The sequence below is a fragment of the Symphodus melops genome (assembly GCF_947650265.1).
Source record: "Symphodus melops genome assembly, chromosome: 5".
NCBI classification, from domain to species: Eukaryota; Metazoa; Chordata; class Actinopteri; order Labriformes; family Labridae; genus Symphodus; species Symphodus melops.
This window is the reverse complement of record NC_136695.1, coordinates 29328040-29396671: the sequence shown is the minus strand read 5'-3', so window position 1 is coordinate 29396671 and position 68632 is coordinate 29328040. Positions and strand designations below refer to the sequence as shown.

Here is a 68632-nt window from a genome sequence, read left to right as displayed (position 1 = left end):
AAAGGGTTCAATAAAAACATCATTATTACATTTTCTGTCCCTTGGGCACTGATATCAAATGTTAAAATCTAATATTCCGTCTGGATGACATGAGGGAGATTTTTGCTGTTTTGTGTGTTACGCACGTTTTTTAAGGGCAGTTTATAAAACATCCAATCATTAATTTCCAGTTAAATGTCAATAGTGATGTCTGCAGTGATGTTTTTGACATTTTCTGTGAATGCTACACTGTGAACCGGCTTACTGACCTCCTTTCTGGCTGCACTGTGGGAGTGTGTTTAGGTACCCTGAATCCACAGAGAGGACGTGCAGCTGCTGCAGGAAACATTGAGGGAAAAAAAGCGCCTGCAAAGTGTACAATGAAAGGTTTTTCTCTTACCGTGCACACTCAGCGGGATCAAGTGCAGAACCAGGAGGAACGACAGCAGCATTAGTCTCCAGCATCCCGTGCAAAACACGCTCGCCTCCTTCCCCTGCATCCTCGCCGTGCAATAGGAGATGATCAGCAGAGAAAATTAAAAACGAAATCCCGCTTCTGACAGAGGGAGAATAGAGTTCAAAAAATGTTGCAAAAAGTAATCCGGATGAGTGGGGTCTTGTTGATTTGCGTGCAGTCTAGACTCCAGCCTCCCTGCGCTGCTCCTCCATAGCCGCTTGGTCTCAGCTGTCTCCGCTGCTGGTTCACACGCTCGGATCAGTTCAGCACACAGAGGCTGCTTACGGCTCCATTGCACAGAGAGACGGCGGTGGGAGATGGTGAAGGCGAGGGTGGGAGTGGTAGCGGTGGTGGTGGTGGTGGTGGTGTTGGAGGCGGGGGTGGTTGAGACGCGCGCCGTGGCTCGGCTCGGAAACCAATCGGTGCTTTTCGGGCACTTTGTGGGTGAGAGGGAAACAAGGAGGAGAGCAGCGCGCTCGGCAGCCTTCTGATCATCAGGGGAGGGGAGGGGTGAAGGCTTGTTGATGCCCCCCCACCCTCCGAACTTCATCCCTCCCTCCTCCCCCCCTTTTCCCAAGACGCTTCCCTCCTTCCCTCCTCCTCCTTGTCATCTTTCCTTTAACTCAACCTTTTTCCTGTTTTTACTCCCTAAAGTGTGTTTCCTCTTCCTCATACTTTTGCTCCTATTCACTCTTTTGCTCTTTTCATTTTTCTTCACACTTGCTCTCCTCTCCTGGACTCGTTTCCTTTCATGACCATGCTTTTTTGAGCGCCTCATTTTCTTTATGTTTAAGGTTTAAAGTCTTCAAACTTCTCCTCCTCTGCTTCGCTTCATTTTTCTGAGTGACGTCACAGCAACAGGTAGAGTGATTGGGTTGGTCAGAAGTTGGAAAAACTGACACAGAGCTGATCACACGACGCAGAATCATTCTTTCCAGAGTTTACGAGATGTCGTTGTGACTTGAGCACGCGCTCAGAGACGTGTCGGCCACGCCACATGGACGCACGACAGGTCAACACGTTCAGAATGAACAGGTCAAACTTGGCCACACCCACATGAAGCCTCGTCATCTCAATCAGTGACACCTGCGCGTGTGCTCAGAGGCTTCTTCCTCTGTCCTGCACCTTTTCCAAGATGCTCCTCCGTCCTTTCAGTTTCCCCAGAACGTTTCCTGTTCTTCCCAAAGACCTTTATCCTCCTCTGAGACTTGTTTCAGCACCCCTCTGTTCTTTGAACTGTTTCCCATCCTCCTTCTTTAACTCTTCATCCTTCTGATTTGGCCTTTCATGCGTCCTTTCCGTCCCCTAAGCTTCTTCTACTTTTGCAGCTTTCTTTCAGTCTTTTTGTAATTATTCTCTTCTGTTTGACATTTTTCAAAACAAAAACCTGCAGGATCTTTCTCTCCTCCATTTCCTCTCCCTGTCTCTTCAATCCCTCTTTTCCAGACACTCCATCATTCCCTACTTTCCCTCTTCACTCTCGTTGTCTTTCATGACTTTTTCACCCAAACATAATTGTGTTTTATCGTCTTCAGATTCTGTCCTGATGTTTCCTCTCCTCCCATCTCTCTTCGTCTTTCATCCTCTTTACCTCCTCTTCCCTTTCTTCCTCCAGCTACTTCCTAAAACATCCCCCTTCTTCTCTCAGACTCCCCATCTTTTCACCTCCTCTGTTCACTTCCCCAAACACCCCCCCCCCCTCCCCAAACACCCCCCCCCCCCTCCTCTGTTTTCCTAAAGCTTTCAGTCATTTGCCATCTGAGTGTGTTGGATCCCAATAGTGCCCCCTCTGCTCTGCTTGTCTTTATTGTTTTGTTCCCAGAGGTATCTCGATCTGTTTTAAAGGATCTTAACACGTACGTGTGTGTGTGTGTGTGTGTGTGTGTGTGTGTGTTGTAAGTGAGGATAAAGCAATTTGAGATTAAGTAAAAATAAACTAAGTGTGGTGTTTGACGCCGTCAAAACAACCAGCTTTGTCTAATGGTGTTACACAGAGGAGTAAACAAAAGGGGGGAGGGGGGGTGTTAGGGGTGTCTGGGTAATCGTTGGGGGGTGGGGGGGTAGTTTGGGGGGTAAATCGGGGGGATGCACATGGTGATGAATACCCAAGGGCCTGGGGGTAATGATGGCGGTGGGGGTCGTGGGCATTCTTCCACACAAAAAAAAGCATAAAGAGAGAGAGGGAGGGGCCGGGCAACAGGCGATGTTTTGTGTGTGTGTGTGTGTGTGTGTGTGTGTGTGTGTGTGTGTGTGTGTGTGTGTGTGTGTGTGTGTGTATCAGCAGTCTGTTGTTTGAATGTGTGTGTGTGTGTGTGTGTGTGTGTGTGTTGCCAGGAGGAGCAAAGTGTTCTGCACATTAGAAAATGTGAGTTTGATGAAACGCACATTACGATTAATTTTGTGATGTTTCCATTAAAATGATATTTAAACATTATTTTTATTTTCTTCTTTCCATGTTTGACATTCAGGATTTGTCGGTTCCTTTTTCGGTGCAGTTTTCCGACTCAATTCAATTAAAAAAACTTTATTTGTCCCAGTAAATGATCGACGGTGCAGGTACACTGTCGTGTTGCTCCTCACAGATCCAGTTTCTTCCTTTACTGACGTCTCTCATGTACAAACCTCCGAGGTTCAAAACTGATGACGCAGCAGAAGTGCAGAAGCTGCAGTACCTCGAGTGTCCACTTGAGGCTGAATCCAAAAGACGAGGAAGCCCTGCTGACTCCTGCGTTAGGACCCATTTCCAACAAGGGTTTTTTTCTGGGTGTTGTGAAACCGCCGAGTGATGTCACTGAGACTCGTCCGTGTCATATACAGTGAAGCTAAAGTCTCAAACTTTAGATTTATCGACTCAATCTATCACCGTAACACTTATTTTTTTAATTGATACTCAATCTCGCTCCAAACAAACAAAAGTCATCACAATTATGTCTCTTTATTTCTATATGACCAGCTGCATTAAAACACACTTAACATCTAACATGTTTAAACATCATAACGAGCTCTTGAATAATTACCTGGCACCTGTCATATCTCTCTCTCTCTCTCTCTCTCTCTGTTTCCATTAACCTCCCTCGCTCGGCCCTCGGGTGCAGATCCACACAACCATCAGTTCATTCATTACGAGCAGACTATACCGACCTTCCTGCTCATTCGTGCTTTTATCTGATTTCGCCGGGCGACTGCTTTTATCTCTTCCACTGCGTGATCTGAATACGAGCTGACAGCCGCGTCGGACGGGAACAATAACGGGAAGATTCGCCCGTCTGTTATGAACTTCAGTTCTACTCACATTTCAGTCACATCCTCAGAATCTAATAAAGCTTCATGCCCGTGGTTAGACTTTCATTTCTTCTGGCTGTTATCTTCAGAGGTAATTTAACTCTCACAATCAGGGCTATTATCCAAACAGCAGCTATGCTATGCTAAGCTAGCTGCATGTAAGGCCGAGTTCACATTAGGCCCGACTGCTTCATGCCGTGTCTGAGCTCGATCGCTTCTCCCGCTGATCTGTGTGTGAATACAGCCGATACAGCAGGGGGCAGCGTGCACAAAGTCAGTTCATGGATGGCGGTCTCCGTGCTGGAAATGCTGTCTCAGGCTAACTTTGAGTCAAGCTAACGACTAACGGCGGGTTTTAAGCCTCCTGACAAACTGTTACACGGGTCAACTACACTACGGATAACACACACTGTTTTCTAAATCAAAATGAATTAGTCAGAAAAAATAATCCAACCCCTGTACAGTGTTTTTATTTTTATCTTAAAGGGACATTAAATATAGCAGTTAGCCAAAAGGCTAATTTTCATCTGTTGTCCGTCGCCAGATTTTTCAAAAGGCTCCCTGGAAAATCAAAAAAAATTCAAATATTGCTAAAACAGAAATAACGTGGCAGTAATTAAGCAGACAGATGACAATTAAAAAAAAAATCTTAATCTAAACTGATCAGATTTTTTTAATTTATTTAACCAATCTGTGAACATGTGAATGTCACAGTGAGCTGCAGGAATCAGGACGTGGATCGATTCTTAGGCCTGAAGTCGGTTTTATTTAAAGGACTGCACTGATGATCATGTGAACACACACACATACACACACACACACACACACACACAGGGCCTAATGCCGTCTGGCAGATCGGTGTTTTCCAGTATTTTCGGGGTTAATTCCTCTCACAGCTATCATGTGCTGTTGTTGTGACGGCGCCGTGGGGACACACATGGATTAGTGCCCTTTAATCTCTTCTTCACCTCTGAAAACATAAAGACCCCGAGACCTTTACCATCCCCACGCCACCACGCCACACGGGAAAACTTCGATACACGGTGATATATTTAACTCCTCCTCCTTTTTCATCACCCAGAACAACAATAAAGGATTTTCCAATAAAGTTAAACAAACAGTGAAAGCTCCATCATTCAGCAAACACTCATTTCTTTTCCCGACAAGTCAAATTTCATTATTCTTCAAATTCAATGTTACGAAAATAAAAGAATAATTCTTACAAAAAAAAAAAAGAATAAAGTTGAAAATACATTTTTAAAAAGAAGGTCATCGAGGGAGGACAAAAAACAGATATATAATATTTTGGAGCTTCAGGCGCCGAGAAGAGAACGTGCTACACTTCCATCCTGTCTCCATGACAACAGCCGCCGTATGACTGACACTGCTCTTTAGCTTTTCACTGCATGTTATCAGACACTGAGCGAGGAGGATGTGGGTACAAGACACGATCTGTAGGAGACCCAACAAAACAAACAAACAAACACGAGGAACGTCGTTTATTTTGAAAAAAGTGACGCCAACAGCGACTTTCTGAAACGTCAAACGATTTTTTTAAACTAAAAAAAAAGAGGCAGGGTGCTGCGCTTTAACTCCAAGCGGCGGCTTTTTTTTGCTTATTAAAAACAGCTGAAAAAAAGATACTGGTGCTCAAAAAAGAAGAACGCCGAGGCCTTACACGATCAGTGGGTCACGTGGTCAGAGTAACTGTGCATGAACTCCCCGCCTCTCTGACCTCTCATTAACGCGTATCTGTTACCGAGTACGCTACGCTAATTAGACTCTCAACAATACAGTCTGAACGTATAGAGGAAGATGTAGGTCACAAAATGACCCCAGGTCAGCTCTGTTGATTTCAACGCTCCATTTGGTAGGAACAGTTTCTGATCACACACGTGTGCAGCTGTTCATGTCAACCAGCAGACTCCTGCTGAACCTGTGCAAACACTGATGATCCTGCAGATGATACAAAACACAGCAGCACGACTCGTCATCAACAGACCTCAGAATCTACCTTTCAGAACGTCTCCTCCTCACCTGAACTCTCTAATCCAGGTCTTCACTCCCTCCAGCCTTCGACGCTCTGCCAATGAAGGTTCAAAAATGAAGTTTCAAAAATAATTCAGATTACATAATTTACATAAGCAAAACTACATTTCTGTTGGGCAGTGGGCCCATCAGAGAATAAACCTTCATAGAGGCAAATAAGGTGGTGAACAAACACATCGTCTGATCCAACCTTCTCAACAGGGTCCTCAGACGTTCACTCGACTCTTCTCCTCTGTCGCCCCCCGGTGGTGGAACAAACTGCACCTTTAAGAAAAAGCTAAAGACCCAGCTCTTTATGAACACCTTCGACCTTCATGATGATGATGATGGTTTGGTTTGATAACGACGACTTTTAATATGAGTACTGCAGTCTAAACTCTAATCATCACAGAGAACTGGCTCCGCCCCCTCCTCTCACACAGGTCACCATGTGGTGGACACGGTAGCTTCAGTGTTTAGCCAGCTCTGCATGGGTCTGTAAAGCTTTCTGCGTTCTAACCTCTCTCACTGTAGCTTCAGTGTTTAGCCAGCTCTGCATGTGGTGGACAATGTAGCTTCAGTGTTTAGCCAGCTCTGCATGTGGTGGACACTGTAGCTTCAGTGTTTAGCCAGCTCTGCATGTGGTGGACACTGTAGCTTCAGTGTTTAGCCAGCTCTGCATGTGGTGGACACTGTAGCTTCAGTGTTTAGCCAGCTCTGCATGTGGTGGACAATGTAGCTTCAGTGTTTAGCCAGCTCTGCATGTGGTGGACACTGTAGCTTCAGTGTTTAGCCAGCTCTGCATGTGGTGGACACTGTAGCTTCAGTGTTTAGCCAGCTCTGCATGGGTCTGTAAAGCTTTCTGCGTTCTAACCTCTCTCCATGTTTCAAAAGCATGACGTGTTGGGGAAACAGAAATGGGAGGAGGTGATTATGAAGAGGAGGCATAAACAGTTTATTTCTGCTCTGGTTAGCAAACACAGCGGGCTGCACCATCTGAGCCCAGGAATAGAAAAGAGTGGAAAAAAAGGGACGAAGTGCCCAAGAAAATGATGGATATTCATAGAACAAGAACGAGCAGAGGAATTAAATAATGGAGGGATGAAAAGGGGCGAAAGAAGAAAAAGAGTTTACAAGCCGGTTCCTTTTGTAACAAGTGAAGAGTTCACTCTGGGATCAGCTTCCAGAAGCATGCTAATTTTAGCTCATGGCTAATGTTTGCTAATGCTACTGTGATGTAAGCAGGCGCTCCTGTGTTTTGTTATTTACACAGATAACGATGTAAGCTCGTGCTGCTCAGTAAGATACATGAATACAAACCGTTTATTGACAGATAAGATTATTAAACATTATATTAGACTTTATTAAATGTCATGTTAATCAAACCGAGCTTCTCTATCTCTATATAACGGGCCATAGCAACGGGCCATAACAACCGATTGTTGTTGTTTTTCTAATACTGAGCGTGAAGCAACGCTGCATCTTGAGATTCACATTTACACTCAAACTTTTGAGAAAGTTTCTCCTTGATGGGTTCGTGTACAGCGGCTGTAGTCCTTCAAGTGGGCGTCCCAGGGTTCAAATCCCACGTGCCTCCTTTTCCTGCACGTCTTCCCCACTCTCTCTCTCCCTGCTTTCCTACTCTATCTGCTGCCTTTCAAAATAAAGGCATGGGATGAGCAACCTTGGTTAGAAATATCGATGATCTTTACAAATCGTGGATATTCCCTCCCTAGCAACGCCCTGCTTCTCTTAGTGACGGTTTGATCGATCGATAGCCAATCAGAGTGAAGCATTAAACACAGCTGTGTCACAAAGTCATGATCACGATTATAAATGATCATAGAGGCGACTCTGCTGAAGTTTGGGATCCACGATCGTTGAATCTCAAACGATGAAGCATCATCAGCGTCGAGACCGCCATCGACTTTGTCGTCGTCATCAGACAGACGTTAACCTTTCAGACAACAGGCAACAAGTGTACCGTCTCTCCAATGAAAGCCCCAAAAATAAATCTTTAAAACAAAAAATAGAGAGAGAGAGAGAGAGGGCGAGCAAGCAAGGGGAAGGGATGAGCGTAAAGAGGAAGAGGAGGGATGTGTCTTTGCACGGCTCCGTCACCCCACGAGGCCGTACGGAGCCGTGCCCTACTTTAGCCTTTTACATTTTTTATGACACACACTCATAAATACACACACACACACACACACACACACACTTTACAATCATTAATTATACACACACATACACACACACTCGCAGAAATAAAATAACATATATTTACATGTAAATTAACAGGTTTTTGCACCAAGACAAATTCCTCCTGTAAATGTACTGAGCAATAAAAAAAACTATTTTGATTCTGATTATCAGCCTTGTGGAGATTTGACATTTTCAGGAAGCCCGCTCCTGAAACCCTCCTGACCTGGTGGCTCACACATGACGCTCCTCTCAGTGGAGACACTGACCCTGTCGGAGAGGACGGACCCTGAGGTGGCGTACGACCAGCGAGTCCTCAACACGGCGCTCTAATGAGAATCTGTGGGTTTTTATGAAGTTTGAATGACGGGCTTCTCCTCGGTGGAGCAGGTGCTCGTGATCTCTAAACATGTGCAGTCATCGCTGGCCGTGCGACCTCGACCGTCACCTATACCTGCCTGCCAGACGTAACCGCAGGCTCGCCACGGGCTCATTAGCTGTTGCCAAGGGACCGTCGCTATAGCAACAAGCTCCTCCAACAAAAGGGTAAAGGTTCACACACACACACCTGATGAAAAACATGAATGTGGAGTGAAACATAAAATGCATCTGACAGGAGAAAAGATCAGAGCAGGACTGTTCAGGTCTCTGAATCCTCTGTGGACACTCGAGGTCGTGCACCTAAGCATCAGCTTGATTCTGTCTGTTTTGGATGTTTCTGCTTGAGTGGCACCTGAAGGGGAATCCTGAGTCTGGTGTGATCAACCTTACACAGACACTCGGGGAAATGTCTGTTTTGTTAGATCTCCAGTATGACATCGAGTGCTTGCAAGCTCAGCATTTCAATACCGGATGTGGATATCGTTAACGCACCGTTCTCTCCACTTTTGAGAAGCATGTAAGAAGCTCTGCTGAAAGTCGAGCCCCCTCCTTCCACGCCTGTTATCCATCTAACAGGCTAACAAACAAACACGGAGATAGAAACAGGCTTCAGGTGAACAACACGGGGCAAACACAGCGCTGAGAAACCACGTCAGATCTGTGGCCATAAATCTGCGTCCGTGTCACCAGCTGCTGGTGTGGCCGCAGAGAGTAACGCCATGCGGGCCGGGAGCAAAGACGACGACGACGCCTGAGGTGGTAAATAAGAGGAGCGATGACGGTCGAAGTTTGACAGATAAAATGTAGAGAAAGATGGAAACAGAGCGCTTGAGATGAAGAGTGGAAAGCTCATGAGTAGTGGCAGATTTAGTGCAGATGTGGGAGGCCGGAGGGGAGGAGCGTGTTTTTATGAAACATGCTTGGAGAGTGTGTATTCACGCAAACACACACACACACACACACACACACACACACACACACACACACACACACACACACACACACACACACACACACACACACACACACACACACACACACACACACACACACACACACACACACACACACACGCTCACTGTGAACATTTGCAGTCAGGCTCTTCTTCACTTTATACTAATTAGAGTTCAGGCGATTTGTTTCGTTCCGATTACATGACGTGAAATTAATCTTAGCTTTCAGCAGTCAGCATGAATCACATCGAGAGAACGAGATCATGAAAAGAATCACGCTTCAGTCGTAAAAATATCCTGACATGTTCGGAGTCTCGTTGGCTTCAGGAGCTTCTTCTCGCCCTCGAGTTCGACGCAGACCGATGGGAGGCGGCTAAACTTCCATCAGGATGTCATCTCATCGCAGATTTCAAGACGCGTGTCAATCACTGCTGTCAGCCTGGCTCATATCATCGAAGCATCAGAGGAGAAGACAGCCAAACCTCAGAGAGCTACTAAACTCACAGCTACGTTTAAAAGACGTGTGACATCAGCGCGGCTGCACGCGGCCAGCAGACGGTTTGGTGAATGAAAAGGTCAAAGTTTGAGATCATGTGTCAGGTTTAAGATGCCCTTGTGTAAAACATTCAACCCTTTTTTTCTTCACTTGCTGACAGATACTCTCAGACGGAGCGTCAGCAGAATGTAAACAGGGCTCTCTGGCAGCTCGCCTGTCTGCTAATCCAGTGATTCTCACCCGGCCCACGAAGCTCCACCGAGTCCATCATGACAAAATCCTGATGAATGAAAATATGAAAGAACAAAGAAACAGAACCAACATGTTTTTGTTCATGTTCATAACCTGCTGAAAACAACTACGAGACCCACGTTTGGGTCCTGAGAACCACCGCTCTGAGTTACAGACTGGTATGCTAATGAGTCCTAAAACCAGGAAGTGAGTTAGCATTTTAGCGCCATGGGCTCCTAACTTTAAAAGTCAATGGGGATTTTTAATGGGTTTGTGTTTAGACTCCTGAAATAGAGTCTGTTTAACACAAGCTGAAGAGATGTCAACGTTTTGCTAGATGAGATAAACTACGTTAGCTAAAACCCCACTTGTGCATTTTAAAGTTTTTGCGCGTAAATGGCGGTTGCTAATGAATAGCTAACTGAGACTACAGTGGTTGTTGCAGACATTAAACGTCATCACGCCGGGAACTCTCTCCCTAATCCTCCTTACAGCCTTTGGTCATGTTTTTATAAACTATTGTAAATATTAGGTAAATAAACAATTTATAAAGCTACGGTTTCGCTAGCTTGTCAAAACCGCTAATTAGATCGATGAAGCATAACGGTCGTGACGTCATAATAAACCAACCGCGGTGTAGTTAGCTTGTAGCATAATTAGCTTTTTACTTCTCTTGGCTGCATTTACTCTTCAAACTTCATATAAATGATGTTCATCTGTAACGATCATCCAACTGAACTAAACAGTATCACATCAGAAACGTGTTTGACACACAGATTATTTTCTGCAATGATCCAAAATCCAATGCAAAAATCCCATAGGCGAATTTTTCAAAGGAACCACCGGCGCCATTTCTATCGGGTTGGCCCTCAAAAATACATTCATCACTATACCAATCTATTGTAACGCAACGGTTGTTTTGGATCGAACTACATGCTGAAAAGATTTGCTGAAAACACGCACACGCCGATCAGTAATTCCAGTGCAGATAGAGATTAGCAGGTAGAGGGAGTCATCGAGCGTCCACTTTGAGGCTCGCTCCAAAAGTACCAACCCTAGAATAAAATATCAAAAATAAACACGTTTAAAAAATGTCATTTGTAATGTCGGCTAATTTAAATGTATCAACGGTTACAGCTCAGTGTCGTCTTCATGTCTCGATTTTACTCCGCTAGTGAAGTTCAGGGTTTAGGATGTCAGCTTCGCCGGCGTGCGTACCGGCACAATCATCGTTCCCACAGAGCTCAGATATAACCTCACATCGCCTGCTATTTTACAAAAATAAAACATTTCCACCGCCGTCTCATCCTTAGCCCCGCCCCCCCTCCTGTAATCACCCTCCGGACCCAACAACAATCTGCTCGGTCGGAGAAATCCCCCTCTCTCCGTCCAGATTACAGAGCCGGTCGGTTGGCAGGGATTAGGATTGGATGAAGAGCTCAGCAGAAAAAAACATCTTCTCTCCTTGAATGCCCCCAACAGGCCGGGAAGAGGAGCCATGTTTGAGAGCAATCTAATGACCCGAACATGAAAATTTAAACCCCGCCTCCGTTTACTGCAACTGGTCTGTCCGCTTTTATTGACGTATCCTCTACACCAGTGCGTACCGTCCTGCTGCTACGTTGATTCCTCAAAAGAATCAAAAAGTTAAATTAGATTGTTAAATTTCCACCCCAGTAAACTTTAAAATAATTTAGACTTGAAATATTTTCAAGGTTTTCCAGGTGAAAGGATTAACCCAAGAGCGCTCCAAACTTCAGATATTGAGTGCAGGACACAATCAGCCGCTTGCTCCTTCGTGTGAGCTCGAGTGGAGGGGGCGGCGGCTTATCTGAGACAGAAGGTAGTTTTGGTTTCATGCTGGAGCTCAAGAGCGACATCTACTGGATTAAAAAAAAATAAAAAATTCAAACACTCTTCTTCCTTTGACGGAGATCATGCGTTCAAAAACCACGACAAATGAGTCAAAGATAAAGAAACATGCGGGACATCGAGGTCGTACAAAACACAGTTTATTCGACAGTGTCTAGGTCCAAGTACCAACAGACCTCAGAGGAAATAAAAAAAGGAAAAACAAATGCTACAAACTTCCAAAGAACAGAGAAAAACTTCCATCTACACAAAACGTCTCCTTAAAAATACATTACACAAAGAAGGAGCGGTTAAAGACCATATATGTAAGTCATATTTAAGTGATGTTATATAACAAGCCTGAATGGGGGGGGGGGGGGGGGTGTCACATGACCGTACGTGTGTTCTGATGCGTGTTCTTCCTCTGACAGACGACATGGAGAGGCGGGCGGTGGGGGGGCGGGGTGATGCAGCAGTCGTGTGGGCGGGGAACTTATTTAAAAGAATAAAATAAAGAAGAAGAGAGAAAGGAAACGGGAGCGGCGGGAGGTGGCGAAGGGAGGCGCGCAGAGAGGTAGCAGAGAGCGAGAGGAAGATTTCTAGAAGAGGTAGCTAGCAGATGAGCGGAGGAAGAGGTAGCAGAGGTACTAACAGTGCTAGCGTACGGTGGCGGGGAGGAGAGAGGGCGGGGTCATTAGAGGTCAAAGGTCACAAAGACACGAGTTTATAACCTGCAGGGAGATTAGCCGCTCAAGTTAAGATCATTAATTCGTTGACGGTTAAATTAATCGACTTTGATTTTAATGATTAAATTAAATCGTATAGAAATCGAGGCGGCGTGTGGCGGCATGTTGAAGCCGAACGCCAGAATGAGCTTAAAAACGCACGGACATAAACGAATGTGTCTGGAAAAATTTTTTTTCTCAAACTCGACATGACGTCTTTGCGAGAATAATCCGCTCCTTATCACACAAGACGAAGAAACCCCACATCTAAGAAGCTGAGCGAGGCGGTTTAGTGCCGGGTGGCGTGATTTAAGATTGGAAAGAAACGGGAACACGTGGAAGCGGCAAGCGGGAAGGCGACTCACTAATTCATGGTAACTTTTGACTCTGTAAATAAATAGATGGGTGGTCGTTCCTCGTGTTGATGACAGGTTCTCGTATTGCTTCACGTTTCAAACAGCGGCGTGTTCGAGCGGACACACAGGAAGGAGGATATTGCTTGGTTTTCCCGTGGCGAGTGGCGAAAGAGAACGATCAAAGGTGTGTGAGAGAGGCGCGGTTTAGCGAGGTAGTGCAGCAGTAAGCGTGAGCAGAGGTGTTCAGAGTTCGGCCCGTCGAGAGGACGTGGGGGTTCGATTCGCTACATTATCAGCACCTAAAAGTACGAACATCGAGAAGCCCGCCGCGCTGAGGAAGAGCGCCATCGTGTTCGAGCGCCGCCACGGCGTCTCCCTCGCTGTAAAGGCCGGGTGAAGGTCAGCAGGAGATTAGGGGTGTGTGTGTGTGTGTGTGTGGTCGTCCAGTGACTTGTGGCAGGGTCGGGCCGTGTGTGTGTGTGTGTGTGTGTGTGTGTGTTCTAACGTAGTCTCAGACTTTTGCATCGTTTCAGATTTCAAACTCGTATCACACTATGGAAGCCCTTAAAGGGACATACAGCCACAGATTATATTTCACTCCGGTTGCCGTGGTAACGACTCAATTTCTGTTTCCTCAACTCGAGGTCACAACTTATAAAACGTCTTTATCACGCCGTTTTTTGGTTGTTTTTTTCCCCACATTAGTTCTTTGAAAGAACTTTTTTCTGAGAAAAGAGATTTAAAGCGTGTTTTTATGAACCGTGTGGTCGGGGGCGTGTCAGAGTCCAAACGCCGAAGATGAAATCCTGAAATGTGTCGTTTCGTCCTGGACTCAGTTTAGTGACTTTAAGGAACGAGGCGACGGCGACGTGCATGAAAAGAATCGTTCGTGGAAAAAGTTGTCGAGTCATTTATTTTTGGAGAATGAAATTATTCCTTTTTGAACCATTGATGCAAAAAGTCTCGACGATTTAAAAAGGAGGCAAAAAGTGTCAGAGGAGGCGGAGCCTGAACACACACACACAGAAGTACAGTGTATCAGAAAAAGAGGAGTGAGAGGTAGATACTCATCAAGACAAGAGGCCAGGCTCTGTGTGTGCGTGTGTGTGTGTGTGTGTGTGTGTGTGTGTGTGTGTGTGTGTGTGTGTGTGTGTGTTACAGCTCTGGTTACTCAGCACACCGCTTCATGTCTGCTGGTCACTCTGTCTCACCAGCTCCCCCTAGTGTTCGTCTTCAAGAGAAAGGGCAGCAGAGTAAAGTCGGCGTGTTTCTTTGTGGCGGTAGGAGAGGGGGGGGTTGGGTGTATGTATGTGTGTGTGTGTGTGTGTGTGTGTGTGTGTGTGTGTGTGTGTGTGGGGGGGGTGTTGGGGGGGGCAGGATATACAGTGTCGTTTAAAACTCATTGAAAAGAGAAAAAAGTGAGAGCGTCGTTTCTTATCTCCTCGTTTTGTCGTCGTGTGTGGAGAGTCGTTCTCCATCAGGCCCGACAGAGCAGAAAACAGTGTTTATTACTCGACCACCCTTTACCGCAGTGCCCTGAGAGGAAGTCTGCACGTAGGTGTGTGTGTGTGTGTGTGTGTGTGTGTGTGAGATAAGTGGGTAACCCTTGCCACTGAAACCTGAGTGTGTGTGTGTGTGTGTGAGAGAGTGAGTTTCTGGAAGCTTTTGGCCGTTGAGGGTTAAAGGAGCCAGTAGCAAAGGCGATCAATATGGGGGATAGTTTTGTGTATGTGTGTGTGCTTTTGCCATGTGCGTTTGTGTGTGTGTGTGTGTGTGTGTGTGTGTGTGTGTGTGTGTGTGTTAGGTCTTAGTTGTCAGGCCCCCGTGCGCTCGCAGGCGCAGGAGGACCCACAGGAACTGCAGGTACGGCTTCAGGCTGTGCAGGAGGAGGACCAGGGTCTGCAAAGAAGACAAAAACATCCCGAGGAGGTCAAAGACACTTCGCTGCTGCACGAGTGTGAATGTGATTGTAGCTGCTAACGTTAGCTACTCTCACTGTGTACCCCCCCCCCGATGCTGTGATCCCACTTTTAGCTGCTTTCAAAGCAAACATTAGCTTAACATTTGGATTCCAGGAAACGTTTGTGGCGTCGGCGCCCGTTTCTAAAAGCGTCCCGGCGTTTCAGTGTTTGCTGGTCTCAGCTGAGTTATTTGCGTCCACATAAATGCAGGTTTAAATGTTTAAAGACAAACACGAGGGGAGGGAGGTTTGTACTCACACATGCCGTTCGGAGCTCCAGGATGACGTGGGGGCATCATGGGAGGCATGCCGCCAGGAGGGGGGCCAGCAGTGGGGGGGCCGGGCATCATACGACCTGGAATCGGCTGGCCTGGTCCCATCGGCCCTGCAGGACATAAATATTAAATTAGTTTCCTGAACATGTGATACGTCTCAAAAATACAGTTCAGATTCATCAATGAAAGTATAAATCAGGTCCCAGGGTCTTGAGGGTCCGGGTTTCGGTCTCTCACCGGTCTGTCCTGGGTGCAGGGGTGCCATCGGGTGGTGACCCATTGAGGGGAAGCCAGGGTGCATGGCCCCGCCGGACGGGGGCCCTCCGTGGTGGGGCACAGGTGCTCCGTGGTGTGGCTGGGGTCCTCCAGGGTGCATGCCCGGTGGAGGGGGGCCGGGGTGGGGTCCAGTTCCAGGAGCTTGTCCCTGTGCCTGGGCTGCTGCGGCGGCGGCGGCTGCAGCGGCGGCCTGCTGCTCCATCTGCTGCCGCGCCTTCATCTCAGCGTACTTGAGCTGCTCCATGTGGAAGGCCTGACGCTCGGTGAGCAGCTGCTGCCGCTGGAGCTCCAACTGCAGAGAGACGGAAGAGAAGAACCATGATGATGATGATGATGATGATGATGATGATGATGAAGGTGACTCGTCTCTGCAGAAACAAACTTCTACTTCAGACGCAAACGGCTTTCAGAGCTTTTTAACGAGGTCACGCTCCAAATCTGAAATCATCTGCACGACCGGGTTCAACTCTGACTGAGTGCAAAAAGATGTTTCATGAAGTTTGGTAGATTTCTCTGCACGCCGTACAGTCAGAAGGAGAATGTGATTATTAAAGTGCAAGTGTTTTCAAAGCGTCATGTCAGAGGGGAGCAGAGCTGAGAGCTGAACGCCGAGCCGAGCGCCGAGCCGAACGCCGAGCCGCCGAGCTGTGTGTTGTTTTGTTTCCAGCCGATGGCAGCAGAGGTCGGATTTCTCCTCCTTACGTAAACCACAGTTCTTTTCATGCACTATTTACAGCTGCAGAAACTGGGCTACGCTCCTGATGCATCGCACAAACACAGTTTTACACTCTCACCGACGTCTCCCGGGATCGTCCAGGACACACACACACACACACACACAGCTGAGGGCGATTCATCTGCCCCGGAGAGGCAGGGCGACTATAAAGTCAAGTTTAAGTCAAAGATATTTTATTTGCCTCTCTCTCTCTCTAAAAGGTAGGGGTGTGTGTGTGTGTGTGTGTTTTCTCTCTTCCGGCTGTTGAAGGCGCTGACCAGCACACACTGGCTCATGAAATCGAAATATTTATCGGCTTCTTATTTCCATTTAGAAACCAAAGAAGAAAGACGGGTTGTGAGTGAATCACATTATAACTCTGTGTTCACACACTGAGGCTCGAGGCCGCTGTGTGAAGCGACCATCACAAGTCGCTCATCCCATCTGACACGTGCGTACGCCGCCGGAGCAGCCAGAGCGTCCAGGGATACATCGTTCATGAGCGGGAGCTGGGGATCGAACCCTCGACCTTTGACCCTCCGGTTTTAAAAGTTGAGTTCTGTAAGCGAGCTCACGTAGAAGAATATTTAATGACGCGGCTCTAAAGCTCCCGTTGACTCACGGCCTCTTTCTCTCGGTCCATGATGGTCTCAAGCTCCTCGAAGTGTCTCAGCTTGATCTCCAGCTTCTTCATCTGGGTCTCCACCAGCAGGGCCACCAGGGACTTGATCTTCCTCTCCTCCACGGCCGCCAAGTGCTGAGCGAGCGGACGACAAGATCAGACAAATTAGTTACTCACATCCGATCTGCTGGAGTCATTTTGAGAACACGCCTTCATCCTGCTTCGAGGGACGATGGTGTTGTAAGATGTGGGAGTGAGCGTCTCACCTTGGCCTTGGTGGCAGCGGACGCCAGCGCAGCAGCGGCTGCAGTCGCGATGTTTCCCTCTCCGATGTCGTGCTCCAGCTTCTTCCTCTTCTCCTCTCCCTCGTCCGTCAACGTCTTCTCCTCCTTCTCCTTCTCCTGGTCCGAGGACGACGTCTCCATGGACTCCTCCTTGTCTTTGTCTGACGGGGACAAACGGAGAGAGAGGGAGAGTTAATTGCTGACGAGGTAATTTTACTTGTACGCTCTTTGTTAAAAATCAGATCTACCTGCTGGAGCCGCCTTGGCCTCGCCTCCCTCCTCGCTCTCGTCCTCGCGCTCCGAAGCCTCCACTCCCTCCTTCTTCACCTTCTCCGAGGCCTCCGTCTTGTCGCCGCTCTTCTCTGCGGACTCGCTGGGCTTCTCTGCCTCGTCCTTCAACTCGGCCTGCAGGATGAAGACGCACACATACACACACACACACGAGTGAGGTGAAGGTCCAGGTCACACTTCGTACTCTGGGTAATAAGACGAGGGGTGAACGTAGAGAAGCTGCACGTTCACAAGTGACAAAAAGAGCATCAACAGGTAAACGATAGGAAGCTAACATGACGCCTTCACTAAAATCAGAGGTTGGATTTCCACTCCTTCCACGTTTCGGGGACGTTTCGACAAACAGACGCCCATGAGGGAGCCATCGGAGCGGGGACAAATGAGACTTTAAAAAACATCCCATTACACCCAGCCGGAGGGTCTCTCTCTCTCTCTCACTATTTCAAACAGAGCTGCAGAGAGGATTCGTCACAGGATCTACAGTTAATTTAAGAAGAATCACAGTCCATCTTTAGAGTCAGGCCTGCTGAAAAATCAGCAGAAATTAGAATTTAACTTGATTAACGGTTTGTTTATATGCTAATAATCTCATGCTAACCTGGAGCAGTGAGTGTGGGCAAGCAGGAGGAATGGGTGAGGAGAGGGGGGCGGGGCTTATTGTGCTTCAGCACACTAAGGGGAAACTGGGCCTAGTTTGAAAACGCCCTCGATTATAAGACCCCAAGCAGAAGTTATTCTTGTGTTCAGAAAACTCGGTTTGAAGACGTCGTCCGTCCTGCACAGCCGTGTGCAATAAAAAGGTGTTACCGTGGCGACCGTAAAACTCGGCACTTTGAATCCGAGACAGTGAAGAGGACGAGAACACGTGGTCTCACCTTATCGGCCTGTTGGGAGTCGGAGTCCGTGTCCATCTTCTCGGCCTCGGGGGTTTCTGTGAGGGAATCAAACCATCGTCATGTCACAAACTCAAACTGATGAAGACTAACGGCTTCGTCCCCGATGAGCTGTTCACGCCTCCGAAAATTTAAAGAACAGAAGCGAGAAACAGTTTGAGGCCGCACCCGTGCATGAGCAGAAGTTACAGAACAGAAGCACGTAGACACTGAAGACGCGACTGAAACAACACGAGGCAGCGGAGACCTGAAGTCCGATAATCAACACTCATCAAAAAAATTAAAATAAAAAAAAATAAAAGTTCCGGGGAAAAGAAGTTAAGGTCAAAACATTTTAAGTGATGAGACCAGGAGGAGAGAGAGTGTATTAGAGCGCACACACACACACACACACGTACGTGTACGGCTGAGTGTTAAACCGTGTCACATGTGATTGATTTCCTTCGTGTGTGTGTGTGTGTGTGTGTGTGTGTATGTGTGTGTGTGTGTGTGTGTGAGAGAGAGTGAGTGAGAGAGTGAGTGAGTGAGTGAGAGCGATAGAGAGAGAGAGAGAGAGAGAGAATCATTTGAAGAAAGCAAAGAGAGAAAGAGATCAGCATATGATCGAGTGAGATGACCCAGTTTTCAGCTCCCCCTCCTCCCACTCCTCTGCCCCATCTGCCACTGTTGTTTTAATCCACTAGTTACCGCGGCTACACACACACACACACACACACACACACACACTATCTCTCCATTTACAGATTCTGAATACTGTAGAAACACAGACTCGTTCAGATGGTCAGCATGGAGAGGGTTCTGGTTTTCTGTTTGTATGTTTACAGTCCAAGCTGCGTCGACCAATCACGTATCAGCATGCTTTAATGTGAACAGGTCAAACTGTGCGTCCATCTTCATGTTCGATTGTTTTCACCGAGGCTCAGGACGACAAAGACCTGGTTTCATTAAACGATAACACAGCCTGATTATACTGCGTTTAACCCCTCGCTGTCCAAAGCTAACGCTGATGGCCGAGCGGTTACGTCACGCCCCGTGTACAGAGGAGCGTTTAAACTCAGCACTGCAGGACACCAACAAAACACACTCGACAAAAGGTCACCGACACCCGACCTCATTCAAGCAAAGCACGGAGATGCTGAGGAAGCAATCTGCTGAGCAACTTTTAAAAAACGACATTTACAATTCTTAAAAATCTTTGGAGATACTGAAGGCCCAAAAATAGAAAAATCAACTTTAGGGACAAATTAATCACATTTTGGGGAATTAATAATATCTAATTTTAGAGATCAATTCTTTTTCCATGACTTTAAACTTTCTGCAGATTTTAAACCTTCTGGATAAATGAAGGTTAAATTAAAAACTGGGCGCTGCACGCTGGCTGTCGATTGGCTGCCTCGTGTAAAGAATGCTTCAAAAGACACAGAACAGCAGAAAGCATGACTGCACTTAAAACACTGTTTGTATTCAGCCTCTCTGCCCGACTGCTTCTATCTGCTGCCCTCTAGTGGTCTCTGAAGTCATGACAAGAACGCCAAAGAGGAGAGACTTCTTGTTTGTAACCTTCACGTCACTCACCGGTCTTCTCGGGCTCCTCGGGGGCGGTGCCAGCGATGCCGCTGCTCTCCAGGCCGAAGGCGGGGTCCACCTTCCCCGTGCTCCTGGCCGCCTCCTGCACCTTCTTCACGTGAGCCTCCACCAGCTCAGCCGGCACCTCCTCACGCACGCGGGAGAACTCCTCTGCAGAGAGACGGGGGAGAGGATGTTCATTATAAAGTCTTCCTGTGCGTCGTTCAGTTCCTGTACAGCCAACACGTGGCGTTTGCTCTCCAGCTGTGACTCACCTAGAGCGGCCCTCGCAGCAGCAGACGCCACTCTGGGGTCGACCACCGAGGCCAGGAAGGCCACGGTGCTCATGACGGGGTTTCCAGACTGGCTGAAGGGTATGGGCTGGTAGGCCAGAGGGCCCAGGGAGGCCTCGGTGCTCTCCAGGTACGGATCCTCGATGGGCAGCCGCAGGAAGTGGAGGATACACTCGTCCTGCGTGCGAGACCCGATGTGCTCGGACACTTTGTTCCAGTCATCTTTGAACATCTCCAGGGCCTGAGAGAGAGAATACGTAAGTGTTAGACACATTATCTGACCGCTGAGAGAGACCAGTCTGACGGATCTGCATCGTGTAAATAACCGCTCACAGCACAAACTACAATGTCCTCTTTCAGGTCCTCTTCACACTCACCTCCAGCAGCAGCAGAGTCTCCTGCTCGGTCCAGTCCCTGGTGGAGTTTGATGGTTTCCCCTGCATGACGATAAAAACAAAACACTTTTTAGAGGACGGTGTAACAGCAGAAAATGTTTTTACTTCAGTGAAAAGATCACCTGACGTTTGTTTCTTAAATCTGAACGGTTTTCATTTTGACTTGTGTGGTTTGTGAGTTTGCAGGATGTTACGCTGTGCACTGACCTTGGGGTTTTTCTTGCTGTAGAGGTCCGAGCGAAGCCCGAAGTTCTGCAGGTCGATGGCCATGGCCTTGTCTTTGCCTTTGTCTATAAAGTTAGACATCTGCTGCTGAGGAGGAATCTGCAGGGACAAAAGGGGGATCAGTGCGTGCAGCCGTCAGTCTGCTTCCACCGCTCGCTCGCTCAGTGACCTTTGAACTTACCGGCGGCGGTCTGTGGTTCAGGGGCATGAGGCCGGACGGCGTGTCAGCCAGCACGGTGAAGTGAGGAGTGGGCGGGGGGCCCATGGGCAGCGGGCGACTCTCGTGGTCCACCTGGTAGTTCACCAAACCCCACTGTTCCAAGAACGCGTGAACCCTTGGGAAGAGCGAGCAACAACACGTTTTAGAGTCAGCAACGGAACTTCCAGCCTGGCGTCCCCCGTTTGTCCGACAACGGATCACAGTGCGTGCGTGCAGATCAGCGAGCGATGACGGCGTGTAGCATCAAACAAAAACGTAACATTAGTGGCGTCTGCGGCTAAACGAGCTCCGTGAGGGTCCGTGTCCACCTGCAGAAAAGTGCTGACTGAGCACACAGGAGCTCCGTCTCTATGACAACGCCACTGTGTGACCTCCTCTGCTTCATGCCTTTTTACCGTGCGTTTTAAATTTGAGAGCACGGCGGACGCTCGTCCCCCTTCTTTACCGCCGCTCGGATCAGAAAGTGAACGAGGAGGACTTCACAACGTGAGACAAAAAGAGAGAATACAGAGCGCTCAGAAGAAAGGAGGCTGGGCGCCGTGGCCTTTTCTCCGGGCGGACGCCATCGGCTCTCTCACCTCATGATGGCACAGACGTCTCCGGTCAGGTTCCTGCGACAGGAGGTGGAGGTGAGGTACTCCTGAGGGTTCAGTCGATACGTGTCGATCATGAAGTTGCGGTAGGCCAGGTATCTGTGGAAGAAAGAGTCAGCATCAAGGAGACGCGTCGCTAAAGGTCTGAAGCAGAAACACGGAACCGTTTATTCACTCACATCTCCGGAGTTTTGGATTTGTTTTTCCCGTTGAAGAATTCGGGCAAAGCTCGTCTCTCGATCTCATGGATGCTAAAAGAAAAATAAATTGTTTCAGACGGATGAACTAATCCAAGGTCAAACTAACGTCCCCGTCCTTCCTAAGCGCTCACCAGTTGTAGTCGAACCAGGCGCCGTAGCTGGGGATGATGATGTGATGAGTCTGCTCGGTCACGTTGTCCTCGCTGGCGTCGATCAGGCGGTTGACCTCCGCTTTGCCCTGCTCCTCGTCATCCTGCAGAGAGGAGCACAGAGACACGCCGGCGTCAGCGTGATGAAGCCCAGCACCTCCCACAATCCTACAAACCATCAGCGAGGAGCTTCTTACCTTTCCTCCAGAAAGCACGGAGTCGTCCTCCATGTCATCTGGAAATCACACAGACAGATCTCAGTTACAAACGCAAACACAAACCGGCTACCTCTCGACTGCTTTGTGTGATTTATGACACGTACCCAGGTCGGCCATGTTCCCGCCTTTCACCGGGGTGCTCTCGTCTTTCTTCGCTGAAAGAGAAGAGAAAAAGAGAAGAGGGATTAATTCAGACAGTGTGTGTGTGTGATGTTGAAGTGGAGCATTGCAGCGTCTGTGTTTGCTGTAAAAAGGAAAATAACATTTCAGCTCCGGGTCTTTGAAAGTTCACACGCAGCGAGCTCGCTGGTTCTCTCTGATCCGAGGGGTTTGTCAGCCAAAAAGCTGCACCAGGGTGCAAATTCAAGACGTAAAACTCAATGAAGTCGAGGTGATTTGGTTCTGTGGACTTCTCTTTAGCTGCACGTTAAGACACAGAAGTCCCCGACGTTATGAGCGCGATGTTTCTGATCGTTGAGTCTCGGAGCTCGTGTTGCACGTTGGTCAACAAAGAGAGCACTCGTTCTTCTCTTACCGTTTTTGGACACGCTGCCCTCCTCCATGCTGGCCCCGGCCGACGAGTCGTCCAAGTCCTTGGTCATGTCCTCCTCCGTGTCCTCCTCCTCGCCTCGGTGGCCCCGTCTCTTCCAGTGAGGCCCCGGGTTCCTGACGGCGATCAGAGAGTGAAGAGTCAGTGTCAATCTGTCCACATCTTCCCGTGTTGTCCCAATTACAGACATTTAAACTTAAAATCAGAGACGACGATTTGACGGCGTTTGTTTGACTCTCCCTCCTGATCGTTGAATCAGACCTGAACTCGTCCAGCGTGCAGAAAGCTTCAGCTGTCTGAAATCTCACCTGAGCAGCTCGTGTTCATTCTGCATCAAACCGTCTCCTACATTTTATATTTGAGAAACAAGAATCGTGATGTGAAATAACAAACGCGAGAGTGTCCTCCTCACCCCTTCTTTCCTCCCTTCTTGCGGGACTCGGCGGGAGTGCTGGGCGGCGAGGGCGAGCGCCTCCTCTTCTTGCCGGCGGAGTTGGCCTTGCGCTCCTTTCGATCGGGCGTACGGGAAGACTGATCAGACAAACCCCGTTGTAGCGCGGGGAGCGAGGGATGGAGGATGAGAGAAAGAGCAGCAGAATGAGAGGATGGAACGGTCGCACACACGAGGAGGGGAAGCAAAGGGGGAGGGGGGGACACAAACGGGGAGGGGGGGGGGGGGGGGGATGCCGTGGTGGTGGAGGAGACGATCAGGGTTCCTGCATCATGTCCAAACTAAAAAGTGACCGTCTGTTTGATATGGAACCTTTGGCGTGGATTCTTGAGATCTCACGTCACGCTGTCAAGCACGAGGTGAGGCTGTGTGTCTTTACGTTTAACCTTCCTCCGACCCGTCACACTTTCAGGTGTGAAGAGATTTGTTTTTAAAGTGCCGCTAATAAAGATAAAAAGTTTAGCAGCTTTTGTTCTGATCATTCAAAAACCTCTTCTTTTTATTTTTTTTTATTTTATTTTTTTTTTAAAAGGTGGACAGGAACCCTGAAATAAAAATCACTTGGAGACAAAGAGTGAGGAAAAGTTTGGAAAGGATGCGCAAAGACAGACGGACGACAGACACAAGCACCAAAAGCAAACTGGCAGCAACAACAAGACTTATTTTAGCATGAACAGCCAATCGTGGGTTTATCTCAGAAACTATAATCACGTTAGAGACAAGCAGGAAAGAAGTCAGCGAGGAGGACGACCTCCGAACATCCCACGCAGCACGGTGAACTCACCTCCTCCTCCTTGGGGAAGATCCTCTGGCGGAAGCTGACCGGCTTCTTGTTGTCGTCCACCTCGTAGTCCTCTTCGTTCATCCACTCGTTGAAGGCGTCGGTGTCTAACACCCACTTGGCGTGGACCTGAGGAGGAGGGGGGACAAAGACGGAGGCGAGCTTTAAAACGGCAGTCAAACATTTCACTCTCAAAACGCTGCATAGTTTAACAAACACTCTGATTCCTTTCACGCCATCCACAGACACAACTCCTCTTTGAACTCCACTTCTCTCTCTCTTATCGTTACAGTTTGCGTTGAGGGTCAGACGGGCACTGAGCAGACACACTCCTCGCTGCTCACCTTCCACGGTCTGTCAGTGCTGGGCGGATCCTCCACATCCGCGTCCACCTCGCTCGCTGGCACCCAGATATCATAGCTGAAGGGATGAAACAGGAAACACAGCCGAGAGTCAGACACGTGGAGCGGCTGAAGAGCAGACGTTTCCCTCTACTCAGATATAGTGCGTGTTAAAGGAGCGGATTTCCTCTCCGCTCACCTGTCTGGAGAGAGACCCCAGTGCACCAACACCTGCTTCTCTTTCCTCATGACCGGACGAAGCCACTCGTCTGCAACAAACCAGCGCAGACAAATCAATTCACTTCCTGGATTACAAGATTAATTTAAAAAAAAAACACATTTCAGGATCATTTAACTGAACCCTTAAAAACAGTCTGTACCTTCTTCTTGCTGTGATGGAGACGGGTAGATGAGATGGGTGGCTTTAGACTTATCGTCAGTGATGGAGCCCTGAGGAGAACAAAGAGGAAGGAATGAGAAATAACCAACAACAAGACTGAGACGCAGCGGGGTTTATTCCCTCAGCGAGGGAGGGGAAGCTCACCTGGTGCCTTTTGATGATGTCTTTGAGTTTACTGGCTTGTTTCTGCTCGATGTCGGGCGACAGGAACACGGTGGGCCGGGTCAAGCAGTTGTTCTGGGAGGAAAAGGAAGTTACAGTTATAAATCTGCAGACAATCAGTGCTCATCATTAAAATAAAATAAATAAATGTAGGTTGTACCTGGACCAGGTTCTTCTCCACATTCAGGAACATTTCCACGTTCCTGTCCATGCGTGAAGGGTTCTGCAGGTCGAATCTACGCCTGGGAGAAGATCACATATCAGACAGGGTCAAACGTTGAGGTTTGGCTGCAGAAGTCCGACGCAAACGAAACCTACTAACGACCGCTAAAAAGTGTAATTTCTGAGGTAAAGGCATGAGCTAAAAAAGGAATGACTCACCACCCTTGCTCGCTCTTAAACTTGTAGACGGAGCCCAGGATGTGACAGAGGGCGCCTGCTGCCTTGAAATCCAGGAAACATTTGGCCTGAGGAAAGAAAAAAAGAACCATGAGGCGACGCTGGCAGGGAAAAATTCTTCAACTAAGACGGCTCAAAACTAAGGCATTAAAAAAAGTGAGGGGTAAAGGTTTGCTTACAGGTAGCTTGGTGAGAGCAGGATTGTTCACCCTGCGCCCGAACGCGTCCTCCTGGAACTGCAGCAGCTGAACCACCAGACCCGCCAAGGATTTACAGGAGGGGGAGTCGTTCTGGACATACTGAGAGCACAGACACACAAAAACATTCATGGATGGGAGCACTTTTTTTTAACCTCAGTGATTGTGCATATGAAAGACAACAAATGTCCACTCGTTCTCTGTAAGCTTTTAAGGAGCGACGACTGTACGAGGTCAGGCTATGAAAATAACAAATAGGACAAGCAGAACTCAACATGGGGGGGAAAAGGCTCAGTGAGGCCTGCTCTATTTATAACCAGGACAACGTGTGATAAATAAATATGCATTCTGTCACTGCTGACAAAATAAAAACAAAAAGCACTAAATTGGAATGATCTCTGAGGAAAACTAAAGGCGAGTTAAAGCTTCTCCTGCTGCAGCGACACGATGTGAAAGAACCGCTGTGAAAGAACCGCCGCTGTACTCAGATATTTATCCAATTAGGGCTGGTCGATACGACCTCGAATATCACAATAAATTCAACATTTGACCTCGATTTTGATGATTAGTTTTTTCCCCTCATAGTTCACGGACATGGTCTCGACTATGCTGGGCTATTAACACGAGGATACTGTTTCTCATCAAAGAGTAAATACATCAGTCCCACTTTTAAATGCGAGTCCTCGTTCGGTAGTTGTTTTTTTCCTGTGAGATGAATCAATGTGGGCAGTATAAATATATTAGCAACGGGAGACATCTAACAGCGTTAAAAACATGGTGTGTTCGCTGCGACGCGTCACAAACAACAAACACGTTTATGGTTGTTTTTCTTGACCGTCAGAACTGAATTCTTTATTCTGAAAATAAACCGGATGTTTTAATTTGGTATCAGTGTCTGACTTCCTGTCCTGCTTGTTCTTTTCTCTGCTACATTGATGTTTTAACCTACATCAGTATTATAAAAACATTTAAAAACTGCAAATCAAAACGGGTCAGTTCAGCTTTCAAAACAGACTTCATATTAAAAATTAAAGATATCCAAGACGTGATCATCATGTATTCAAACAGTAAGTCAATCACTTAACATTGCTCTGCAGAAATACAACTATACAGACAAACATATTGATTTATAGAGAATTTATTTGTTTCCAAATGTTGGTGTGGGATGAACCGGAGCATGCGGAGAAAACCCACACAGACTCAGCTGGACCATGAAGAGTCCTGACAGACAGGTACCAGAGGATTCCTTCCTGTCAGGATTTCACCTTCACTTCCTCCAGCTCATTTCTGAGCTCTGACACCACCTGCCATTGGGGTGGGCGTCTCTGAGGCTGTGCACGATCAGCTACATCGGGGTTACACCAGCGTTGTTGTCCGTAGGTTTCCTCCCTCCTTCGGTGGAAAGTCTGGCCTTCTGGCTGAGTGGGATGCTGCCTGTTGTGGTTCCTACGGTTGGCTCTTTGCACATTGTATGTAAACTCCTCACCTCTGACCTCCTCATCTCCCATCTCCTTCTCCATCATGTCTACGTTGGTTTTGAACTAGAAAGTTCACGTTTTCTAGCATAATTTAAAGTCACTAACTTTGTGTACTATTAACAAACAGTAAATATAATTTAATCAACAACTATAGTCTGTCGTTAACTATCCAGTGATGCCAATCTCGCAATAATCAAGATTTTAATGAACATGTGTCGGTTGTGTGCTGCAGTCGGGTCATTCATTCCTGTGATGATACACCAAGTGGGTGAAGGGGAAGAAACTTTGTGACTGCAGTTTGAGAGCAGAGATGACTAGATTACATCACTTCAACTTAATTAATGCTTCAATGCATAACAGCAAAAAAGAAAAAAAAGAAAATGATTATTAAGTAGCCTACACGCGTTTGTGAAAGTCTGTTTTTCTTATTTGGGCGTGGCTGGGTATATATTATCTATAAGAAGAGCTACATTGCTTGTTTTGGGCTTCTTTCCATAGACCTGGTTGTTGTTTCTCTCATGAGATCTGGCAACACTGATCGGCTCCGGACTGCCGGAGCTAAGACAGAGCTGAGACGCAGCGGACCCAGTAGAAGCACACACACTGAATAAAGTGAAACCTGTCAGCTCCGCTACCGGAACAGAGACGGACCGAACACACATGTGGAGCAGGAGGCTTCTGAGCACAAACAATGAAATTAGCTAATGACAGTCTCCCATCGCAGTGCTTGGAGTAGGCGTTAAAATGCGGGCGGTTTAAAGTCGGCTGTGCTGCAGCATACGGATCAACAATGGCTGCGTTTCAGCAGAGCCTTCATAAGCGTTTTGTTTGGCATCTTTTGCACCTGAAGTTTTATTTCCGTCGTCTTTTTTAACGTCATATTTTAAAAAATGTGGACCACCAAAACGAATACCGATTAAAAACAGATTATTTAATATTAGGGGTGCAAACGAGTACTCAGGTAATCGAGTACTCGTTTGCACCCCTAATATCTGATCAAATATTTTGTGGTTATTTATTGAATATTTCAAACTGAAATGAAAACATATTGATTTATTACTGGTGCAAAAACGGTTACAGATTAAACCAAAGACACAGTCGTGTCATTCTAGAGGCTCTGAATTAGTGAGGTTTCGATTAATTACCCTGCCCTACATCCAATATTTAATGTTTTTACTGCACGCTAAAGGGAGGATTCAATTCAATTAAAAAAACCTGAAAAACTTTATTTGTCTCTGTGGGGCAATTAAAAAAAAGGAAGCAAGAGGAGTTGTTGCTGGTTTAAAGAAAGAAAATAATCTGGTTAAATTCAGACCTGTGTGATACGTTTAATGTAACGTTGACATTGAGATTAATTGCACAGCCTGACCTACTACTTGTTAATCATCTGTCAATGGTAATACCTGTGTTGTAGTGCAGCTTGTACACAGGTCTACAGAAAACACACATTTACATCATTTCAGCAGTATGTTGTATTGTTCAGGATGGTCAGGGGATGCAGTCTCTCATGAGATTGTAAGCACAGAAATATGCAAGACGAGTCTTATCCACTGCTGGACATACACTTTTTTTATCAATCGTGGGGTGGGACATATTAATAGGCCACTTCTTTAAGCACCACAGCATTTCTGGGGAACACCACTCAAAATGTATGAATGAAGATGTAAACAAACTAAAACTTAACATCCGGGGCAATAATATAAAAAGCAGAAGGAGAGGGGTACATGTCTAGTCTACATCTGTGTCTACAAATCAACCATCTAAAATAAACCTCCAGCTCTCACTATCAAGGTTGATTTTCTGTGATGTGTGTTATAAATGTGTCTCTGATGAGTGTGTGTGAGAATGAGTCTGCAGGCTCTTTGTTTAGAGAAGTTAACGGAGCCTGCACACACTTTGCTGCACACTTCACCACCAACAAACAGTCTGAACTTGCACAATTAAACACAATAATCTGAATTCTCTCCTCCTGCTGCCTGGGATGAATTTCAACCCGGATAAAAACACTCTCCATTAGTTTGTCTTTGCATGCTAACCCGTGATTAACATCTGCTAGCCCGGCTGTGATAAAAGAGCTGATAAGCTCTCTACATGTGGTTTTTTTAATCAGTTATCACAGTTATTGGTCGAAGCTGAGTTAATACATCAGATGCATTGTGCACTTAAACATTTGACTGTAAATAATACGTTATTTTTTAGGATTCTGGATGTTCAGTTGGCGAGCTAACAGAGGGCTAGCTTGATGATTAGCAGGACCGTTAGTGTGTTTATTAGCATGTTAACACATCCTGTGCCGTAGGAGAGTCCTTTATAACTCGCAGTCATGAGCCACCGGTCGTGTAATCACTTTAAAGAAGAGGTAGAGTTGTTTTGTTTTGGCGTTTGGCGTCGGCTGGCTAGTTAGCTTAGCATAGCAGAGCAGCGCCCCATTGTGCCGACGCGGGCCGTTATTCAAGCCAGCTAGCTCACCTTCTTGTAGTGCTTCCCGATCCACTGCCGAACCGTCTCAAACTGGGACACCGTCTCCGAACTCTCCCAGAACTTCGTCGAGGGACCTCCGTCTTTCTTACGTCCCACTGCGGTACCACCACCGCCGCCGGTTGTTCCGGTAGCCGGTCCGCCTGTTCCCGTCCCGCCTGCCGTTGTCGCAGCCGTCGCCATTGTGTGTCCTGTTCTTTGCGTCGTCTTTCTCCTCCGCGGCGCCGCTCACCATGCAAGTTTTCGAATGATATTGCGCAGCCGCAAACGTTGCGATACTTTTGAAGTCTCGCGACTTTCCCGTTGAGAATGCTTATGGGAAATGTAGGCAAATCATTATTCACTCGTTTACCCCCTAAATACATCTTGTATCTGTTTTAAAAGGTTTCTTTCCGGTACGTTGTCACAACGAACATGAGCAAAATAATGTACCTCACTCTCCCCATCTCACCGAAAGCAAAAGAAACACACTTTAAAATAATTAATGACGTCTACCTATGCAATGAGTTCCTTAGAGAAAGATTCAATATTGAAAGAAATAACTGTGTGTTTTGTGATGTTGAAATTGAAACCCAACATCTATTTTATGATTGTAATTTTACAAAAACTTTTTGGGGTTCGTTTAGAAATTGGATTTCTACAAAAGAACTAAAGTTTACAACTTTAGAATATAACAAAATAAAATTGAGTATTTTAATGGAAGAAAAAAAGAAGAGGAGATTGTATAATGCAGTCATTATCTTGGCCAAACAATACATTCATAAATGCAGATTTCTAAAAGTCAAAACACTCTTTCTCATTTTCATGAATGAATTAACAAATTTACAAAAATCTATTATAAAGATTAGAACTAAACAAGTTGCTGAACTAACTCAAAGTTTAAAGTCACTGCTTCCAACTTAGACCTCAGATATTTGTGTTTTATGTTCTGTTGTTCTATTTGTTCATGGTTCTTGTTTTTTTGTTTGTTTGTTTGTTTATTAAGTCTTGTTAAGTCAAGCTCGGTCTGTAACTTTCGATGTAAACTGTGATTTTTGTAATAGTCAGATTTTGATTATAAATAAAGTGGAGAGAAAAAAAAACGTTTCAAAGGGCTTTGGTTACTTCGAGATAAAATAAGATAATCCTTTATTCATCTCGCAAACGGAGAAATTCACAGTGTTACAGCAGCAAAGCAGGATAGCTTAAGAAAAATCAACTTCAAGATGTCAGTCTGTATAAACCAGGGGTGTCCAAAGTGCGGCCCGGGGGCCATTTGTGGCCCTTGAGTGGATTTTTTGTGGCCCTTGACTTCAAATCGAAGAATCAGAAGATTTTGGCCCCAGGCCTCATCAGATGGCATATTTCGTTCTTTTTTTTTTCTTTTTCATGTTAGCGAGGGCGACCGATAAAAGCCTGACTATTCTTTCCAAAAAATTAGAACACAACAGTTTCCCACTGCAATTAGTTATTGTGTATTTACATTATTTTTTGAAGAGGTCAAAATACAAAAAGTTCCTTCCAATATTTAAGAAAAAAAAAACCTGTGGCCCGTGAGTGATTCTAACGCGACAATTTTGGCCCGCAAGAAAAAAAGTTTGGACACCACTGGTATAAACTGTATGAACACTTTCATGCACACAGAGTATATAAGGATGGACATGTTATTGCACAAGTGGTCCCATAAATTATTACTGCAACGCAAATCAAATTAAAATACAAAAAACATCAGGTGACATCTTACAACATTGTTATTGCACACAAAGGAGGAGCGAATTGTCCGTTTTCTGGGTGTGTTTTATGATCTCCTGGGAGCAGGCTTGGTTGAACAGTCTGACTGCAGCAGGAAGGAATGAGAAGTAATCAAGATGTAATTCGTCATTTTCTAAGAGAGATGAATCTGATGGTGAGGATATATTTTGTTTATTAATAATAAGTATTGTCCTTTATTTGAAACATTTAAATAATGATATCCTGATCCACACTCAATACCTGTTGGTTGTGATTATGGTGTGGCTGTCGTCTCCCAACCGGAAGGTCGGGGGTTTGAACCCCAGCTCCCAGTAACATGTCAGGTGTATCATTGGACAAGACACGTAGCCTCTAATTGCTCCCTCTGCTTCTTCAGCGGCGTATGAATGCACAGCAGCCTCTTCCATCAGTTTGTGAATGTGTGACCTGCGATGTAAAAACACGTCAGAAGACTAGAAAAGAAATATACAAGCTCAAGTTCATTTACCACTTATGCACCAATTCTCTGTTTGTCAAGTACCAATAAAATAGATTTTCACTAACTCACTCCCACTGCTAAAGACCTAGCTCTTGTAAGACCTAATGAGATTTCACTATGACAACATTTGGGATGGTTCTGATGCTCATCAGAACTCTAAAGAACAAAAAAGGGATTTGTCTCTGGTCACTTCAGCAGTGTCAGCAGACTTAAAGCTGTTCGTCTGCACTTTGACTTTGTTCGCTCCTCTCTTGTTTGTGTTGTTCTTACCCTCTGATGTTCTTTGCTTTGGATAAATGCGTCTGACAAATAAATTGTAGAACTTACTGCATCTTTAATTCAGTCATAAGTTAATGTCATGCCATCGCATTCTTTTATTTTATGACGACACCTACCAAAAACTTTATCACTTCACTCACTCAGTATTCGTCTTCTTGCTCGTAGGTCTTTTTACATTTGTCTCCTGCATGTTAATTTGATCACTTTGCAATTTATTCAAACCTGTGCAGTGGTTATCTCTGTACCCTCACAGTGAGGAGGTTGCTGGTTTGAATCCCCGTCTGACAGGAGCCTCTCTGTATGGAGCTTGCATGTTCTCCCCGTGCGTGGCGTGGGTTCTCTTTGGCTTCCTCTCACAGTCCAATCACATGCTGGTTAGCTTACCTGCTGACTCTAAACTGTCCGTAGGTGTTAATGTGAGTGTGGCTGGTTGTCTGTCTCTACATGTCAGCCCTGTGATTGGCTGGTGAACAGTCCAGAGGTGTAACCATGTAGCCCCGCCTCTCACCCAATGACAGCTGGGATCGGCCTCAGCCGCCCTGAATAAAAACACTAAAGATAATGGAAGGTTGAATTTTATTGAATATTTTTGTCGACCTTGCACTGTGGTTGCTGCTTCTGATTTTTGTCTCTCACGCTGCTGTTCTATGTGCCGTTAAATCTCTTCCCAAAAACAAACTTTGTTGATATGAATTGAATTAATGTTACCAATAAAGGAGATCTTGTCCATCACTCCTATTTTAAATGTTATTATGGACTAGTTCTCCCATCGTCGCCATGTGGTTTCACTTTGCTGAGAGTCTCAAGTCCACACAGTATCTAATCTCAACATGTTGTCTCATTTTATGAAGCGTCTGAAAGTCTATCTGCAATATGACTCCCTTTGAATTATAATGTTTTATTTTTGTTTATAAATAACCAGGAAGCACAACTGTGTTTTTCAAGGACTACACGTAACACATTTGCTTAGATCAGGTGTTGAAACAATAAAAGTGGAAAATATCCTATAATATTGCTTCCATGAAGACAATTATATTCCTCTGATTTTAAATGTTAGAAGAAGAAGTAAAGACGGCTTACACTTCCTGTTTGTGTGTATTGTATGTGAGAGGCTTCTGACTGAAAACTGAGATCCTGTCTTTCAGATGATTTCAGGTTATTCGTCTGTCCAGAAGGGGGAGCAGGTTTACATGGTCTCCTCATCCTTTAAGCTACCACTAAAGAAAAAAGGAGGGGACGAGAGTTTCTCTCTTCAAAGAAACCAGGTCAATCTGTTCTCAAGAGAGGGGATGTGCTCTTTTCTCACTCATGGTTTTCAGACGCCTTTGTAACTTTTTTTTTTAAACTTTCATTGAAAATAAATAATGCTTGAACATAAACTTCATATTTTGAAGAATGGCAAAGTTTCAGGACAACTTGAACATCAGAAGATCGCCATTCAATCTGAGATCAGATCTGTTCAAAGTCATGATGTGATGTCAGGTTGTGGTTCATAAACAACTTATCAGTTCAACTGAAGCATCAAGACAAAAACAGAATTAGGTTTTCATAGTATGTTTGATAATATATAATTCATTCGATTGTTTGTAAACTTCTCATTCACCCAAAAACTTTTTCAGATTGTAAAATGTCAAAACAAACAAATGTGGCAGCTGAAACGAGCTGTAAGTGAAACAAACGTGCTGCAAAAAGCTGAAAACATCTGCATTAACATCCAATGTACTGAAAAATCAAAGAAAAAAAAAAAGCAAGTTAGCTGACCTATCAGTCAACCAGAACACATCTGAAAGACATTTTAGCAAGTGTTTGCACCAATCAGCAGCCTCCAGTCCTGCAGTTCCTGGAGTGTCCACTAGAGGCTGACTGCAGAAGCACAGGAAGTCACATACACACCCATTCAAAAAGCCTGTTTTTACAGCAGACATGAACATGTTTACAGCCTGGTTCGTTGTAATGAGCACACTAACAGATGTTAAAGTGGAACTGAAAAAGAAAAACATCATAAAAAGTTGCCAATCCCTGACCTGACCTGATTGATAATCAAAATGAGTGTTATCTGCACACAAGAAAGCACAAAGTCAGCTGTGGTAAATTAATCAACACCACGTGTGGCATGATAAGACGTGGGTATAAATATCCAAACGTGGCCAACATTGAGTCATAATCATCGACACAACTGCAGCGACAGCAGCTCCCCGTCGTCTTCTGAGGCTTTACTCTGAAACAAAAGGTAAGTCGTTGTATCCTGTGGTAGAAGACAGAATTAACCAACATGCAGTTTTACAGGAATAGTGATTCTATACATCTCACATTACAAGTTTTATGATTCAGAAAATGGGAACGTTAAGTGGTTATTGAAATAGCCTGCTCTGAGACTTTTTTAAACTGGTTGAAGAGGAGGAGAATATGTGACCTTTAATGCTTACAGCCAGAGTCACATTTATGTAACCGTATGCACGTTTGACATCCAACCTCAAACTCTAAGTTTGTTTGGTTTTGGTTCAAAGCAATTCTCTGATCGGCTCTCTTGTCTGATTTGAACAGAATAATGAAACAAAGCTCCGTTCTGCTTCTGCACCTTCTTCTGGGGTCATGCTTGACCTCCGCCTATGGTAAGAATTATCATCAAATCTTTTATCCCCAGTTTACTAAAAATAACTTTCAGTTTACGCTCAGTTATTTGCTCACAGATTTACAAACAATGCGGCTTCTTTATTCAATTCAATTTAAAAAACTTTATTTGTCCCTGGGGGGCAATTCAAACTCACAAGCAGCGACCGAAAAAACCTAGTTATTCAGTCTCCCCCTGGTGGCCATTAGAGAGAATGCAGAAATTGGCATTGCCTGTTACTGTCAGACCTAAGGATAAGTCCTGGCCTTTCACAGAAAACGTGGCCTTGCGAGGAAGAGCGACCCAGTCATCACGCATCATGAGCCCTTTGTCATCGGCGGACAATGCCATCGATGGAAACCGAGACACTAACTTCAGCTCTGGATCGTGCACTCACACTTCAACGGAGGCCAACCCGTGGTGGAGGGTGGACCTACTAGAGTCGTACATCATCACCTCCGTCGTCATCACTAACAGAGGAGACTGCTGTGCAGAGAAGCTTGACGGGGCTGAGATTCACATAGGACACTCTTTAGAAGACAACGGCGTTGGAAATCCACTGTGAGTGAAGAATGCTTCTCATGTATTTATCTCTATCAGCAGATTCTCCTTTATAATTAAAGTCTGTAATGGGAAGTGATCTGGCTTCTGTTTGTACATCAATCATTGTTTGTAGAGCGCCAATTTAAAACATGTTATCTCAAGACGCTTTACAAAAGAACATGATGGGATAACATGCAGGAAGTATTTCTCCTTCCTCTTCCTGTTGTTCACACTGGTGGTTGGAGCAGGCCGGGCATGAATGAGTACTAAGTAGTAGCAGATCACGTCACTGAAGGTTGAAGGTCTACTGGAGAACCTGGCTTCGGCTGCCAGGAGAAGACCTCCCAGGCTTTTGGTACAGGGGAGAGGGGGTTCCATAACAGCAGGCTTTCCTCCAGGAACGACAAGATCTGACATTAGTTGTCAGATAAGTATTGACCAATTACGTATCAGCAAGCTTTAGAGAATACAGGAAAGCAAAAGCTGAGGTTGATATCCAGTGACCAGTGTGTGGTACGTAGACTGTCTGCATGTGACCGCTGCAATCCCTGTCCTGCATTTTGTTTTCTGTTCTCCAATATGATCTTCGCCACTCTTTTGTTGACATTGTGATTCTGATTAGTCAAGTATTAGGTTGGTCCATCCATCACTTCGATTGCTATACGTCATACTTCCAAATAGTTTGTTTCAGAAAACAAAGATATGCAACGCTCCTTCTCTCTCCATCTCTTCCCAGGGTTGGAGTCATCTCTCATATCCCAGCGGGCAGAACTTTAAATGTCACCTTCACTAAACTTGTGGAGGGACGTTACGTAGCTGTGACTCTGATTGGTGCTGAGAAGGTTCTCACTCTCTGCGAAGTGGAAGTGTACGGGTACCATGCACCAACTGGTGAGAATTTGAACAACTTCATATTTTTACTCTGAGACACTTCATCTCCAAGTTGCTCCCGCTGCTTCATTGGCAGCGCGTCATCGATGTGAACGAATGGATGAGTCAGGAACGATTCTTACACAGCAGCCTGTGACATCAGAGTGTGGATGTGACCTGTGATGTGAAAGAGTCAGCGGTCTCATTTTCTATACAGATAGATAGATACTTTATTGATCCCAAGGTAAATCCAAGACCTGCCTGTTGGCAATGGTGAGGACGAGGAGCCCGGGCCGGTCTGGAAACATACAGAGTTTCGAAGATGCCCATTCCTTCTGAGATCTCAAAATCAGTAGAGGAAAGGGCCGTATGTGATGTAGACAGACTGTAAATAGAGCAACGTAGCTTCAGTTGGAGTGGACTGCAGTGCTGTGCATTCTGGGAGTTGTTGTCTTTCACCCACATGAGCCAAAGAGACACTTTCTGCCTTTTCTCGGTCAAGAAGGCACCAACTTCAAAATTTGTTTCACATTTCTACCACACATATGATCCAATGTTAATACAGATTCATGTTTGAATGGGTGAAGTATACCTTTAAACACTCAGCAATGACATTGATAACTGTTTCTTTTATGCAGGAGAGAATCTGGCACGCCAGGGACGAGCTACACAGTCGACACTGCATGCAACAGGTTTTGCAAATCTTGCCATAGATGGGAATCGTGCCGGAAAATGGGCCGAGGGCTCTTGCACTCACACCAGCAACACCATGAGTCCCTGGTGGCGACTGGACCTGGGTAAAACACACAGAGTGTTTTCTGTTAACATCACCAACTACGTTGATCTTCCTTTACGAATTAACGGAGCTGAGATCCGCATCGGAGATTCCCTTGACAATAACGGCAACAACAATCCCAGGTAGTTTATCCAAATAGTACAAACAGTGAAAGTCAATGAATTGTTTACGTTTATTTATATAGGCATTGTTTCTGGAACTTCAGTCCTCAGTTTTCATATCAGGATTTAGAAAATATATATATTTTTGCATTTAATGATTGAATCTTGAGTTCCAGATTAAAGGCAAAAGGTTTCGGATAAACCGAACATAATGGATGGATGATCTGCTATGACGCTAACACTTGAAGTATTGAGCTTATGCTAATACTTTCTTCTTCTGCTAGGTGTGCTGTGATTACCAGCATCGCTGGAGGTTTTACTGAAAACTTCCAGTGTCACGGGATGGACGGCCGCTACATCAACGTGGTCATTCCTGGAAGGGTGGAGTACCTGTCTGTGTGTGAGTTTGAGGTCTATGGATCTAGACTGGATTAGAACTCATAGGTATAAGGTTTTTTTTAACCAATGACATTTTACTATGAAACTTTGTAGAAATGGTCAATCTTTTGGATGAATGTCTTTTGTGCTTTAAAATGTTATATAGATAGACCAGTACTTATTTCAGACGGTTTCATGACGGTTTCCGCTTGACACTCCTAAGCGAAGCTTTAACTTATATCTTTGTCAGTGATTTCGTCAACTTCTTGTTTTAATAGCCTGCATTTATTTCAAGCGAAATGTTCAACAACCATGTTCTGATTGTATATACATATTATATTGTTTGAACTATTTTTTTTTATTTTCGTTTCTGTTCGTTTCTGACATGTTTGACATGGCTGAGCCTTTAAACTGATCCATACAAATAAAAACAACAGAACAAGCCAGAGTCCGTAGCTCTTTCTTCTGTTGTGACTTGTCCTGATAAATGTTTGTATGCTGAATTTAGAAAGGGATTGATTCAAAAGGTTTTTCTTAACATTTTTCTTCTGATGTCACACTTATGGTGCCAAGTGGCAGTTTGTTGAAAAATGAAACCGATGATGAAGTGTAACATCCTGCAGTTCCTGGAGTGTCCACTAGAGGCTGGCTGCAGAAGCACAGGAAGTCACATACACACCCATTCAAAAAGCCTGTTTTTACAGCAGACATGAACATGTTTACAGCCTGGTTCGTTGTAATGAGCACACTAACAGATGTGGAACTGAAAAAGAAAAACATCATAAAAAGTTGCCAATCCCTGACCTGACCTGATTGATAATCAAAATGAGTGTTATCTGCACACAAGAAAGCACAAAGTCAGCTGTGGTAAATTAAACAACAGCACGTGTGTCAACAAACAACAGCACGTGTGTCATGATAAGACGTGGGTATAAAACGTGGCCAACATTGAGTCATAATCATCGACACAACTGCAGCTACAGCAGCTCCCCGTCGTCTTCTGAGGCTTTACTCTGAAACAAAAGGTAAGTCGTTGTATCCTGTGGTAAAAGACACTAAAAACTGAGAATTAACCAACATGCAGTTTTACAGGAATAGTGATTCTATACATCTCACATTACAAGTTTTATGATTCAGAAAATGGGAACGTTAAGTGGTTATTGAAATAGCCTGCTCTGAGACTTTTTTAAACTGGTTGAAGAGGAGGAGAATATGTGACCTTTAATGCTTACAGCCAGAGTCACATTTATGTAACCGTATGCACGTTTGACATCCAACCTCAAAGTCTAAGTTTGTTTGGTTTTGGTTCAAAGCAGTTCTCTGATCGGCTCTTTTGTCTGATTTGAACAGAATAATGAAACAAAGCTCCATTCTGCACCTTCTTCTGGGGTCATGCTTGACCTCCGCCTATGGTAAGAATTATCATCATATCTTTTATCCCCAGTTTACTAAAAATAACTTTCAGTTCACGCTCAGTTATTTGCTCACAGATTTACAAACAATGCGGCTTCTTTATTCAATTCAATTTAAAAAACTTTATTTGTCCCTGGGGGGCAATTCAAACTCACAAGCAGCGACCGAAAAAACCTAGTTATTCGAACTGGTTATTCCAAACAGTCTCCCCCTGGTGGCCATTAGAGAGAATGCAGAAATTGGCATTGCCTGTTATTTTCAGACCTAAGGATAAGTCCTGGCCTTTAAAAAAAGAAATTAAGTCTATCAGAGCTTTTCAATTACATAATTTAAGAACACAAACGGCCACAGTCGGGCTGAGCTGAGAACGCAGCAGGAAACTTTCAGGAATATTCGAGTGGGAGGGGTGATAATGTTAATATCTGTATATGTAATTAAACTGCTTCATTATGTTTTCTGTTCAGTAGTATGGCCGTCTGTGCTTCCTTGTTGACATCCTGAACATCTCTTATTGAATAAAGTCTTACGGCATTAATTGCTATCCTTTATTTCTGCGTCGCTCCTTCCACATCACGTCCTTCCTCCTGAGACCAGACCTTTCAAACTAGACAGGAATCGCCCCGTGTGAGGTGAATCTGTGAATGACTAACTGAGGAAGATTTTAGGGGCAGTCTTCCTGAAATGACCCCAAAGTGGCACAATTGCAGGTTTAATAACTTGAAAACTCTTACACATCACATGTATTTAAAATGTCTGTATCACAGAAAACGTGGCCTTGCGAGGAAGAGCGACCCAGTCATCACGCATCATGAGCCCTTTGTCATCAGCGGACAATGCCATCGATGAAAACCGAGACACTAACTTCAGCTCTGGATCGTGCACTCACACTTCAACGGAGGCCAACCCGTGGTGGAGGGTGGACCTACTAGAGTCGTACATCATCACCTCCGTCGTCATCACTAACAGAGGAGACTGCTGTGCAGAGAAGCTTGACGGGGCTGAGATTCACATAGGACACTCTTTAGAAGACAACGGCGTTGGAAATCCACTGTGAGTGAAGAATGCTTCTCATGTATTTATCTCTATCAGCAGATTCTCCTTTATAATTAAAGTCTGTAATGGGAAGTGATCTGGCTTCTGTTTGTACATCAATCATTGTTTGTAGAGCGCCAATTTAAAACATGTTATCTCAAGACGCTTTACAAAAGAACATGATGGGATAACATGCAGGAAGTATTTCTCCTTCCTCTTCCTGTTGTTCACACTGGTGGTTGGAGCAGGCCGGGCATGAATGAGTACTAAGTAGTAGCAGATCACGTCACTGAAGGTTGAAGGTCTACTGGAGAACCTGGCTTCGGCTGCCAGGAGAAGACCTCCCAGGCTTTTGGTACAGGGGAGAGGGGGTTCCATCACAGCAGGCCTTCCTCCAGGAACGACAAGATCTGACATTAGTTGTCAGATAAGTATTGACCAATTACGTATCAGCAAGCTTTAGAGAATGCAGGAAAGCAAAAGCTGAGGTTGATATCCAGTGACCAGTGTGTGGTACGTAGACTGTCTGCATGTGACCGCTGCAATCCCTGTCCTGCATTTTGTTTTCTGTTCTCCAATATGTTCTTCGCCACTCTTTTGTTGACATTGTGATTCTGATTAGTCAAGTATTAGGTTGGTCCATCCATCACTTCGATTGCTATACGTCATACTTCCAAATAGTTTGTTTCAGAAAACAAAGATATGCAACGCTCCTTCTCTCTCCATCTCTTCCCAGGGTTGGAGTCATCTCTCACATCCCAGCGGGCAGAACTTTAAATGTCACCTTCACTAAACTTGTGGAGGGACGTTACGTAGCTGTGACTCTGATTGGTGCTGAGAAGGTTCTCACTCTCTGCGAAGTGGAAGTGTACGGGTACCATGCACCAACTGGTGAGAATTTGAACAACTTCATATTTTACTCTGAGACATTTCATCTCCAAGTTGCTCCCGCTGCTTCATTGGCAGCGCGTCATCGATGTGAACGAATGGATGAGTCAGGAACGATTCTTACACAGCAGCCTGTGACATCAGAGTGTGGATGTGACCTGCGATGTGAAAGAGTCAGCGGTCTCATTTTCTATACAGATAGATAGATACTTTATTGATCCCAAGGTAAATCCAAGACCTGCCTGTTGGCAATGGTGAGGACGAGGAGCCCGGGCCGGTCTGGAAACATACAGAGCCTGTTTGCTGCCAGGAGTTTCGAAGATGCCCATTCCTTCTGAAATCTCAGAATCAGTAGAGGAAAGGGCCGTGATGTAGACAGACTGTAAATAGAGCAACGTAGCTTCAGTTGGAGTGGACTGCAGTGCTGTGCATTCTGGGAGTTGTTGTCTTTCACCCACATGAGCCAAAGAGACACTTTCTGCCTTTTCTCGGTCAAGAAGGCACCAACTTCAAAATTTGTTTCACATTTCTACCACACAAATGATCCAATGTTAACACAGATTCATGTTTGAATGGGTGAAGTATACCTTTAAACACTCAGCAATGACATTTATAACTGTTTCTTTTATGCAGGAGAGAATCTGGCACGCCAGGGACGAGCTACACAGTCGACACTGCATGCAACAGGTTTTGCAAATCTTGCCATCGATGGGAATCGTGCCGGAAAATGGGCCGAGGGCTCTTGCACTCACACCAGCAACACCATGAGTCCCTGGTGGCGACTGGACCTGGGTAAAACACACAGAGTGTTTTCTGTTAACATCACCAACTACGTTGATCTTCCTGCACGAATTAACGGAGCTGAGATCCGCATCGGAGATTCCCTTGACAATAACGGCAACAACAATCCCAGGTAGTTTATCCAAATAGTACAAACAGTGAAAGTCAATGAATTGTTTATATTTATTTATATAGGCATTGTTTCTGGAACTTCAGTCCTCAGTTTTCATGTCAGGATTTAGAAAATATATTTCATTTTTTGCATTTAATGATTGAATCTTGAGTTCCAGATTAAAGGCAAAAGGTTTCGGATAAACTGAACATAATGGATGGATGATCTGCTATGACGCTAACACTTGAAGTATTGAGCTAATGCTAATACTTTCTTCTTCTGCTAGGTGTGCTGTGATTACCAGCATCGCTGGAGGTTTTACTGAAAACTTCCAGTGTCACGGGATGGACGGCCGCTACATCAACGTGGTCATTCCTGGAAGGGTGGAGTACCTGTCTGTGTGTGAGTTTGAGGTCTATGGATCTAGACTGGATTAGAACTCATAGGTATAAGGTTTTTTTTAACCAATGACATTTTACTATGAAACTTTGTAGAAATGGTCAATCTTTTGGATGAATGTCTTTTGTGCTTTAATATGTTATATAGATAGACCAGTACTTATTTCAGACGGTTTCATGACGGTTTCCGCTTGACACTCCTAAGCGAAGCTTTAACTTATATCTTTGTCAGTGATTTCGTCAACTTCTTGTTTTAATAGCCTGCATTTATTTCAAGCGAAATGTTCAACAACCATGTTCTGATTGTATATACATATTATATTGTTTGAACTATTTTTTTTTATTTTCGTTTCTGTTCATTTCTGACATGTTTGACATGGCTGAGCCTTTAAACTGATCCATACAAATAAAAACAACAGAACAAGCCAGAGTCCGTAGCTCTTTCTTCTGTTTCTCTTTCTTGTCCTGATAAATGTTTGTATGCTGATTTTAGAAAGGGATTGATTCAAAAGGTTTTTCTTAACATTTTTCTTCTGATGTCACACTTATGGTGCCAAGTGGCAGTTGTTGAAAAATGAAGCCGATGATGAAGTGTAACATCCTGCAGTTCCTGGATTGTCCACTAGAGGCTGGCTGCAGCAGCACAGGAAGTCACATATACACACCCATTCAAACAGCCTGTTTTTACAGCAGACATGAACATGTTTACAGCCTGCTTCAAAAAACCAAATAGGTGTGATGAGCTCATGTCTCCATCCACACACACTGTACGGGGGGAATGTTTTGATGACTCATCAGTTTTGATTGGATGAAGGATCAGAGTTATTCACAATAAGGCGTGTAGCTGAGCCTTATTGACAGGTGGGCGCCGTGTAACGGTTTGTCAGGAGGCTTAAAACCCACCTCAGCTCTCAGCCTGTCATTAGCTTGACTCAAAGTTAGCCTGAGACAGCATTTCCAGCACGGAGACCGACATCCATGGGACTCCAGCGCCCCCTGCAGGAACATATGGGGGACGTCACTCAGGCTTTGTTTAAATAGAGGAGCAACGTAACTCTGACAGTTAATGTTTATGATCACCAGAGGTGTGAGTACAGTCATTAAACAGTCCATGCAGGAATGAAAATTGGGCCATTGGCATGCTCAGCAACATAAAGGAGCAGTGATTAGCATTAAGTGTCCAAAACAATAAGGTGAAACCAGGAGTGATGAGGGTGATTGCCATTAAAGTACTCAACTATTGAGGAGCAGATTAGCATTAAGTGTGAAAGACAACAGAGTGAAACTTGACCTAATTAGGGTGATCATGTCAGCCATTACAGATGCAGCATAACATAACAGTAGGATGAAACCAGACATGATTAGGGTGATTATCATTAAAGTGACCAGTGCTCAGTAAGGTGACTATCAATATGCATTACAGTGTCCAACTGGAGGCTGACTCTGAGGTCAGCAGTGCAGATGAGGAGTGAGAAAAAAAGTGAAAAATTAGTCCAGGGTTCACCGTGTGCTTCTTCCCTGCCGTGACAGTGAAGTGTTGTACAGTCTTATGGCCAGGGGGAAAAAAGAGTTCTTGAGTCTGTCCGTGGAGCACGACTGTGACAGCAGTCTGTCACTGAACATGCTCCTCTGCCCGGTGAAGGTGCTGTGCAGAGGGTGGTGTGTGTTGTCCATGATGGAGAGCATTTTGTCCAGAGTCCTCCTCTCTACCACTGTCACCAGTGAGTCCAGCTCTGTGTCCACCACAGAGCCGGCACTCCTCACCAGTCTGTCCAGGCGTGCTGCGTCCCTCTTCTTGCAGCTTCCTCCCCAGCACACCATGGCGTAGAAGAGGACGCTGGACACCACAGACTGGTAGAACATCTGCAGCAGCTTTTTGCAGATGTTGAAGGACCCCAGCCTTCTCAGGAAGTACAGATGACTCTGTCCCTTCCTGCAGGTAGTGTCCATGTTAGGCGACCAGTCCAGCTTGTCATCCAGTTGCAGCCCCAGATACCCGTAGGTCCTGACCACCTCCACGTCGACCCCCCCGATGGAAACAGGTTCTAGATGTGGTTTGTTCCTTTGGAAGTCCACCACCATCTCCTTGGTCTTGGAGGTGTTTAGCTGTAAATGGTTGGCACTGCACCACGTCACAAAGTCCTCGATCAGGCTCCTGTAATCCTCCTCCTGTCCATCCCTGACACAACCAACTATCGCAGTGTCGTCCGAGTATTTCTGCATGTGGCAGAGCTCAGAGTTATGCTGGAAGTCAGAGGTGTACAGGGTGAACAGGACAGGGGAGAGCACAGTCCCCTGTGGTGCTCCGGTGCTGCTGACCACAGTGTCAGATGTGCAGTCCTTCAGTCTGACGTACTGTGGTCTCTCTGTGAGGTAGTCTGTGATCCACCTCACCAGGTGCGAGTCCACCCTCATCTCGGCCAGCTTGTCTCTCAGTAGGAGGGGATGGATGGTGTCAAAAGCGCTTGAGAAATCAAAGAACATGATTCTCATCACGCTGCTCCCTTTGTCCAGATGAGAGTAAGCCCTGTGTAGAAGATAGAGGATGGCATCGTCCACGTCCACCTTTGCCTGGTATGCAAACTGCAGGGGATCCTTGGACCTGGGGTCTGAGGTGTTGGAGCAGCAGCCGCTCAAAGGTCTTCATAATGTGCTCTCCCCCCAGCTCCCCCAGCTCAGCAGAGCAGGCCTTTAGCATCCTGGGACGGAGTCTCTTCAGCTCCTTGCTCACCTGGTCTCTGGTGATGGTGGGGGGAGGGGGGATGGATTGTCTCTGGAGATTGTGTTTGTCCTGGTGGAGGTGTTGGGGGGAGTGAGAGGGAGGGAAGGGGTGTGTAGAGGGGTGCTGTGGGGACAGGCACTGGCTGCAGCGACGGGGCTGTCAAACCTGCGTTGTTATTTTTCTTCTTGCAGCCTGTGATGGTTTTCATGCCCTCCCAGACCTCCCTCATGTTGTTCTGCTGCAGCTTCTTTTCTACCTTCCTTCTGTACTCATCCTTTGTTTCTCGGAGTCTGACCTTGAGTTCCCCCTGCACACGCTTCAGCTCTGTGGTCTCAAAACAGTCTCTGAGAGCCTCCTCTGCCTCAGGAAACCACTTTCTGAAGGTGCGTGTTGTTACCGGTTGTCTCTGGATCTTAGTCTTGTACTGTGGCTTGAGTAGGACCAGGTTGTGATCGGACTTCCTCAGAGGTGGTAGGGGGGTGGCAGTGTAGGCAGCCTTCACGTTTGCATACAGGAGGTCTATTGTCCTGTTCTTCCTGGTGGGACAGCTTACAAAGGACGGAGACCTACCGCCAGCAGCTCGATGTCTTTGCTGCACGTTGTCTCCTTCACAGTAACATGTCCATGGTGGCACCATCTGGTGTTAATAAACAGCGCGAGTCCTCCTCCTTTCCGTTTGCCGCTACGTTTCGTGTCTCTGTCCGCTCTCACTGTAGTAAAGCCCGGTAGATCCACGTTAGCGTCCGGGGTGTTTTGAGTAAGCCAGGTTTCTGTGAGGCACATTAAACTGCACTCTCTAAATGTCCGGTTGTTCCTCACGAGAGCAGCCAGCTCGTCTGTCTTGTTGGTTAGACAGTTTACGTTCCCCATAACTATCACCGGAACCGAGGGCTTGTACCTCCATCACTTAGCCGCTAGCATAGCCTTTAGCTTAGCACCGGCTCGACAGCCTCTGTACCGCCGCCTCAGCTCCTCAGGTATCGGGTGAACGATGCCGGCTTGTCCCGCTGTCCGGAGTGAGAGCAGCGTTTCCCTTAAATAAGCAAGTTTTCCGCTGCTATTTCCACGAAAACACGAAAAAGTATCCATAGGATACATAAAGTTATACACTGAAAGTGTACTATATAAACTATAAAAGTAGAAGTTGGCACAGAGCCAAAACCAACGAATAACATATCAAGACAAGTACGACAGGGACGGAGCTACTGAATGTGCGGCCACTCGCGTCGGCGCACAGATGAGAAGCACAGGAAGTCACATACACACCCTTTCAAAAAGCCTGTTTTTACAGCAGACATGAACATGTTTACAGCCTGGTTCGTTGTAATGAGCACACTAACAGATGTGGAACTGAAAAAGAAAAACATCACAAAAAGTTGGAAATCCCTGACCTGACTGATAGTCAAAATGAGTGTTATCTGCACACAAGAAAGCACAAAGTCAGCTGTGGTAAATTAAACAACAGCACGTGTGTCAACAAACAACAGCACGTGTGTCATGATAAGACGTGGGTATAAAACGTGGCCAACATTGAGTCATAATCATCGACACAACTGCAGCTACAGCAGCCCCCCGTCATCTTCTGAGGCTTTACTCTGAAACAAAAGGTAAGTCGTTGTATCCTGTGGTAAAAGACACTAAAAACTGAGAATTAACCAACATGCAGTTTTACAGGAATAGTGATTCTATACATCTCACATTACAAGTTTTATGATTCAGAAAATAGGAATGTTAAGCGGTTATTGAAATAGCCTGCTCTGAGACTTTTTTAAACTGGTTGAAGAGGAGGAGAATATGTGACCTTTAATGCTTACAGCCAGAGTCACATTTATGTAACCGTATGCACGTTTGACATCCAACCTCAAAGTCTAAGTTTGTTTGGTTTTGGTTCAAAGCAATTCTCTGATCGGCTCTCTTGTCTGATTTGAACAGAATAATGAAACAAAGCTCCATTCTGCTTCTGCACCTTCTTCTGGGGTCATGCTTGACCTCCGCCTATGGTAAGAATTATCATCATATCTTTTATCCCCAGTTTACTAAAAATAACTTTCAGTTCACGCTCAGTTATTTGCTTAAAGATTTACAAACAATGTGGCTTCTTTATTCAATTCAATTTAAAAAACTTTATTTGTCCCTGGGGGGCAATTCAAACTCTGTCAGCCGGCCGGTTGACCGCACAAGCAGCGACCGAAAAAACCTAGTTATTCGAACTGGTTATTCCAAAGAGTCTCCCCCTGGTGGCCATTAGAGAGAATGCAGAAATTGGCATTGCCTGTTACTGTCAGACCAAAGGATAAGTCCTGGCCTTTAAAAAAAAAAATTAAGTCCATCAGAGCTTTTCAATTACATAATTTAAGAACACAAACGGCCACAGTCGGGCTGAGCTGAGAAAGCAGCAGGAAACTTTCAGGAATATTCGAGTGGGAGAGGTGATAATGTTAATATCTGTATATGTAATTAAACTGCTTCATTATGTTTTCTGTTCAGTGGTATGGCCGTCTCTGCTTCCTTGTTGACATCCTGAACATCTCTTATTGAATAAAGTCTTACGGCATTAATTGCTATCCTTTATTTCTGCGTCGCTCCTTCCACATCACGTCCTTCCTCCTGAGACCAGACCTTTCAAACTAGACAGGGATCGCCCCGTGTGAGGTGAATCTGTGAATGACTAACTGAGGAAGATTTTAGGGGCAGTCTTCCTGAAATGACCCCAAAGTGGCACGATTGCAGGTTTAATAACTTGAAAACTCTTACATATCACATGTATTTCAAATGTATCACAGAAAACGTGGCCTTGCGAGGAAGAGCGACCCAGTCATCACGCATCATGAGCCCTTTGTCATCAGCGGACAATGCCATCGATGAAAACCGAGACACTAACTTCAGCTCTGGATCGTGCACTCACACTTCAACGGAGGACAACCCGTGGTGGAGGGTGGACCTACTAGAGTCGTACATCATCACCTCCGTCGTCATCACTAACAGAGGAGACTGCTGTGCAGAGAAGCTTGACGGGGCTGAGATTCACATAGGACACTCTTTAGAAGACAACGGCGTTGGAAATCCACTGTGAGTGAAGAATGCTTCTCATCTATTTATCTCTATCAGCAGATTCTCCTTTATAATTAAAGTCTGTAATGGGAAGTGATCTGTCTTCTGTTTGTACATCAATCATTGTTTGTAGAGCGCCAATTCAAAACGTGTTATCTCAAGACGCTTTACAAAAGAACATAATGGGACAACATGCAGGAAGTATTTCTCCTTCCTCTTCCTGTTGTTCACACTGGTGGTTGGAGCAGGCCGGGCATGAATGAGTACTAAGTAGTAGCAGATCACCCCCCTGAAGGTTGAAGGTCTACTGGAGAACCTGGCTTCGGTTGCCAGGAGAAGACCTCCCAGGCTTTTGGTACAGGGGAGAGGGGGTTCCATAACAGCAGGCCTTCCTCCAGGAACGACAAGATCTGACATTAGCTGTCGGATAAGTATTGACCAATTACGTATCAGCAAGCTTTAGAGAACGCAGGAAAGCAAAAGCTGAGGTTGATATCCAGTGACCAGTGTGTGGTACGTAGACTGTCTGCATGTGACCGCTGCAATCCCTCTGCTGCAATTTGTTTTCTGTTCTCCAATATGTTCTTTGCCACTCTTTTGTTGACATTGTGATTCTGATTAGTACTAGGTTGGTCCATCCATCACTTCGATTGCTATACATCATACTTCCAAATAGTTTGTTTCAGAAAACAAAGATATGCAACGCTCCTTCTCTCTCCATCTCTTCCCAGGGTTGAAGTCATCTCTCATATCCCAGCGGGCAGGACTTTAGAAGTCCCCTTCACTAAACTTGTGGAGGGACGTTACGTAACTGTGACTCTGACTGGTACTGAAAAGGTTCTCACTCTCTGCGAAGTGGAAGTGTACGGGTACCATGCACCAACTGGTGAGAATTTGAACAATTTCATATTTTACTCTGAGACACTTCATCTCCAAACAGCAGCCTGTGACATCAGAGTGTGGATGTGACCTGCGATGTAAAAGAGCCAGCGGTCTCATTTTCTATACAGATAGATCAATCAATAGATAGATAGATAGATAGATAGATAGATAGATAGATAGATAGATAGATAGATAGATAGATAGATAGATAGATAGATAGATAGATAGATAGATAGATAGATAGATAGATAGATAGATAGATAGATAGATAGATAGATAGATAGATAGATAGATAGATAGATAGATAGATAGATAGATAGATAGATAGATAGATACTTTATTGATCCCAAGGTAAATCCAAGACCTGCCTGTTGGCAATGGTGAGGACGAGGAGCCCGGGCCGGTCTGGAAACATACAGAGCCTGTTTGCTGCCAGGAGTTTTGAAGATGCCCATTCCCTCTGAAATCTCAGAATCAGTAGAGGAAAGGGCCGTGATGTAGACAGACTGTAAATAGAGCAATGTAGCTTCAGTTGGAGTGGACTGCAGTGCTGTGCATTCTGGGAGTTGTTGTCTTTCATCCACATGAATCAAAAAGACACTTCCTGCCTTTTCTCGGTCAAGAAGGCACCAACTTCAAAATTTGTTTCACATTTCTACCACACATATGATCCAATGTTAATACAGATTCATGTTTGAATGGGTGAAGTATACCTTTAAACACTCAGCAATGACATTTATAACTGTTTCTTTTATGCAGGAGAGAATCTGGCACGCCAGGGACGAGCTACACAGTCGACACTGCATGCAACAGGTTTTGCAAATCTTGCCATAGATGGGAATCGTGCCGGAAACTGGGCCGAGGGCTCTTGCACTCACACCAGCAACACCATGAGTCCCTGGTGGCGACTGGACCTGGGTAAAACACACAGAGTGTTTTCTGTTAACATCACCAACTACGTTGATGCTCCTTTACGAATTAACGGAGCTGAGATCCGCATCGGAGATTCCCTTGACAATCACGGCAACAACAATCCCAGGTAGTTTATCCAAATAGTACAAACAGTGAAAGTCAATGAATTGTTTATATTTATTTATATAGGCATTGTTTCTGGAACTTCAGTCCTCAGTTTTCATATCAGGATTTAGAAAATATATTTAATTTTTTGCATTTAATGATTGAATCTTGAGTTCCAGATTAAAGGCAAAAGGTTTCGGATAAACTCGACATAATGGATGGATGATCTGCTATGACGCTAACACTTGAAGTATTGAGCTTATGCTAATACTTTCTTCTTCTGCTAGGTGTGCTGTGATTACCAGCATCGCTGGAGGTTTTACTGAAAACTTCCAGTGTCACGGGATGGACGGCCGCTACATCAACGTGGTCATTCCTGGAAGGGTGGAGTACCTGTCTGTGTGTGAGTTTGAGGTCTATGGATCTAGACTGGATTAGAACTCATAGGTATAAGGTTTTTTTTAACCAATGACATTTTACTATGACACTTGTCTTTTGTGCTTTAATATGTTATATAGATAGACCAGTACTCATTTCAGACGGTTTCATGACGGTTTCAGCTTGAGACTCCTAAGCGAAGCTTTAACTTATGTCTTTGTCAGTGCTTTCGTCAACTTCTTGTTTTAATAGCCTGCATTTATTTCAAGCCAAATGTTCAACAACCATGTTCTGATTGTATATACATATTATATCGTTTCTGTTCGTTTCTGACATGTTTGACATTGCTGAGCCTTTAAACTGATCCATACAAATAAAAACAACAGAACAAGCCAGAGTCCGTAGCTCTTTCTTCTGTTGTGTCCTGATAAATGTTTGTATGCTGATTTTAGAAAGGGATTGATTCAAAAGGTTTTTCTTAACATTTTTCTTCTGATGTCACACTTATGGTGCCAAGTGGCAGTTGTTGAAAAATGAAGCCGATGATGAAGTGTAACATCCTGCAGTTCCTGGAGTGTCCACTAGAGGCTGGCTGCAGCAGCACAGGAAGTCACATACACACCCATTCAAACAGCCTGTTTTTACAGCAGACATGAACATGTTTACAGCCTGCTTCAAAAAACCGAATAGGTGTGATTAGCTCATGTCTCCATCCACAGACTCAGTTTTGAGTCTGCCATCCATGGAACTCCAGCGCCCCCTGCAGGAACACATGAGGGACTCAGGCTTTTTTCATTAAAGGAGCAACATGTAACTCTGACAGTTAGTGTTTATGATTGGTTCTGCAGTCCAATTTTTAAGTATTGACCCTCCAGGACCAGAATATAGATGGAGGACATACTGGCTGCATATATGGCATGCACAGAGGGATTGCAAGGGGTTGAAAAATCAGCTAACAAGCATTTTCTTCACACCAACGGTAAATGCTGTTTGCACTGTTTTTTTCTTTCCTATGTTTTCATTGGCAACCTTCATGGGTTAAAGTCTGAGATGAAATCGAGTGTTACAAAACTGACGGGAAACGCACACAATCCATGTGAAGTCACGTTGAGCCAGTGTTGAAAATTACCAGGAAATATGGGACATGTGGAAGTGGGATGAATCATAGACTTTATATTGGTACATCCATGTGTACATAATGGAACGGCTTCTGATGCTCTCTTTATAGACTATATACACTGATACACTTGGCTATATATCCAAAAATGGTCATTACCGCGGCAGAATCCAGCTTCATCCTCCAATTTCGCACTGTGTTGGGATTTTGTAGGAGCAAATACACAATCAACAATTACGTTCGGATTATTGTACATGAACAATGCAAAAAAGCAAAGGACCTCACACGGGGCACCATAATGTCAGGGTTTTGTAGGAGCCAATACAATCAACAATTATGTTGGGTTTAATCGAATCAAATTTGATTATCAATTTAACATGAGTATTTTATTTATTATTAATATAAATTAACAACATTATTTCAAACTGAGTTTAATAAACCTGGGGGCACTGACATCAGAAAACAAATCAAATATCAGTGTCAAACTAATTAATTAAATACTACTATCATTAATAATTAACAATCTGTATTTAATTGAAGGTGTGACAGCCAAACACAAAGTCCTTTCAGCAAGCCATGTCACAATGCAAAAACACAGAAATCACAAACAACTGTCATGGTTTGGTTTTGTTCTGTATTTAATCTTGTTTTCGTTTTCATTATTTCCCTTGTGTTCTGTGTATGTATGTTCCTAGTGTGGTTTACTTTAGTCCTGAGTGTGTTTCCGTGTATCCTTGTGTTCTTCTATGTTGTCTGTAGGCTTGTTTTCCTGTTACTTGTGTTTTCAGGTTCTTAGTTTGGTGTTTAATGTTTCCTAGTCTTGTTTTAAGTGTTTCCTGTTTTATTTTGTAATATCTTGTTTTAGTTCATGTCTTTTCATGGTCAGGTTTTACTTGTTCCTTGTGTTTCCCGCCTTTGTGATTACCCTGATGTTCCTCACCTGTCTCGTTAGTCTCACCTGTGTCTGATTACCCTGTGTCTATTTAGTCTCTGTGTTTGCCTCAGTTCATTGTCATTGTCATTCGTATGTCAAGCGTGGCGTGTGGGTGTGTGAAGAGGAATAACTTTTACCGGTAGGTTGATGGGGGAGAATCAATAATATGATGGTCATGGTTTCCCATCAGAGAAAACGGGCATCTGTTGAAAAGTAGAGAGGCGGTGTTAAAACCAAAGACTGACTCGGTTCAGTAATACTAATGACTCTACCAACATCTACAGCTCGTTTACAGTGTAAAGTTATCTCTTCTCTGTTCTGACTATTATCTGCAGGGATGTACTGTATAATCTTTTTCTCTTCTAAGCTTTTGGAACAGAAGATACAGAACATATTAAAAACCTAACTGTTAGAGAGAAGGCATTTCTCTTAATTTCTCATATAAACACTGAAAATGTATTTTTAAAAAAGGCACTAATTAAACATTTTCTAAACATGTTTTGTATTTAACTGTTGGTAGAGTGAAAGTGGAAGAACAAACAGTATGTGGACCGGTATCCTGAGAATTCAGTATGTGAAAAGTTTTTACAACAAAGTGTTGGCACAAACTTTGAGTGAGCCAGGGACAACGCTTAAAAAATTCTATTTTGAAGCTTGGTCAGTAAACCAGTACAACATCCTGAGGTGCCATCGTCTTTCAGAGAGGTTGATTTTAAAAAGGTAACTCGGGGTGTTTTGACACTACGGATCCTCGACCCAGATTTTCTCTATTTCTCTATCCTCCTTTATTTGTAAAAAGCCAACTTACTACAAATGTTCCTCAAGACACTTTACTGAAACATGTTCACTCCTTTCTGACCCAACCAGAACAATGAAGCACGTTGTTGTCCTCCTTTGGCTGACCTTCTTGGGAACGTGTTTGGCCAGAAATTATGGTAAGTATACTGTAATGTGGGCATAACTTTTTTTTCTCCATATTGTTTTTGAACTGAGTTCTCTAAATTGTAGTTCTCATACTAATCCATAGTACCATGTTGTGTTGCATTTGGAAACACAAGATCGTTCTTGGTCTCGAGACCACTTTTTAAAGGTCTCGGTCTGGGAATTGAAAGCATCTTGTCTCAGTCTCAGTCTGGGTGGAGTTTAAATCAAGACCACCAATGATTGGCTCTTTTTCCAGGCCAGTACTGTGATTAGAAGAAAGAACGCCTCTTTCCATAAGAACCTCAAGTCATTTGGGTTTTTTTTTCCCCCTGTAACAGCGATCACCTTCCCAGTGTTACGGTCTAAATTGGTGACACACCTGCTGCACACAAGATGAGGATTTTTTTTTTAATATATAATTATAATAAAAAGCCAGATGACAATGTAGATGAACTGCTGGATGTCTTCCATTGTCGGTTTTGTTTTTGTCACATTTTTCTCCTTTTTTGAATTTATAAACAGTGCAGCTGATAGCTGCTAAATGTGATGCTATTAAGTAGCTGAAGTGGCTATCGGCATCCAGCTTACACGCCGCCTACCAAATGGGGCACAGTTGGTTGTGGAAACGCAAACAGTTTTTACTGTTTGGAGCATGAAACTTTCTGCTCCCTTCATTTCCTCTCCAACTGATTTAAGACCAATGTAAAATCATCATGCCAGAAAATCCTACTAAACAAGTTTTATGTGCATTGTTGGGAAAAAACTTCCTTTTAGTGAGTATGACTCTGACAACATGAAGCTATTTGATATAAATCTGTGTATTTCCTCAACAGAAAATGTGGCCTTGCGTGGCAAAGCAACTCAGTCACATCGCTATCAGCATAACTTTGGGGCAGCCTACAATGCAATCGATGGAAACAGAGAAGCAGTCTTCGGCGCTGGTTCATGCACTCACACTATAAAAATGGCCAACCCCTGGTGGAGAGTGGCCCTGCTGGACAGCTACATCATCACCTCTGTCGTCATCACCAACAGACAAGACTGCTGTGCAGACAGGCTCAATGGAGTTGAGGTTCACATCGGCAACAGCTTAAAAGACAATGGTGTTTCAAACCCACTGTGAGTTCTGTTAAAGCTACTGAAAACCTCATACTGCACGAGCTGAGAGTTAGCTACTGCACAGTCCGGACTGATCACAGAGAGACGTGTCACTACAAAAGCATATGATGTTTTAACAGACGTGTTGTCTGACCCTGAGACATCACAGGTAGACGCTGATCATTTGAACATGTTTGTCTGTTTCAGGGCTGGAACAATTCCCTCGATCCCTGCAGGAAAATCACACACGCTGACTCTGAGTACTCCTACGACTGGACGTTATGTGACGCTCAATCTACCTGGTGCTAACAGGGTTCTTACTCTCTGTGAAGTGGAGGTGTATGGATACCTTGCCCCGACTGGTGAGGATTTTAGCCATACAGTTCTATTTTAAATAAGGAAAGTCATTTTGTTAAAAGCGTGTATCTAAAGGTTAAACTTTATACCTTGACCTGGTTGGATACTTGATTGTGATTGGCTGCTCAACATAAACAGAAACAGCATTACTCGTATGTTGGAATGGCTTCACATCAGTTATGACTTTATGATAATAGAAACAGGCAGATGTGGTGGTCTTCCCTCCCAAGAAATATTTCAGATGATTAAGTGATTAAAACGCAGAAGAACAAGTGTATTTGTGAGAGCATGCTTTTTATTTTTCAGGGGAGAATCTGGCGCTCAAAGGAAGAGCGTCACAGTCTTCACTGTATAATCCAAACGGCCTGGCACTCTTAGCTGTTGATGGAAATAATGACAGCGATCGGGCCCATGGGTCCTGCACTCACACCAGCCAAGAATTCACCCCCTGGTGGCGACTGGATTTGATAAAATCCCACAAAGTGTCTTCTGTTAAGATAACCAACCGCAAAAATTCTCAGTCCGCATCACGACTGAACGGAGCCGAGCTCCGCATTGGAGACTCTATTGAAAACAACGGCAACAACAACCCCAGGTAATGTTCACTCACTTTAATCACTTTAATTATGTCTGTTTTCACCTCATTATTCTGCCATCACTTTAAATCTGCACTTTTAATGTTTGGACACTTTAATGACGATCACTTTAATCTGCATTTTTTAATTTGCACCCTTAAGATCTGTACTGACTGTCTAATGTCCGTTCTCACCTTTTTTTCACTACCCACACCTCAAACACCACTGTACATGATTAACAACATATACTTTCAAAAGGTCAACACTTGTCAATTGTTATGCAATAATGTCTGATTACAACTTTTCTTTTCCTGCGCAGGTTATGTGCATTTCTTTATCTATCTAGCTAGCTATCCTCTTCTTCTTCAGGTGAAATCAGTGTCAGAGCTCCTCTTCATCATGTGTGTGAAGTGTGTTGTAAATCCGCTCTGATCCTGTATTTGATGTCTATAAACTCCTCTATTTCAGCCCTGCTCAGAACAGGCTGTTTCTGTGTCTGTAGCTTTAAATATGTAAATGAGCTGTCTGACCACGCCCCCTCTCTGGAAGGGCTCGGGTGGCTCAACAATCAAAAGGAGATAATTACAATGACGGCCAACAGAAAATATTAAAAACCCACTCAATGACGAGGTGAAAATAAGGTTAAACCACACCCACTGGAAATGACCAGAAATGATTTGAAACTCATTTAAGGGGAAAAACAAATAATCAACGAAAGTAAAAACATAATAAACATTATGGCTCCCCTACTCATTTTATGAACTTATCTTGTAAATTCAACAATATGAAAACGTATCACAAATCTTATAGTTTCTGCCATCAGAAGTAGGCTGTTATCAGTTTCAGCTCTGTACAAATCATGGAACAGTTATTACAGAGAATATGTTTAAAATGGTTTGTGTATTAAATAATGTGACGTCTTTATTTTGTCAGGTGCGCCGTGCTGAACATCCCCGCCGGAGCGACTGCTGAATTTAAGTGTAATGGGATGGATGGACGCTACGTGAACGTGGTCATCCCAGGAAGGACGGAGTACCTGACCCTGTGTGAGGTGGAGGTCTATGGCTCCGTCCTGGATTAGCATCAGCTCATAAGACATGGCTTTATTGACATTGAAAACAATAAAATGTTGTCACGCAATAAAGTAATCTTGTTTTAAGGATAATCTTTATTGATCCCCCTGTGCTCTCTCTGTACAGTGTAAACACTAAATATTAACAATTAACTAAAAATATAAACAAGTAATTAAAGACTTGCTGTTTTTGTACAAATTCATCATAATTAGGACATCAGTGACTGATCTAATTCCGAGCCTTATAAAAACTTTTTGTAGCCTGTTTGCACAACTTATTTATTTATCGCGTAATGTTGTACTTTGTGGAGTGTTTTAATTTGTCTTGTGTTTTTTGCATTTCGGAGAAGCCAAAGACAAATTTCCACCACGGTGGACAATAAAGTCATCCAAAGTAATCTAATGACCATCCATAAGTGAATTAGAGAGTTATTTTGAATAAAGGATTCACAGCACCTTTATTGAATTTTAATTTGGAGCGCTACTGCCCTAAGAATTGTTGTGAACATGTAAACTTAAAAATCTTAATTTTCAGATATAACCATTATTAGAACACCTCTCTGAGTAGGTGTTGAAATAGATTGGTTGTGTCTAGCTCAGAATGCGAGTCAAAAGAATCCGAGGAATACAATTCAGCAAATGGACAAGAGAATATGACCCATGTGGCTGTCGCAGCAAAGAATTAACATTTAACCACAGTGAGGCCAAACACCAAGCTCGGTTCATTTATTCCACTTTTCTAATCTACTCTGAAACAAGTATTGAGGTACTTTCTTATGAGCCTGAGTTCAGTTATGAATGAATGCTCAAATGAAATGGGCAGCCCTGTCTCCTCCTCAGCAGTGTGTGAGTGAGTGTGCCTGTCATTGGCCGTGTCTGTATGAGTGGGTTGGTGGGCGGGGATGTGTCTAGGTGGATCAGGTGGTTATGCAGAGGCTGAATGGACAGAGGAAATGAGTCTCAAACCTGATTGGTGGAACCAAGTTTAAGACCCAACTACTGTTTCCCGCCTTTGTGATTACCCTGATGTTCCTCACCTGTCTCGTTAGTCTCACCTGTGTCTGATTACCCTGTGTCTATTTAGTCTCTGTGTTTGCCTCAGTTCATTGTCATTGTCATTCGTATGTCAAGCGTGGCGTGTGGGTGTGTGAAGAGGAATAACTTTTACCGGTAGGTTGATGGGGGAGAATCAATAATATGATGGTCATGGTTTCCCATCAGAGAAAACGGGCATCTGTTGAAAAGTAGAGAGGCGGTGTTAAAACCAAAGACTGACTCGGTTCAGTAATACTAATGACTCTACCAACATCTACAGCTCGTTTACAGTGTAAAGTTATCTCTTCTCTGTTCTGAATATTATCTGCAGGGATGTACTGTATAATCTTTTTCTCTTCTAAGCTTTTGGAACAGAAGATACAGAACATATTATTAAAAACCTAACTGTTAGAGAGATTGCATTTCTCTTAATTTCTCATATAAACACTGAAAATGTATTTTTAAAAAAGGCACTAATTAAACATTTTCTAAACATGTTTTGTATTTAACTGTTGGTAGAGTGAAAGTGGAAGAACAAACAGTATGTGGACCGGTATCCTGAGAATTCAGTATGTGAAAAGTTTTTACAACAAAGTGTTGGCACAAACTTTGAGTGAGCCAGGGACAACGCTTAAAAAATTCTATTTTGAAGCTTGGTCAGTAAACCAGTACAACATCCTGAGGTGCCATCGTCTTTCAGAGAGGTTGATTTTAAAAAGGTAACTCAGGGTGTTTTGACACTAGGGATCCTCGACCCAGATTTTCTCTATTTCTCTATCCTCCTTTATTTGTAAAAAGCCAACTTACTACAAATGTTCCTCAAGACACTTTACTGAAACATGTTCACTCCTTTCTGACCCAACCAGAACAATGAAGCACGTTGTTGTCCTCCTTTGGCTGACCTTCTTGGGAACGTGTTTGGCCAGAAATTATGGTAAGTATACTGTAATGTGAGAATAACTTTTTTTTTTCTCCATATTGTTTTTGAACTGAGTTCTCTAAATTGTAGTTCTCATACTAATCCATAGTACCATGTTGTGTTGCATTTGGAAACACTAGCTCGTTCTTGGTCTCGAGACCACTTTTTAAAGGTCTCAGTCTGGGTGGAGTTTAAATCAAGACCACCAATGATTGGCTCTTTTTCCAGGCCAGTACTGTGATTAGAAGAAAGAACGCCTCTTTCCATAAGAACCTCAAGTCATTTCTGTTTTCCCCTGTAACAGCGATCACCTTCCCAGTGTTACGGTCTAAATTGGTGACACACCTGCTGCACACAAGATGAGGATTTAAAAAAATATATAATGTATAACAATATAATAATAAAAAGCCACATGCCAATGACGATGTTGATGAACTGCTGATTGTCTTCCATTGTTTTTGTCACATTTTTCTCCTTTTTTGAATTTATTAACGGTGCAGCTGATAGCTGCTAAATGTGATGCTATTAAGTAGCTGAAGTGGCTATCAGCATCCGGCTTACACGCCGCCTACCAAATGGGGCACGGTTGGTTGTGGAAACGCAAACAGTTTTTACTGTTTGGAGCATGAAACTTTCTGCTCCCTTCATTTCCTCTCCAACTGATTTAAGACCAATGTAAAATCATCATGCCAGAAAATCCTACTAAACAAGTTTTATGTGCATTGTTGGGAAAAACTTCCTTTCAGTGAGTATGAATCTGACAACATGAAGCTATTTGATATAAATCTGTGTATTTCCTCAACAGAAAATGTGGCCTTGCGTGGCAAAGCAACTCAGTCACATCGCTATCAGCATAACTTTGGGGCAGCCTACAGTGCAATCGATGGAAACCGAGAAGCAGTCTTCGGCGCTGGTTCATGCACTCACACTATAAAAATGGCCAACCCCTGGTGGAGAGTGGCCCTGCTGGACAGCTACATCATCACCTCTGTCGTCATCACCAACAGACAAGACTGCTGTGCAGACAGGCTCAATGGAGTTGAGGTTCACATCGGCAACAGCTTAAAAGACAATGGTGTTTCAAACCCACTGTGAGTTCTGTTAAAGCTACTGAAAACCTCATACTGCACGAGCCGAGAGTTAGCTACTGCACAGTCCGGACTGATCACAGACGTGTCACTACAAAAGCATATGATGTTTTAACAGACGTGTTGTCTGACCCTGAGACATCGCAGGTAGACGCTGATCATTTGAACATGTTTCTGTGTCTGTTTCAGGGCTGGAACAATTCCCTCGATCCCTGCAGGAAAATCACACACGCTGACTCTGAGTACTCCTACGACTGGACGTTATGTGACAATCAATCTACCTGGTGCTAACAGGGTTCTTACTCTCTGTGAAGTGGAGGTGTATGGATACCTTGCCCCGACTGGTGAGGATTTTAGCCATACAGTTCTATTTTAAATAAGGAAAGTCATTTTGTTAAAAGCGTGCATCTAAAGGTTAAACTTTATACCTTGACCTGGTTGGATACTTGATTGTGATTGGCTGCTCAACAGAAACGGCATTACTCGTATGTTGGAATGGCTTCACATCAGTTATGACTTTATGATGATAGAAACAGGCAGATGTGGTGGTCTTCCCTCCCAAGAAATATTTTAGATGATTAAGTGATTAAAACGCAGAAGAACAAGTATATTTGTGAGAGCATGCTTTTTATTTTTCAGGAGAGAATCTTGCGCTCAAAGGAAGAGCGTCACAGTCTTCCCTGTATCATCCAAACGGCCTGGCACTCTTAGCTGTTGATGGAAATAATGACAGCGATCGGGCCCATGGGTCCTGCACTCACACCAGCCAAGAATTCACCCCCTGGTGGCGACTGGATTTGATAAAATCCCACAAAGTGTCTTCTGTTAAGATAACCAACCGCAAAAATTCTCAGTCCGCATCACGACTGAACGGAGCCGAGCTCCGCATTGGAGACTCTATTGAAAACAACGGCAACAACAACCCCAGGTAATGTTCACTCACTTTAATCACTTTAATTGTCTGTTTTCACCTCATTATTCTGCTATCACTTTAAATCTGCATTTTTAATTTGCACCCTTAATATCTGTACTGACTGTCTAATGTCTGTTCTCACACTTTTTTCACTACCCACACCTCAAACACCACTGTACATGCATAAACAACATATACTTTTAAAAGGTCAACACTTGTCAATTGTTATGCAATAATGTCTGACTATAACTTTTTTTTTTCCTGCACAGCTTATGTGCATTTCTTTATCTATCTAGCTAGCTATCCTCTTCTTCCTCTTCAGGTGAAATCAGTGTCCTCGCTCCTCTTCGTCATGTGTGTGAAGTGTGTTGTTGTAAATCCACTCTGATCCTGTATTTGATGTAAACCCCTCTATTTCAGCCCTGCTCAGAACAGGCTGTTTCTGTGTCTGTAGCTTTAAATATGTAAATGAGCTGTCTGACCACGCCCCCTCTCTGGAAGGGCTCGGGTGGCTCAACAATCAAAAGGAGATAATTACAATGACGGCCAACAGAAAATATTAAAAACCCACTCAATGACGAGGTGAAAATAAGGTTAAACCACACCCACTGGAAATGACCAGAAATGATTTGAAATCCATTTAAGGGGAAAAACAAATAATCAACGAAAGTAAAAACATAATAAACATTATGGCTCCCCTACTCATTTTATGAACTTATCTTGTAAATTCAACAATATGTAAACGTATCACAAATCTTATAGTTTCTGCCATCAGAAGTAGGCCGTTATCGGTTTCAGCTCTGTACAAATCATGGAACAGTTATTACAGAGAATATGTTTAAAATGGTTTGTGTATTAAATAATGTGACGTCTTTATTTTGTCAGGTGCGCCGTGCTGAACATCCCCGCCGGAGCGACTGCTGAATTTAAGTGTAATGGGATGGATGGACGCTACGTGAACGTGGTCATCCCAGGAAGGACGGAGTACCTGACCCTGTGTGAGGTGGAGGTCTATGGCTCCGTCCTGGATTAGCATCAGCTCATAAGACATGGCTTTATTGACATTGAAAACAATAAAATGTTGTCACACAATAAAGTAATCTTGTTTTAAGGATAATCTTTATTGATCCCCCTGTGCTCTCTCTGTACAGTGTAAACACTAAATATTAACAATTAACTAAAAATATAAACAAGTAATTAAAGACTTGCTGTTTTTGTACAAATTCATCATAATTAGGACATCAGTGACTGATCTAATTCCGAGCCTTATAAAAACTTTTTGTAGCCTGTTTGCACAACTTATTTATTTATTGCGTAATGTTGTACTTTGTGGAGTGTTTTAATTTGTCTTGTGTTTTTTGCATTTCGGAGAAGCCAAAGACAAATTTCCACCACGGTGGACAATAAAGTCATCCAAAGTAATCTAATATGACCATCCATAAGTGAATTAGAGAGTTATTTTGAATAAAGGATTCACAGCACCTTTATTGAATTTTAATTTGGAGCGCTACTGCCCTAAGAATTGTTGTAAACATGTAAACTTAAAAATCTTAATTTTCAGATATAACCATTATTAGAACACCTCTCTGAGTAGGTGTTGAAATAGATTGGTTGTGTCTAACTCAGAATGCGAGTCAAAAGAATCCGAGGAATACAATTCAGCAAATGGACAAGAGAATATGACCCATGTGGCTGTAGCAGCAAAGAATTAACATTTAACCACAGTGAGGCTAAACACCAAGCTCAGTTCATTTATTCCACTTTTCTAATCTACTCTGAAACAAGTATTGAGGTACTTCCTTATGAGCCTGAGTTCACAGTTATGTATGAATGAATGCTCAAATGAAATGGGCAGCCCTGTCTCCTCCTCAGCAGTGTGTGAGTGTGCCTGTCATTGGCCGTGTCTGTATGAGTGTGTTGGTGGGCGGGGACGAGTCTAGGTGGATCAGGTGGTTATGCAGAGGCTGAATGGACGGAGGAAATGGGTCTTAAACCTGATTGGTGGAACCAAGTTTAAGACCCAACTACTGTTTCCCGCCTTTGTGATGACCCTGATGTTCCTCACCTGTCTCGTTAGTCTCACCTGTGTCTGATTACCCTGTGTCTATTTAGTCTCTGTGTTTGCCTCAGTTCATTGTCATTGTCATTCGTATGTCAAGCGTGGCGTGTGTGTGTGTGTGAAGAGGAATAACTTTTACCGGTAGGTTGATGGGGGAGAATCAATAATATGATGGTCATGGTTTCCCATCAGAGAAAACAGGCATCTGTTGAAAAGTAGAGAGGCGGTGTTAAAACCAAAGACTGACTCGGTTCAGTAATACTATTGACTCTACCAACATCTACAGCTCGTTTACAGTGTAAAGTTATCTCTTCTCTGTTCTGACTATTATCTGCAGGGATGTACTGTATAATCTTTTTCTCTTCTAAGCTTTTGGAACAGAAGATACAGAACATATTAAAAACCTAACTGTTAGAGAGATTGCATTTCTCTTAATTTCTCATATAAACACTGAAAATGTATTTTTAAAAAAGGCACTAATTAAACATTTTCTAAACATGTTTTGTATTTAACTGTTGGTAGAGTGAAAGTGGAAGAACAAACAGTATGTGGACCGGTATCCTGAGAATTCAGTATGTGAAAAGTTTTTACAACAAAGTTTTGGCACAAACTTTGAGTGAGCCAGGGACAACGCTTAAAAAAATTCTATTTTGAAGCTTGGTCAGTAAACCAGTACAACATCCTGAGGTGCCATCGTCTTTCAGAGAGGTTGATTTTAAAAAGGTAACTCGGGGTGTTTTGACACTAGGGATCCTCGACCCAGATTTTCTCTATTTCTCTATCCTCCTTTATTTGTAAAAAGCCAACTCACTACAAATGTTCCTCAAGACACTTTACTGAAACATGTTCACTCCTTTCTGACCCAACCAGAACAATGAAGCACGTTGTTGTCCTCCTTTGGCTGACCTTCTTGGGAACGTGTTTGGCCAGAAATTATGGTAAGTATACTGTAATGTGAGAATAACTTTTTTTCTCCATATTGTTTTTGAACTGAGTTCTCTAAATTGTAGTTCTCATACTAATCCATAGTACCATGTTGTGTTGCATTTGGAAACACAAGATCGTTCTTGGTCTCGAGACCACTTTTTAAAGGTCTCGGTCTGGGAATTGAAAGCATCTTGTCTCAGTCTCAGTCTGGGTGGAGTTTAAATCAAGACCACCAATGATTGGCTCTTTTTCCAGGCCAGTACTGTGATTAGAAGAAAGAACGCCTCTTTCCATAAGAACCTCAAGTCATTTGGGTTTTTTTTTTCCCCCTGTAACAGCGATCACCTTCCCAGTGTTACGGTCTAAATTGGTGACACACCTGCTGCACACAAGATGAGGATTTTTTTTTTTTATATAATTATAATAAAAAGCCAGATGACAATGTAGATGAACTGCTGGATGTCTTCCATTGTTTTTGTCACATTTTTCTCCTTTTTTGAATTTATTAACAGTGCAGCTGATAGCTGCTAAATGTGATGCTATTAAGTAGCTGAAGTGGCTATCGGCATCCAGCTTACACGCCGCCTACCAAATGGGGCACAGTTGGTTGTGGAAACGCAAACAGTTTTTACTGTTTGGAGCATGAAACTTTCTGCTCCCTTCATTTCCTCTCCAACTGATTTAAGACCAATGTAAAATCATCATGCCAGAAAATCCTACTAAACAAGTTTTATGTGCATTGTTGGGGAAAAAAACTTCCTTTTAGTGAGTATGAATCTGACAACATGAAGTTATTTGATATAAATCTGTCTATTTCCTCAACAGAAAATGTGGCCTTGCGTGGCAAAGCAACTCAGTCACATCGCTATCAGCATAACTTTGGGGCAGCCTACAGTGCAATCGATGGAAACCGAGAAGCAGTCTTCGGCGCTGGTTCATGCACTCACACTATAAAAATGGCCAACCCCTGGTGGAGAGTGGACCTGCTGGACAGCTACATCATCACCTCTGTCGTCATCACCAACAGACAAGACTGCTGTGCAGACAGGCTTAATGGAGTTGAGGTTCACATCGGCAACAGCTTAAAAGACAATGGTGTTTCAAACCCACTGTGAGTTCTGTTAAAGCTACTGAAAACCTCATACTGCACGAGCTGAGAGTTAGCTACTGCACAGTCGGGACTGATCACAGAGAGACGTGTCACTACAAAAGCATGATGTTTTAACGGACATGTTGTCTCTACCTGAGACATCGCAGGTAGACTCTGATCATTTGAACATGTTTCCGTGTCTGTTTCAGGGCTGGAACAATTCCCTCGATCCCTGCAGGAAAATCACACACGCTGACTCTGAGTACTCCTACGACTGGACGTTATGTGACGCTCAATCTACCTGGTGCTAACAGGGTTCTTACTCTCTGTGAAGTGGAGGTTTATGGATACCTTGCCCCGACTGGTGAGGATTTTAGCCATACAGTTCTATTTTAAATAAGGAAAGTCATTTTGTTAAAAGCGTGTATCTAAAGGTTAAACTTTATACCTTGACCTGGTTGGATACTTGATTGTGATTGGCTGCTCAACATAAACAGCATTACTCGTATGTTGGAATGGCTTCACATCAGTTATGACTTTATGATGATAGAAACAGGCAGATGTGGTGGTCTTCCCTCCCAAGAAATATTTTAGATGATTAAGTGATTAAAACACAGAAGAACAAGTATATTTGTGAGCATGCTTTTTATTTTTCAGGAGAGAATCTGGCGCTCAAAGGAAGAGCGTCACAGTCTTCACTGTATAATCCAAACGGCCTGGCACTCTTAGCTGTTGATGGAAATAATGACAACGATCGGGCCCATGGGTCCTGCACTCACACCAGCCAAGAATTCACCCCCTGGTGGCGACTGGATTTGATAAAATCCCACAAAGTGTCTTCTGTTAAGATAACCAACCGCAAAAATTCTCAGTCCGCATCACGACTGAACGGAGCCGAGCTCCGCATTGGAGACTCTATTGAAAACAACGGCAACAACAACCCCAGGTAATGTTCACTCACTTTAATCACTTTAATTATGTCTGTTTTCACCTCATTATTCTGCCATCACTTTAAATCTGCACTTTTAATTTGCACCCTTAAGATCTGTACTGACTGTCTAATGTCTGTTCTCACACTTTTTTCACCTCCCACACATCAAACACCACTGTACATGCATAAACAACATATACTTTCAAAAGGTCAACACTTGTCAATTGTTATGCAATAATGTCTGATTATAACTTTTCTTTTCCTGCGCAGGTTATGTGCATTTCTTTATCTAGCTAGCTAGCTATCCTCTTCTTCCTCTTCAGGTGAAATCAGTGTCAGAGCTCCTCTTCATGTGTGTAGTAAATCCACTCTGATCCTGTATTTGATCATGTCTATAAACCCCTCTATTTCAGCCCTGCTCAGAACAGGCTGTTTCTGTGTCTGTAGCTTTAAATATGTAAATGAGCTGTCTGACCACGCCCCCTCTCTGGAAGGGCTCGGGTGGCTCAACAATCAAAAGGAGATAATTACAATGACGGCCAACAGAAAATATTAAAAACCCACTCAATGACGAGGTGAAAATAAGGTTAAGCCACACCCACTGCAAATGACCAGAAATTATTTTAAACTCATTTAAGGGGAAAAACAAATAATCAACAAAAGTAAAAACATAAATAAACATTATGGCTCCCCTACTCATTTTATGAACTTATCTTGTAAATTCAACAATATGAAAACGTATCACAAATCTTATAGTTTCTGCCATCAGAAGTAGGCCGTTATCGGTTTCAGCTCTGTACAAATCATGGAACAGTTATTACAGAGAATGTTTAAAATGGTTTGTGTATTAAATAATGTGACGTCTTTATTTTGTCAGGTGCGCCGTGCTGAACATCCCCGCCGGAGCGACTGCTGAATTTAAGTGTAATGGGATGGATGGACGCTACGTGAACGTGGTCATCCCAGGAAGGACGGAGTACCTGACCCTGTGTGAGGTGGAGGTCTATGGCTCCGTCCTGGATTAGCATCAGCTCATAAGACATGGCTTTATTGACAATGAAAACAATAAAATGTTGTCACACAATAAAGTAATCTTGTTTTAAGGATAATCTTTATTGATCCCCCTGTGCTCTCTCTGTACAGTGTAAACACAAAATATTAACAATTAACTAAAAATATAAACGAGTAATTAAAGACTTGCTGTATATATACAAATTCATCATAATTAGGACATCAGTGACTGATCTAATTCCGAGCCTTATAAAAACTTTTTGTAGCCTGTTTGCACAACTTATTTATTTATCGCGTAATGTTGTACTTTGTGGAGTGTTTTAATTTGTCTTGTGTTTTTTGCATTTCGGAGAAGCCAAAGACAAATTTCCACCACGGTGGACAAAGTCATCCAAAGTAATCTAATATGACCATCCATAAGTGAATTAGAGAGTTATTTTGAATAAAGGATTCACAGCACCTTTATTGAATTTTAATTTGGAGCGCTACTGCCCTAAGAATTGTTGTGAACATGTAAACTTAAAAATCTTAATTTTCAGATATAACCATTATTAGAACACCTCTCTGAGTAGGTGTTGAAATAGATTGGTTGTGTCTAGCTCAGAATGCGAGTCAAAAGAATCCGAGGAATACAATTCAGCAAATGGACAAGAGAATATGACCCATGTGGCTGTAGCAGCAAAGAATTAACATTTAACCACAGTGAGGCCAAACACCAAGCTCGGTTCATTTATTCCACTTTTCTAATCTACTCTGAAACAAGTATTGAGGTACTTCCTTATGAGCCTGAGTTCACAGTTATGTATGAATGAATGTTCAAATGAAATGGGCAGCCCTGTCTCCTCCTCAGCAGTGTGTGAGTGAGTGTGCCTGTCATTGGCCGTGTCTGTATGAGTGTGTTGGTGGGCGGGGACGAGTCTAGGTGGATCAGGTGGTTATGCAGAGGCTGAATGGACAGAGGAAATGGGTCTTAAACCTGATTGGTGGAACCAAGTTTAAGACCCAACTAGTCCTACCAGGGTTTCCATACACCGGTCACCTGCATATTGACGTATGACATATTGTCCTGTCTGTGAGATTGAGGTCTATGAATCTAGACTGGACTAGATCCCAGAGGAGTTTTCACATTTTTTATCCATGACATCTTACTTTGAAACTTTGTAGATTATAATAAACGTATAAATATATATTATCTCCAAACCAAACAAAGCCTGTCAGGAGAAGTTACAACAGGTTCTAACATCAGATTAAAAAGTTGAAGACTTATTCTAGGAAGCCTTTTTGACCTTTGGGTGCTTTGATTCAGCGAACACCAATGCTGTCTGCATTCTGCTTCAAATATATTAAATAGATTTCATACTTATCTGTGTCTGTTTTTATGGACAAACGTAATGGGCACACAGATGTTAAAGTGGAACTGAAAAAGAAAAACATCATAAAAAGTTGCCCATCCTGACCTGACCTGATTGATAATCAAAATGAGTGTCATCTACAGACAAGGAAGCAATAAAGTCAACTGTGGTAAATTATCAACGTGTGTGTCATGATAAGACGTGGGAATAAATATCCTAATGTGGCCAACACTGAGTCATAATCATCGATACAGAAGCAGCTACAGCAGCTCCTCGTCGTCTTCTGAGGCTTTACTTGAATTTCCCTCGGGATCAATAAAGTATCTATCTATCTATCTATCTATCTATCTATCTATCTATCTATCTATCTATCTATCTATCTATCTATCTATCTATCTATCTATCTATCTATCTATCTATCTATCTATCTATCTATCTATCTATCTATCTATCTATCTATCTATCTATCTATCTATCTATCTATCTATCTATCTATCTCTGCAACAAAAGGTAGGTTGCTGTAGAGTATTCTTTCTGGATACCGTTACACTTTGTTTAATCTGTCTGGCTAACCTACAACTTTCTTGCAATATTTTATTTTCCTCCTGCAGGGCCTTGCAGTCATGTTGTCAGGTCTTAAGTCTATCCTGCATTCTTCTTGCACCTGGGCTAGCTTTGCCTGGTGTTTATTTTCCTGCAAATATGAATGATCTGATAAAGCTAAATAAGTCAACAGGAGATTCAATCTGATCTAAGGTTTCCAAACCAGATCACTGCAGTCTGTCATATTAGCAAGACGCAAGCATTCTCAACTCAAGTCCTCTCAGAATTGGGGGAGGTCACACCTCTCAGGCACGCTGGCTATACAACAATAATGAGTTACACTCTCACACAAAAATTGAACTACTCACTTATCAACACACAAAAATACACAACTTGATGTCTGCTTTGCTTGAACAACAACAAAAATGTAATGTCCTAAAGAAAAGAACATTTTCTTCAAGGCCTCACACGGGGCACCATAATATTGGGGTTTTAGAAGGAGCTAACAACAACAATTATGGTGGGTTTAATAGGTAAAATTTGATTATCAAATTAACATTAATAATTAACTTTATTTAATGAATTACTCAGTCAAACAAGTGAACTTGAAAATAAAATGCTTTATCCTTTATTTGTAAATTGCAACTCATTTGAAATGTTATCTCAAGACTTTTACTGATAAATGTTCTCTCTTTTCTGTATCTACCAGAACAATGAAGTACGTTGTTGTCGTCCTTTGGCAGACCCTCTTGGGAATGTGCTTGGCCAGAAATTATGGTAGGTATACTGTAATGTGTTAATAACGGTTTTCTCTTTATTGATTGTAATTGATGTCCAAAAAGAATTTTCTCAATTCTAGTTCTCATACTAATCCATA

General features: G+C 43.8%; 7 protein-coding genes and 1 long non-coding RNA gene across 10 annotated transcripts in view; 5 read left to right on the top strand and 3 right to left on the bottom strand.

Moving 5' to 3' along the window:
* The window catches only part of cspg5a (chondroitin sulfate proteoglycan 5a), a 41681-nt gene extending 40450 nt beyond the window's left edge, over window positions 1-1231 (bottom strand). Inside the window, 1 exon segment of the mRNA XM_079344903.1 lies at window positions 380-1231. Coding sequence (XP_079201029.1) covers window positions 380-479 — 100 coding nt within the window. The 5' untranslated portion in view covers window positions 480-1231.
* Window positions 1232-14410: 13179 nt separating this feature from the next.
* smarcc1a (SWI/SNF related BAF chromatin remodeling complex subunit C1a) lies at window positions 14411-29612 on the bottom strand. The gene is made up of 28 exons (XM_079344498.1): window positions 29342-29612; window positions 25377-25496; window positions 25180-25265; window positions 24959-25040; window positions 24781-24873; window positions 24617-24686; window positions 24436-24505; window positions 24240-24315; window positions 23899-24024; window positions 23076-23194; window positions 22649-22779; window positions 22218-22268; window positions 22093-22130; window positions 21878-21999; window positions 21726-21797; window positions 21532-21645; window positions 20915-21068; window positions 20716-20832; window positions 20491-20550; window positions 20096-20354; window positions 19830-19991; window positions 18237-18292; window positions 17319-17475; window positions 17053-17231; window positions 16787-16921; window positions 15411-15741; window positions 15158-15283; window positions 14411-14837 (listed from the first exon to the last, which is right to left on the bottom strand). The coding sequence occupies exons 1-28, from the start codon at window positions 29531-29533 to the stop codon at window positions 14746-14748; spliced, it is 3390 nt and encodes a 1129-aa protein (XP_079200624.1). The 5' UTR covers window positions 29534-29612; the 3' UTR covers window positions 14411-14745.
* A 4396-nt stretch (window positions 29613-34008) lies between these two features.
* Window positions 34009-37512, top strand: LOC306824386 (uncharacterized protein). The gene is made up of 6 exons (XM_079344508.1): window positions 34009-34068; window positions 34383-34450; window positions 34725-35010; window positions 35729-35883; window positions 36501-36780; window positions 37044-37512. Exons 2-6 carry the CDS (start codon window positions 34387-34389, stop codon window positions 37192-37194), a joined length of 936 nt encoding a protein of 311 aa, XP_079200634.1. The 5' UTR covers window positions 34009-34068; window positions 34383-34386; the 3' UTR covers window positions 37195-37512.
* Window positions 37513-38103: 591 nt separating this feature from the next.
* Window positions 38104-50201, top strand: LOC306824385 (uncharacterized protein). Of its 2 annotated transcripts, none has more exons than XM_079344507.1 (6): window positions 38104-38162; window positions 46415-46482; window positions 47266-47551; window positions 48265-48419; window positions 49175-49454; window positions 49720-50201. In XM_079344507.1, the coding sequence occupies exons 2-6, from the start codon at window positions 46419-46421 to the stop codon at window positions 49868-49870; spliced, it is 936 nt and encodes a 311-aa protein (XP_079200633.1). In that variant the 5' UTR covers window positions 38104-38162; window positions 46415-46418; the 3' UTR covers window positions 49871-50201. The 2 variants fall into 2 exon arrangements, with proteins under 2 accessions (XP_079200633.1, XP_079200632.1); XM_079344506.1 differs by lacking the exon at window positions 38104-38162 and adding an exon at window positions 46044-46089.
* Window positions 50202-51896: 1695 nt separating this feature from the next.
* On the top strand, window positions 51897-56283 carry LOC306824383 (uncharacterized protein). Its single transcript, XM_079344504.1, has 6 exons — window positions 51897-52000; window positions 52729-52796; window positions 53619-53904; window positions 54091-54245; window positions 54547-54835; window positions 55749-56283. The coding sequence occupies exons 1-6, from the start codon at window positions 51954-51956 to the stop codon at window positions 55894-55896; spliced, it is 993 nt and encodes a 330-aa protein (XP_079200630.1). The 5' UTR covers window positions 51897-51953; the 3' UTR covers window positions 55897-56283.
* On the bottom strand, window positions 54743-65062 carry LOC306824390. Of its 2 annotated transcripts, XR_013779136.1 has the most exons (3): window positions 65014-65062; window positions 59920-60004; window positions 54743-54943 (listed from the first exon to the last, which is right to left on the bottom strand). It is a non-coding gene; the product is annotated as an uncharacterized lncRNA (long non-coding RNA). The 2 variants fall into 2 exon arrangements; XR_013779137.1 differs by lacking the exon at window positions 65014-65062 and having other exon boundaries at window positions 59920-60030.
* LOC306824382 (uncharacterized protein) lies at window positions 56970-60963 on the top strand. The gene is made up of 6 exons (XM_079344503.1): window positions 56970-57057; window positions 57789-57856; window positions 58647-58932; window positions 59119-59273; window positions 59569-59857; window positions 60728-60963. The coding sequence occupies exons 1-6, from the start codon at window positions 57011-57013 to the stop codon at window positions 60873-60875; spliced, it is 993 nt and encodes a 330-aa protein (XP_079200629.1). The 5' UTR covers window positions 56970-57010; the 3' UTR covers window positions 60876-60963.
* On the top strand, window positions 61977-66130 carry LOC306824384 (uncharacterized protein). Its single transcript, XM_079344505.1, has 6 exons — window positions 61977-62042; window positions 62772-62839; window positions 63654-63939; window positions 64128-64282; window positions 64576-64864; window positions 65727-66130. Exons 2-6 carry the CDS (start codon window positions 62776-62778, stop codon window positions 65872-65874), a joined length of 942 nt encoding a protein of 313 aa, XP_079200631.1. The 5' UTR covers window positions 61977-62042; window positions 62772-62775; the 3' UTR covers window positions 65875-66130.
* Window positions 66131-68632: the final 2502 nt, after the last annotated feature.

Bases quoted from the DNA above. Each gene is read 5' to 3' on its own strand.
- smarcc1a (XM_079344498.1), bottom strand. From the start codon at position 29,533: ATGGCGACGGCTGCGACAACGGCAGGCGGGACGGGAACAGGCGGACCG. The intron at 24,025-24,239 runs GTGAGCAGCGAG...CCTCCTCCTCAG, and splicing joins GCACTGACAGACCGTGGAAG to GTCCACGCCAAGTGGGTGTT. The intron at 22,780-23,075 runs GTGAGGAGGACA...GATCGCCGTCAG, and splicing joins AAGAAGGGAGGAAAGAAGGG to GAACCCGGGGCCTCACTGGA.
- LOC306824386 (XM_079344508.1), top strand. From the start codon at position 34,387: ATGAAACAAAGCTCCGTTCTGCTTCTGCACCTTCTTCTGGGGTCATGC. The intron at 35,011-35,728 runs GTGAGTGAAGAA...ATCTCTTCCCAG, and splicing joins AACGGCGTTGGAAATCCACT to GGTTGGAGTCATCTCTCATA. The intron at 35,884-36,500 runs GTGAGAATTTGA...TCTTTTATGCAG, and splicing joins CGGGTACCATGCACCAACTG to GAGAGAATCTGGCACGCCAG.
- LOC306824385 (XM_079344507.1), top strand. From the start codon at position 46,419: ATGAAACAAAGCTCCATTCTGCTTCTGCACCTTCTTCTGGGGTCATGC. The intron at 46,483-47,265 runs GTAAGAATTATC...AATGTATCACAG, and splicing joins ATGCTTGACCTCCGCCTATG to AAAACGTGGCCTTGCGAGGA. The intron at 48,420-49,174 runs GTGAGAATTTGA...TCTTTTATGCAG, and splicing joins CGGGTACCATGCACCAACTG to GAGAGAATCTGGCACGCCAG.
- LOC306824383 (XM_079344504.1), top strand. From the start codon at position 51,954: ATGTCAAGCGTGGCGTGTGGGTGTGTGAAGAGGAATAACTTTTACCG. The intron at 54,246-54,546 runs GTGAGGATTTTA...TTTATTTTTCAG, and splicing joins TGGATACCTTGCCCCGACTG to GGGAGAATCTGGCGCTCAAA. The intron at 54,836-55,748 runs GTAATGTTCACT...TTATTTTGTCAG, and splicing joins AACGGCAACAACAACCCCAG to GTGCGCCGTGCTGAACATCC.
- LOC306824382 (XM_079344503.1), top strand. From the start codon at position 57,011: ATGTCAAGCGTGGCGTGTGGGTGTGTGAAGAGGAATAACTTTTACCG. The intron at 57,058-57,788 runs GTAGGTTGATGG...TGACCCAACCAG, and splicing joins AAGAGGAATAACTTTTACCG to AACAATGAAGCACGTTGTTG. The intron at 57,857-58,646 runs GTAAGTATACTG...TTTCCTCAACAG, and splicing joins GTGTTTGGCCAGAAATTATG to AAAATGTGGCCTTGCGTGGC.
- LOC306824384 (XM_079344505.1), top strand. From the start codon at position 62,776: ATGAAGCACGTTGTTGTCCTCCTTTGGCTGACCTTCTTGGGAACGTGT. The intron at 63,940-64,127 runs GTGAGTTCTGTT...TGTCTGTTTCAG, and splicing joins AATGGTGTTTCAAACCCACT to GGCTGGAACAATTCCCTCGA. The intron at 64,865-65,726 runs GTAATGTTCACT...TTATTTTGTCAG, and splicing joins AACGGCAACAACAACCCCAG to GTGCGCCGTGCTGAACATCC.